We start from the raw sequence: 72089 nt of genomic DNA, 5'->3' as shown, positions 1-72089 counted from the left end.
CATGATTTTATAGACCTCAATCATATCTCCCCCAGCCATCTCTTTTCCAAGCTGAAAAGTCCCAGTCTTATTAATCTCTCCTCATATGGAAGCCGTTCCATACCCTGGTAATTTTTGTTGCCTTTTTCTGAACCTTTTCCAAGGCCAAATCTTTTCCCACTGTTGGGCTGGCAGAGATTTTGGCAGGGCACATGGATATCTCCTGTCCTGCTTCTCCACAGTAGAAAAAGAGGTTTTCCTGTCTCCAGCACTCTCTCTCACCCTGGGTCAGGTGGGACTGCACCACACCTATCTGCATTGGTTCAACTAGGGCCAGACTTCCTTGAGTCTGAGGGATGAACATTGGGCAAGTGTGAAATATGGAGGGGGGCTTCCTGCATTCCATTTGTCGTTTATGAATTCTGATGTCTATCCTGATACACAGGTCCATGAATGCCTCCAACCTGGCAGGAGAGTCTACCTGTGCAGGCTTGTCCTTTAATTTGTCACAGAGACTGAGCTGAGCAGAAACTGATGGAGGAGTGTGACATCATTCCCCAGGCAATGTCTGTGGCCAAGCATCTAAACTGGGTGACACGGAAGGGCCCGACCCCAGTTTTGCCAAAGCTTACGTAAGGCAGTCTCTGCCATGCGCGCTTTATGCAGGTCATCAAAAATGGTGGCAAACGTTTGCAGGAAAGAATCCTATCTTGTCAGCCATGGGTGGTCCTTTCCATGGCATATTCCTGTGGCTGGAGCATAAATAGGAGTCTGTGCTGGGTAGTCAACTTGCAAAACTTGCTAGAGGTGCCATCGTATCTCTGGTAATGGAACTCTAGGGTTGGTCACCCAAGCTGGTGTCAAAAGGGAGATAAGTGGGTACCTGCAGTTGTTCCAAGTGCTGCTACTTGTTCCCACACAGAGCAATTTTCCATTTGCAGATGCCATTTTTGATCCCTTAGTCTCTGGTTCTCAGCCTGGAGGACAATAATCTGTTTCCACAGACTCACAAGCCCCTGGAGCACTGGTGAGGCGGAAGTACCACTAATGTCCATACTCGGTCCAGGGATTCAGCAACAAGTCCAGGAAGAGACTTAGAGGGTCTGAGCTAACTATCAGGGCCCATAACATGGGCAGTCTGAGTTAATGGTCGGAGTCCAGAGTAGAGTTGGGGTCAGGAGTCACACCAAGGGTCACAGCTGGAGTGAGTCAGAAGCCATGCTAAGGATCAAACCAGAGCCAGAAGTGCACTGAGGGTCAAGAAGCCAGAGTCAATAACTGGAGTTAGGATGAGGGATCAGGCAAAGGAACGAGGTGAGGAAGCAGGAACTAAGGCTACATCTACACTACAGGGGGGAGTCGATTTAAGATACGCAAATTCAGCTACGTGAATAGCATAGCTGAATTCGACGTATCGCAGCCGACTTACCCCGCTGTGAAGACGGCGGCAAAATCGACCTCTGCGGCTTCCTGTCGACGGCGCTTATTCCCACCTCCGCTGGTGGAGTAAGAGCGTCGATTCGGGGATCGATTGTCGCGTCCCAACGTGACGCGATAAATCGATCCCCGAGAGGTCGATTTCTACCCGCCGATTCAGGCGGGTAGTGTAGACCTAGCCTTAGTCTCAGGAGTCTGGTCAGCTGCAGGCCGACTGACTAGTTGCTCAGACAAGGAGTGTGGGAAGAATAGGAAGCCTCATGCTAAAAAGTGTCCAATCAGCAGTCTACTGTTAGTCAGCGGATATAGCCCCAGTTTCGGGGGTTTCAGCTGCAGTTTCCTTATTTGACCTTGGAGTGCAGTGACACATAGGGTAAGAGTCTCACTTGTAAACCTTGTGGACTGGGTTCGAGAGCTGTGGTGCCTTACAGTTCTTCTGCTGGAGTCACCCTGTAGGTAGGGAAGGCAGAGCTGAGAATATGGGTGGATTTTAGCGCTAAGGTCAGAGGAAAAGGATGCATGATCTGGTATCAGAATACTAAGCTGAAGAAGAAGGGAAGGGGACAGATCAGCTGCCTGCTATTTCTCCGGGAGGGAGACTTCAGTTTATCTCCATCTGAAATTCCTAGACACTATCTTGCAGTAAAATAAAGTAAAGCAAGTTAAGTTCAAACAAAATTATGTTTATCTGAAAAAATTGTCTTATTTTAAATTTACCAAAAATTGGTATTCACAATCCAGTGTTTCCTGACTGATTTCAATGCAGACTAAGTTGCTCCCTGACCTAATTTCTACCTGTTAGCAAGATCATGGATTCTTCATGGAGTTGTACCTTTTTAAATATTTAATGTCAATTTTAAGAAGACAGCTTTGATGTTCTTTTGATACAAAATTTTAAAAACAACACTGGAGTTTTCCTTTAAGATTGCTGTGAACCTTCACTTCAGGCGGCTTTATACAGACTTAGCAAGTCATGTCCAGTCTCTTTGTCCAGTCTCTTCCAACGGACTAGAGTGGGGAGATGGTGAACAGCATAATTCCCCTCACTCCAGCAATTTGGGGACCCACAAATCATAAACCTGGCTCTGAGATCACATCCTAATTTGGAAAACTCCAGTGTGTTTCTGACCTGCTCTCTGCTACTTGTTGTTCACTGCCATGGTAATAAATAGCATAAGGATCAGAACAGACTGATGTAGGCATCCTTCAACCCCTCTCCTCCAACAGTAGCATCGTTCCCTATAGCATTTACCTCTGATGACTTCTTAGCAATGATTTGGGATGCCACCATTTCTTGGGCCATTGCCGCTTTCCCTGATGACTGAAAAGGCTGGTTTTGCTGTGGCGCAGATGCTGCCTTAGGAAAATGGTCTGTCAATGAAAGAAATATTTAAAAAAATTACTTTGGCAAGAGAAAAAAAAATGAGTTTTACACAGGTGTTAAATTTCCTGGAGTTAATCAGGTAGAAAAATGCCTCTGAAGCCTCATTTCGTCCATTAACTGCAATGCCACCTGCCAATGACTAGGATTGAATACTAACAGCTTTTATAACTCTTTATGATAATTGACAAACCCAGATGGATTCAAAATTCAGCACGGCCCTCCTATTCTTACCTACTGCCTTCCGTGTTATATCCCCAGTGTGTAAAACATGCCTTCTTTTATAAACAGGTGAAATGAATGCTAGAAGCAGGGTTGTTCTGCTCACTTATGTGAAAATTTATACAGAGAAATGAATGCCCAGCAAACCAATACTAGAATCATCCCCTCCCCTCCCACCAAACCGTCTAATTACTATTTAAAAGGAATATTATTACTGCAGCATGGCAGACATGTGCTGCACATCACAAGGAACTAAACAGGAGTTTAGAGACCATTTGAAAAGACAAATTTTAAAGACCACAAGCCACTAAAAGAGAACTTTGTTCAGAGACAAATGTGAAAAAAATGAGAAGATGAAATTATATTGTCATGAATAATTTTTATTTTATTTGCTACCATTTCAGACTGTTTTTATTTTAGCTTTTTTCCCTGGTTATATCTTTTAACAGCCTGGCTTAACAAATAATGATTAATCAAAAATTATTTTCTTGCCTACTGCTGCAATGAATCATGATTCTCTTGTTGTTATGGCAAAGACTGTGATATCACATATCCAGTACTGTGATTTCACATGGCAGGATAAAATAGGAGTGGGATTGTGTATGTAAAAATGTGAGAGAAAGGGAGAGTGCGCTGAGAGAAAATCCTTTCATTTGATGCCCTGATTTTGTGGGTAAAAGAATAAATATTGTTTAGATATTTTGGCAGCTTCTCTATGGACAATCTTTTACACTCAAGGGCCATTCAGTAACTTTCCTAAAACTGACAAGGCATGGATGGAAGTCCCCTTTGGAGCTCACAAGTGCGGTGGATCAGCTAACAGGTATCTCTATACAGCAATGCAAAGGTATGTGAAACTTTGTTCAACAAAAAATGCAGATTCAGTGACACCAGAATGTTTCGTGAGTTCATGTTGGTTTAGCTGAAGTGGTTGTGTTGAAATAAACATTCCAAAAAAATTGATTGTTTTTCCTGTTAAAAACAGTTTCATTTCAAAATTTCCTTCACTGAAAAATTAAAAAAAAAATTTCAATTAAATCCAAAATGATTTTTGTCTGATTTTTTTTTTTCAGAATTCCCAGTGAACCAAAAAATTCATTATTTGCACAGCTCTACTTCTAGCCCCTGCAATCCCCTGGGAAGTAAAAGACTGACCTAGGTATTGAAACTAAGGGTATGTCTACACTGCAATTATAAAATCGTGACTGGCCTGTGCCAGGTGACTTAGGCTCATGGGACTCAAGCTAAGGGGCTGTTTAGCTTCAGTGTAGACTTTCAGGCTCTGGCTGCAACCCGAGCTCTGGGACCCTCCCACCTTGCAGGGTCCCAAAAACTGGGCTCCAGCCTGAGTCCAAACATCTACACCGCAATTAAACAGCCCCCAAATTTCAGGAGCCCATGTCAGCTGACATGAGCCAGCCGCGGGTTTTTAATTACAGTGTAGACATACCCTAAATCTCTCTCTTGGTGACCACAGGAGACAACACTTATTTGAATTTCTGTTTAAGCGTGATATTTGAAGGCCTTATAGCAGCGGTGGGCAAACTTTTTGGCCTGAGGGCCACATCTGGGTATGGAAATTGTATGGCGGGTCATGAATGCTCACAAAATTGGGGTTGGGGTGCAGGAGGGGGTGCGGGCACTGGCTGGGGGTGCGTGCTCTGGGGTGGGACCAGAAATGAGGAGTTCAGAATGCGGGAGGGGGAATCTGGGCTGGGGCAGGGGGTTGGGGTCAGGGAGGGCTCCAGCTGGAGGTGTGGGCTCTGGGGTGGGGCTGGGGATCGGGGGTTTGGGGTGCAGGGGGTGCTCTGGGCTGGGATCAAGGGGTTTGGAGGGGGACTAGGGCTGGGGTGCAGGAGGAGTTCAGGGGTGCAGGCTCCAGGCAGCACTTACCTCAAGCAGTTCCTGGAAGCAGTGGCATGTCCCCTCTCCGGCTCCTGCGCGAAGGCACGGCCAGGTGGCTCTGCGCACTGCCCCGTCCACAGGTGCCACCCATCCAGCTCCCATAGGCCGCAGTTCCCGGCCAATGGGAGCTTCAGGGGCGGTGCTTGGAGTGGGGGCAGCATGTAGAGCCCCCGGTCAGCAGTCATAGCTCTCCAGCCGCCCAGCTCTGAAGGCAGCGCCACCACCACCAGCAGCACAGAAGTAAGGGTGGCAATACCATCACCCCCCTACAATAACCTTACACACACACACACCCCACAAACCCTTTTTGGGTCAGGACCCCTACAGTTACAACACTGTGAAATTTCAGATGTTAATATCTGAAATCATGAAATTTATGATTTTTAAAATCCTATGACCATGAAATTGACCAAAATGGACCATGAATTTGGTAGGGCCCTACCAATTGTGTATCCACTTAATGATAGTTCTGCCAAGCCCACATTTCTACAGCTTACCTATCAGAATGTCATGTGGGACTGTTAAAAGCCTAGCTGAAGTCCAGGTATATTATGTCCACCACATTACCCCCTCCATCAAACCAGTTACTCTGCCAAAGAAGGAAATCAAGCTGGTGTGGCACGGTTTGTTCTTAGTAAATACATGCTGACTGCTAGTGCTCATCTCTTCATCCTCCAGGTATTTGCAAATTGAATGTTTTATACGTTGTTCTAGTAGCTTCCCAGATATCAAAGTCAGGATAACTGATCTATAGTTCCCCAGCTCCTCCTTTCCCCCCTTTTTAAAGATGGGCACTATTTTAGCACTTTTCCAGTCTTCCGGGACCTCTCCTGTTATCTATGAGTTTGTAAATATTATTGCCAGGGGCTCTGAGATTTCTTCAGCTAATTCCTTCAGTACCCTCGGGTGAATAACATCTGGGCCCGCTGATTTCAATTCGTTCAAACTGGTCAGAAGATCTCTAACATGTTCTTTACTTATCCCAATCTGCATCCTTTCCCCTTTATTGTCTGTGGTAACTTCGCTAGTCATCCGGTCACATGTTATTTTTTGTGAGAAGACTGAAGCAAAGTAGGCATTGAGCAGCTCTGCTTTCCTATCATCTTCCGTTACCAGTTCATCTTCTCCACTGAGCAGCGGACTCACACTGTCCTTAATCTTTCTTTTTTTTTGTCTGATGTATTTAAAGACCCCCCCTCTTGCTGTCTCTAACATTCCTTGCCAGCTGTAATTCCTTCTTTGCCTTGGCTTTCCTGATTTTGTCCCTACACACTCACACTATTCCCATGTATACTTCTTTGGTGACATGCCCCTCCTTCCATTTCCGGTATGAATCCCTTCTGGGGTTTTGGATAGCTAAAAAGCTCCTTGTGCGGCCACATTTGCCTCTGATGGCTCTTCTTATTTTTCCTCTGCATTGGAATAGCTTGATGTTGAGCCTCCAGCATTATATCTTTTAGGAACTGCCAGTTCCCTTCGATTCAGTAGTTTATGTCAAGCGTGCACACACTGACAGAAAGAACTGGTACTAAAATAAATTAAACCCTTTTAATTAGGGCTGTTGATTAACCACAGTTAACTCATGCGATTAACTCAAAAAATTAATCGTGATTAAAAAAATTAATTGCGATTAATCACAGCTTTAATCACACTGTTAATAGAATACCAATTGAAATTTATTAAATATTTTGGATGTTTTTCTACATTTTCAAATATATTGATTTCTATAACAACACAGACTACGAAGTGTACAGTGCTCAATTTATATTATTTTTATTACAAATGTTTGCACTGTAAAAATGATAAAAGAAATAGTATTTTTCCAGTCACTTCATTCAAGTACTGTAGTGCATTCTCTTTATTATGAAAGTGAAACTAACAAATGTAGATTTTTTTTTTGGTTACATAACTACACTCAAAAACAAAACAATGTAAAACTGTAGAGCCTACAAGTCTGCTCAGTTCTACTTCTTGTTCAGCCAATTGCTAAAACAAACAAGTTTGTTTACATTTACGGGCAATAACACTGCCAGCTTCTTATTTACAATGTCACCTGAAAGTGAGAACAGGTGTTCATATGGCACTTTTGTAGCCGGCATTGCAAGATATTTATGTGCCAGATATGCTAAACATTCATATGCCCTTTCATGCTTCAGCCACCATTCCAGAGGACACACTTCCATGCTGCTGATGCTCATTTAAAAAAAATGTGTTAATTAAATTTGAGACTGAACTCCTTGGGGGAGAATTGTGTCTCCTGCTCTGTTTTACCCACATTTTGCCATATATTTCATGTTATAGCAGCCTTAGATGATGACCCAGCACATGTTCGTTTTAAGAATACTTTCACAGCAGATTTGACAAAACACAAAGAAGGTACCAATGTGAGATTTCTAAAGATAGCTACAGCACTCGACCCAAGGTTTAAGAATCTAAAGTGCCAGGGCCGGCTTTAAGCCGATTTGGCCGATTCCCCGGAATGGGGCCCCGCGCCTAAGAGGGCCCCGCAACGTCCGGGGCTGCCAGCAAAGGGGGGGGGGCAGAAAGCTGCATCCTACTTCTTCCCCCCTCCCTCCAGCGCTTGCGCCGCCATACAGCTGATCAGCGCAAGCCTGGGAGGGAGGGGTGAGGAGGAGGAATGCGGCGTGCTTGGGGAAGACGCCGGGCCAGGGCGGGGATTTTGGGTGGGATCCAATGGTCAGGGAGGGGACGGGGCTGGGGCAGGGCCAGGGAGGGGATTTGGGGAGGGATCCAATGGGGCAGGGAGGGGGCCGAGTTGGGGCGGGGCCAGGGCGGAGTTGGGGTGGGGGAGCACGAGACAATTCGCGTTCTGACGTGGGGCCCCGCACCTGCTAAAGCCGGCCCTGTGAAGTGCCTTCCAAAATCTGAGCGGGACAAAGTGGGAAGCATGCTTTCAGAAGTCTAAAAAGACCAACACTCTGATGCGGAAACTGCAGAACCTGAACCACCAAAAAAGAAAATCAACCATCTACTGGTGGCGTCTGACTCAGATGATGAAAATGAACATGACTCGGTCCACACTGCTTCGGATCGTTATCGAGCAGAACCTGTCATCAGCATAGATACATGTCCTCTGGAATGGTGGTTGAAGCATGAAGGGACATACGAATCTTTAGCACATCTGGCACGTAAATATCTTGCAACGCCTGTTCTCATTTTCAGGTGACGTAAACAAAAAATGGGCAGCATTATCGCCCGCAAATGCGAATACGCTTGTTTGTCTGAGTGATTGGCTGAACAAGAAGTAGGACTGAGTGGACTTGTAGGCTCTAAAGTTTTACATTGTTTTGTTTTTGAATGTAGTTATTTTTGTACATAATTCTACATTTGTAAGTTCAACTTTCATGATAAAGCGATTGCACTACAGTACTTTATGACAGACCCAGACCAGTGGGGTACAGGAGTCTGGTAGAGGGCAAATATACTGGTCACTGTTCCCTGAGTGACCAGAGCAGGGGCTGCACTAGAGTAATCAGGAACCTGCTAGAACCAGTTAAGGCAGGCAGGCTAATTAGGACACCTGGAGCCAATTAAGAAGAAGCTGCTAGAATCAATTAAGGCAGGCTAATCAGGGGAACCTGGGTTTTAAAAAGGAGCTCACTTCAGTTTGTGGTGTGTGTGTGAGGAGCTGGAAGCAAGAGGCGCAAGGAGCTGAGAGTGAGAGGGTGTGCTGCTGGAGGACTGAGGAGCACAAGTGTTATCAGACACCAGGAGGAAGGTCCTGTGGTGAGAATAAGGAAGGTGTTTGGAGGAGGCCATGGGGAAGTAGCCCAGGGAGTTGTAGCTGTCATGCAGCTGTTACAGGAGGCACTATAGACAGCTGCAGTCCACAGGGCCCTGGGCTGGAACCCGGAGTAGAGGGTGGGCCCGGGTTCCCCCCAAACCTCCTAATTGACCTGGACTCTGGGTTCTTCCAGAGGGGAAGGTCTCTGGACTGTTCCCCAACCCACATGGTGAATCTCTGAGGCAAGAAAATCCGCCAATAAGCGCAGGACCTACCAAGATAGAGGAGGAACTTTGTCACAACTTGTAATGGGGGAATTGAAAAATACTATTTCTTTTGTTTTTTACAGGGCACATATTTGTAAACAAAAATAAATATAAAGTGAGCACTGTACACTTTGTATTATGTGTTGTAATTGAAATCAATATATTTGAAAATGTAGAAAACATCCAAAAATATTTAAATAAATGGTATTCTATTATTGTTTAACGGCGTGATTAATCGTGTGATTAATCGCGATTAATTTTTTTAATCGCTTGCCAGCCCTACTTTTAATGTATCACTTTGACCTGTGCTCTCAATCATTCTCACAAGCTAATTAGGATCAGGCCTCGTCTGTTCTTAAACTGGAAACTTCCAGGTAAAACTTCATAGCTCCAGAAGTGGTGGTGATAATGATTCAGTATGTAACCTGCTTCTCTTTGAGTCAGTATCGCACCAACACCCCTAGAAGGTGCTAACCTTGCAGTCTTTTGCATGAGACATAAAACCAAGGTCCTGAACACTTGGAGGGGTTAATTATCCCAAGGAATATTTGCAAAGCACCTCTCTGATATTTTCATTGACTATATGGTATTTCTTCTTCACTTCCAATACTAGGTGCTCAAATACTATGATGGAGGGACAATGGCCCAAGTCTGTAATGGGACTTAGGTGTCTAAACACCAGATTTAGAGGCCTGAGTCTCAGATTTAGGCACCATTGGGATCCACAAACCCCCACTTGGCTGCCACCTAACACTGTAGGTGCCTAAATTCACTCAGTGCCTAAATTTTTGTTGTAAAAGTTCCCTCGGTGCCTACGTTTCTGCCTTTGGGAATGTGTACAACATCTCACTCTAGGCCCATTCAAGAGGAGGAGATTGTGGTGACAGTGCCCTTATAAATTTTAGACCACTGGTTAGGGCACTCCTCCAGGATGCAGGAGATCCAGGTTAAATTCCACCCTCTGTCTGATGGGGAGAAAGGATTTGAACAGGAGTCTCCCACTTTTCAGAATAGCACCCTTATGTGTCTCCCTCAGTCTCTCCTGTTGAAGCTGTTGCAGTTTGGATACATAAACTCCCCACTAGGGCTCCCCAGGGCACAGAACATGTCACCTCGACATGGCACACCTACAGTATACATTGCAAGCCAGAGAAAGTCACAGGTAACTGAACTCATTAGGTTTAATTCTCTTTTACACTGAGGCTGCTTTACCCCATTTTGGCAGTTTAAAGAGGTCTTAAAGTGGATATAAATGCAGTTCACGCCCACTGGAAGGTGCCTTTACCTTGCCAGAGTGATGCAAAAGGACTTTAGTGTAAATGAGAATCAGGCCCAAGATTAGCACTATGCCAGAAAACTATTAAAGTTTGAAAGCCAGATATCAGATATGGTATCTTGAGGTATAAATGGAATTAGATGCTTAGCTATCATTCTTCTTGTTCACATGCATAGAATTTAAGTGACCATTAGATTTGGGAGTCAGGAAGGAATTTTTCACCTCTGTCCCAGGGCATACTGGTAAGAATCTCCTGGAAGAAGTCACCTTCCTCTGGAGCACTGAGCAGGGATCATCCATTAGGATTAGGTACAGTAACTCCTCGCTTAACATTGTAGTTATGTTCCTGAAAAATGCAATTTTAAGTGAAACGATGTTAAGCGAATCCAATTTCTCCATAAGAATTAATGTAAATGGGGAGGTTAGGTTCCAGGGGAAATTTTTTCACCAGACAAAAAACTATAAAATGTATACTGTGTGTATATCTATATAATATAAACAAACAATTTAATACTGTTCACAGCTATGATGATTGTGATGCTTGGTTGAGGTGGTGAAGTTAGAGGGTGGAAGAAGGAGGGATATTTCCCAGGAAATGCCTTGTTGCTAAATGATAAACTAGCACTCGGCTGAGCCCTCAAGGGTTAACACGTTGTTAATGTAGCATCTCTCACAAGGCAGCACGAACACAAGGGAGGGGAGACAGCATAGCAGACAGAGACAGACACACACCTTGTGTGTGGGGGAGAGAGAGAGAGAGATGCACAGTGCCCCTTTAAGTAAGCTGACCCACTCTTAAGTGCATTGTCTTTTTAAGTGGATCAGGAAGTTGAGACAGCAGCTGCTGCCCCAGGCTCTCTCTGTCTCTCTCCGCCGGTGTCCTCTCCCTGCTCTATATGGAGAAGGGGTAAGCGGGTGCAGGAGCAAGGGGGAGGGGGACACCCTGACAGCCCCCTTTTCTCCCCCTGCACAGCAAGCAGGAGTCTCAGGGAGCAGCTCCAAGGGAGAGGGCAGGAGCAGCACGTGGCAGTGGGGGGAGGGACAGCTGAACTGTCTTGATAGCCTCAGCTCTTGTCCCCTAATGCCCCTACTCTACTTGTGCTACATTGATGACATCTTCATCATCTGGACCCATGGAAAAGAAGCCCTTGAGTAATTCCACCATGATTTCAACAATTTCCATCCCACCATCAACCAATCCACACAAGCGGTCCATTTCCTTGACACTACTGTGCTAATAAGCGATGGTCACATAAACACCACCCTATACCGGAAACCTACTGACCGCTATACTTACCTACATGCCTCCAGCTTCCATCCAGGACATACCACATGATCCATCTTTTCCAATTTAACCAATAATTGCTCGTGCGGTACAGTATCAAACGCTTTACTGAAATCAAGGTATATTAGGTCCACCGCATTTCCCTTATCTAATAAGTCTGTTACTTTCTCAAAGAAGGAGATCAGATTGGTTTGGCACGATCTGCCCTTGGTAAAACCATGTTGTAATTTGTCGCAATTGCCATTGACCTCAAGGTCCTTAACTACTCTCTCCTTCAGAATTTTCTCCAGGACCTTGCACACTACAGATGTTGAACTGACAGGCCTGTAGTTACCCGGGTCACTTTTTTTCTCTTTCTTGAAAATAGGAACCACATTAGCTATTCTCCAGTCCAACGGTACCACCCCCGAGTTTAAAGATTCATTAAATATTATCGCTAAGGGGCCTGCTATTTCTCGCGCCAGTTCCTTCAATATTCTTGGATGAAGATCATCCGGTCTGCCCGACTTAGTCCCGTTAAGGTGTTCAAGTTTGGTTTCTACCTCGGATATGGTAATCCCCCCTCCTGTATCCTCCTCTGTCACACTGCCAATATTCCTAATCCCTTCATTGGCCTCATTGAACACCGATGCAAAATATTCGTTCTTGTGTTATGTGAAGGATTACAGTGTATGATAAAATACGTGTATCTGAAAGTAGAATAGATTTGAAAAGTATGAACATAGACTAGCTTCCTTATACGGCTGTTGTTTTTATGACAATGTCAGTGCATTCAGTTCGGTGATGTTGGCCAACCTAATCATTTCAAATGATGATTTGTGAGCAAAGTCTAAATGAGCTCTCCCTGACAGCTAATGATGAGCTGGGAGGGAAAGGCTTCAGGACCAGATTGTATTTACATTCACACCTAATCTACCTCGGTATCCAGTAAACAGAGCTGTGTCGCCCAAGTGATAGATTTTGGCTGGGTCGGGTTACAAATCATTTGAATGTGGGTCGGGGGGGGGGGGGGGGGGTGGAGGGGGGAAGGGGCGGGGAATGAAATGTTGTTGTTCTTATTGTATGAGTAAAGGGCAGTAGAACTGTACCTAGCCTGTGCTGATTGAGGGCATTTAGAGAGAGGGTGGGGACCTGTCCCTCTCCACTGTTTAAAGACAGAGCTGATTAGGCTCCATAGATGGTCTTTTGTTCTGTTAAGTGACCACTGCAGCTGAAATCACTGATAATCAGGTCTAAGTGCTTAGTCCTGCTATGGGGACAGTGTTCCTGTGGGTACAGTGTTTTTGTGTAAAAGACAACCTAGACTGAACTAGCAGCGAGGTTCCCCCACTGAGAGCTCACATTGTTGCTATCTTGAGAGGTCATTATGTTGGGGAGTTTTTGTACTAAACATTTTTATTATTATAATTAATTTTTACATAAGAATGGTCATACTGGGTCAGACCAATGGTCCATATAGCCCAGTATCCTGTCTTCCAACAGTGGTCAAGGCCAGGTGCTTCAGAGGGAATGAACAGAACAGGTAATCATCAAGTGATCAATCCCCTGTTGCCCATTCCCAGCTTCTGGCAAACAGGCTAGGGACACTCAGAGCATGGTGTTGCATCCCTCACCATCCTGGCTCATAGCCACTGATGGACCTATTCTCCAGGAATTTATCTAATTCTTTTTTTTAATCCTGTTATAGTTTTGGTCTTCACAGCATCCCCTGGCAAAGAGTTCCACGGGTTGACTTTATGTTGTGTGAAGAAGTACTTCCTTTTTTTTTTTTTAAACCTGCTGCCTATTAATTTCATTGGGTGACTGCTAGTTCTTGTGTTATGTGAAGGATTAAATAACATTTCCTTATTTACTTTCTCCACACCAGTCAAGATTTTATAGACCTCTATCATATCCCCCCTTAGTCATCTCTTTTCTAAGCTGAAAATTCCCAGTCATTTTAATTTTTCCTCCTGTTTCATACCCCTAATCATTTTAGTTGCCCATCTCTGTACCTTTTCCATTTCCAATATATCTTTTTTGGGATGAGGTGACCAGATCTGCACACAGTATTCAAGGTGTACACGTACCATGGATTTATATAGAGGCAATATGATATTTTCTGTCTTATTATCTATCCCTTTCTTAAAAAAGCAAAGGTTTCAGAGTAGCATAACACATCCAATGAAGTGGGCTGTAGCCCACGAAAGCTCATGCTCAAATAAATGTGTTAGTCTCTAAGGTGCCACATTGACTGCCGCTGCACATGGAGTGGATGTTTTCAGAGAACTATCCACAATGACTCCAAGATCTCTTTCTTGAGTGTTAACAGCTAATTCAGACTCCTTCATCTTGTATGTATAGTTGAGATTGTTTTCCAATGTGTATTACTTTGCATTTATCAACATCAAATTTCATCTGCCCTTTTTGTTGCCCAGTCACCCAGTTTTGTGAGATCCCTTTGTAACTCTTCGCAGTCTGCCTGGGACTTAACTCTATCTTGAATAGTTTTGTATCATCTGCAAATTTTGCCACCTCACTCTTTACCCATTTTTCCAGATCATTTATGAGTATGTTGAACAGTAATGGTACCAGTACTGACCCCTCAGGGATACCACTATTTATCTCTCTCCATTCTGAAAACTGATAATTTATTCCTACCCTTTGTTTCCAATCTTTTAACCAGTTACTGATCCATGAGAAAACCTTCCCTCTTATCGCATGATGGCTTACTTTTTTGGTGTAACTTGCATTATCCTTGTTAAATTTGCGTTATCCTAACAAAACATTTACTTTATTCATATCTCTTTTATATATCTCATCAGTCCTGACACACACACACACACACGTGTAAATTTGGACACACCCCCTGATCTCAATTCCTGGGGAAACCACTCCATCCCAGTAATCCCTGTGCTTCAGTCCGCATTTGGCACCATCTTTCAATGGTTTGTGTACTGCACGCTCTGCCTCTTTGGTCTGCAGGAATGGATCCCGCACTGTTGACCAATACGCTGCTCGCTGTGACTAACACGTCACAAGTGGCAGTGGAGTTATTCCTTAAACTACAAAGGCAAGAGGAGTGCAACACTGATCTCGCCACGCATAATAGCTACGACATGAGATTGCTTGTGGCATTCACAGAGGTGCTGACCACAGTGGAACGCCCCTTTTGGGCTCGGGAAACAAGCACTGAGTGGTGGGATCACATCGACATGCATGTCTGGGATGACGAGCAGTGGCTGCAGAACTTTTGGATGAGGAAAGCCACATTCATGGGACTGTGTGATGAGCTCGCCCCAGTCCTGCGGCGCAAGGACACAAGACTGAGAGCTGCCCTGTCGTTGGGGAAGCGTGTACCAATTGTACTGTGGAAGCTGGCTACTCCAGACTGCTACCGATCGGTCGCTAACCAGTGTTGATGGAAATGTGCAGAGCCTGTAGGGGGGGTCTGATAATCATTCCTGTCCCCACATTTTCCACATGGAAGATATCTCGCTGCTGAGGGTGAGCAGGGAATCAAGGGGGAGGGTCTTCTCCAAGATTGCGGCTTCTGCCCTGGCTCTTATGCGGCTCGCCTGTGTGCAGCAATGCCTCCCCTCCACCCCCCCCAGTGATGGCAGACTGGCACAGGAAAGTTACCCTTAATGGGGCAAGGAACAAAGCAGCTCTGCCAAAGAACCTGCAGCAGCGGATTGCCCAGTAGCTCCATGAGAGTTTCCTGAAGATCTCTGAGGCAGATTCCCATGAAGTGAGGGAGTCAAACAACACCCTGTTGCGTCACTCAGACTAGGCATGTGGTGGTACGCACATCATACAGACACAAGCCTGCTTTCTGCAACCCTCCTGCCCCCAACAACTTGCTTCAGCGATTGCCAAAATCAAAACCACTTACCAGGGGCCTCCTCTCCTGTTTGTGCTTCACCAAGATCCAACAGCTGTGACTGGCTAGGCTCCTCCAGAGTAGAAAAGAGCTCCTGGTTGCATGCATCTCTGGCCTCCGAGTCATCCTCTGCCTATGGGTCCCCCTCCCCCTCCACATCCTCGTCCAAGACTTCCTCCTCCTGGCTCAGTCCACTCTCGACTAGCACGTGAGCCACCAAAGTATCCACAGTGGCCTTCACAGTGGAGGTGGGGTCACCATCGAGTATCACAGCCAGCTTTTTCTAGAACCGGCAGCTCATGGGCGCAGCACCGGAGTGGCGGTTTGCCTCCCATGCCTTGTGGTAGGCGTTCTGCAGCTCCTTCACTTTGACTCTGCACTGCAATGTGTCCCAGTCATGGCCCCTTTCTGTCATACATCATGAAATCTGTCCATAGGTATCATCATTCCTGTGGCTGGACCACAGCTGGGACTGGACAGCCTCCTCTCCCCAAATGCTGATGGGGTCCAGCAGCTCAGCATTGCTCCAAGCAGGGGATTGCCTGATGCGTGGAGCAGGCATGATTACCTGGAAAGATGGGCTGAGACCACTGCATGCAAACAGGAAGGGGACTTTCAAAATTCCCAAGGAATTTAAGGGCTGAGGATGACGGTTGGCCACCTGAGGGCAGGGCAGTAGAGTTCAAACCAATGACCAGAGAGGCCAGAACAGGCATTTTGGGACACCTCCCGAAGGCCAATCGCAGTGTTGTAATCAACCAGGGTGTCTACACTAGCACCACAGCACTATAGCCCCGGCGCAGAAACCTCTACGCCTCTAGGGGTTTTTTTTTTTTACAGCGCTGCAACTACGCAGTTTCTTTGCACTAAGTGGCTTGGGAATTACAATGCAGAAAACTGCTTTACTGCACAGAAACTTACCAGTGTAGACAAGACCTACGATTTCCAAAGGGATTTGAACTTCCATGTGAAATTTTGTATAGGTCCACAAATGAAAAAAGGTTGAGAACCACTGCATTAGAGCAAATGTAAGAGTGGCGTCTCCCCTTGGTAATCAGCAGCTGGACTTGCTGTGCATGTAAGTCTTTCATGTGACAGCAGAGCAATGGTTCTCATTGGGACCCTTGTTAAGGTCTCCAGGCAATAGTTGCATCAGGTGGACCAATCTGAAACTCCCATGCCCGTAGGAGCTGGTATAATCTGCTGTCTGTTGGAAGTCATTCTTTGCATAGATACCACATTACACTTTGCTTATTTCCACAGTGACCAAGAATTGTAGCACTTCTGGTCGTCTGTGGTGTATCTGGACAGCATGAGATCTTGTATATTATATAGAGTGCATGTAAAATGCTGGAAAATTTAGGATGACAAGCAGAGTGAAAGGTGAAGCAGCAGACTGAATACTGTACATCTCTTGGCTTTGGTTGGTTTTGTACTGAAACAGCTGTTTTGCGGCGTAAACACTGGGAGCTAGGGGGGAAAAGCGGGCACACCGTGCGCTCAGAGGAGGAGGTGGAGGCGGAGGTGAGCTGGGTGAGGGGGCAGGGAGCTGCCGGTGGGTGCGGAGCACCCACAGAGTCAGCACCTATGCACAGGAGAGAGTCTATTTAAACCCCTGAGAGACCCCTCCATTTTGTCTTCAGCTGGCTCAAGAGATAGCATCTCCACCCCCAAGGATACCTGAGAGAAACTGGAACAAAGGCCAGTAACTACAGGAGGTGTGAGTGATTGCTGGACCCAGACTAGAAGGGGACTAGTCTGTAAAAGGAAGCTTACTGGAACACCTCTGAGGGTGAGGTTTTATCTGTATTCAGTTTTATTACTGTATTAGGCTTAGATTTGTGTGTTTTACTTGATTTTACTTGGATATTCACTTTGTTCTGTCTGTTGCTACTTGGAACCACTTAAATCCTACTTTCTGTATTTAATAAAATCATTTTTTACTTATTAATTAACCCAGAGTATTTATTAATACCTGGGGGGGGGGCAAACAGCTGTGCATATCTCTCTATCAGTGTTATAGAAGGCGAACAATTTATGAGTTTACCCTGCATAAGCTTTATACAGGGTAAAATGGATTTATTTGGGGTTTGGACCCCATTGGGAGTTGGGCATCTGAGTGTTAAAGACAGGAACACTTCTTAAGTTGCTTTCAGTTAAGTCTGCAGCTTTGGGGCACGTGGTTCAGACCTGAGTCTGTGTTGGAGCAGACTGGCGTGTCTGGCTCAGCAAGACAGGGTGCTGGAGTCCCAAGCTGGCAGTGAAAGCAGGGGCAGAAGTAGTCTTGGCACATCGGTTGGCAGCCCGAAGGGGGTTTCTGTGATACAACCCGTCACAGACTTATTTACTTGTGGATGGATAGCCTTGATGCTTTTTAGATTCTCATATATAATATGGATAAAGGCAGGGCTCAAACCTCCGAAAATAACTGTGCCTGTAGGCCATCTTTCTCCATTTGTTGGCATAGAGCCACATTGGTTTAGTTCACACCAGGGTACAGTCACCTTATTCACATGTTATTTCACTGTGGATACCATCTGACAGTTCAATCTGAAAGGAATGATCAGCCTGAACATTGGAGAATTTTTTTTAAAACACAGCCCAATTTAAAGAATCAACTTCTTCCTTTTTCCTATATATGTTGTACAGTTTGGATGAATTTCAGTAATCTCAAAACTGAAAGACTGACAGTACTGTCTGGAGTCAAGCATAATGCCACACAGGTGGTATACTACTACTCCCTCTCTCTCACCTCTACCAGTGTGTTTCAATACTGATCTCTACAGGATTCCTGTTTGTTCCAGTTTTGCCATCTTGACCTTGGTTCTGGTAATGTACCTAAAGTCTTACTCACTGCACCCTTTCCTATTTAAGTCCCTATATCCTTGCACTGCTCTGCTTGTTCCATAACACTGACAGGCTGCATTTCTTGCTATTCCAGTATTAGTACTCTCCATACCTCTCTGCCAATGCACCTCAGTGCTGACCTACAGCACTTCTTTGCTGTTCCAATTCTGGGTCCCCTATGTACTTTTATCAAATTACCACCAGTATCCCCTGCTATTTCAGTCCTGAGTAAAGATTATCAATCATACCAAGCCATGCAAAATGGGGTGGAGATTACTAGTGAACATTTCTCCTTCTCAGGCAAATACGTTAGAATACCACAAAACCCCAAAGTCCATTTCATTTGAGATTGACAAATGAAAGGGTAATGCAGAAAGACCCATCATTTTACTCCTGCAAATTTCTCCTCCTCTCTTGTCTCTTAAGCCCCTTGCTACATCCTGCAGTGTAATCTTTGCGGATTGTTTACTAATGCGAAGCCCCACCTGTAGAACTGGCTAAAGTATTGGCACATCTAAATTTGCAGTTTAAGCCTGACATGCTTACGTTGAAGTTTGACTGAATCAGGAAGCTCTGGTATGGGCTCAGAGGCAGACATTGTTGGTAAACAGTCCTTGGTAGTGGTCTTCTTAGGCAATAGCATTGCATAGGAGGTCCGCTGCCTAGTTCTGCGTGCTATCTCACGTTGGTTATGTAGCAGTTGGTCATCTGTTAACAAGGCACTGACTTGCTTAGATTTTTCTCTGACGTGATAACCTGTTGAAGTAATTGGGTTTAGTTTAAAGAAAAGAAATACTTGGTAAATGTGTTAGGATCCCATCATCCCATTCTGTAACGAGGGCCAACTGGATATATCGTGGGCCCCAGCAACTACAGAAAAGTGGAGAGGCTAAGGATGCTGAGCTGTTTATAACCATAGAACAATGAGTCAAGAAACCAAGATCTCAGTAAGCAGTTGTCTTTAGTAGATTTACGATGTAAGCAGCTGACAAGAGGTTGAGACACTGCATGTGTGGTTCATAAACTGAAGTATGTTTTTAGGTTATGGTCTTTGAGGTTTTTCCTCCCTTTATTTCTTCCAAGGACCAGCTTTGTAGCAGCCCATTATTTTGGCTGAATGCTATTAGCAGGATGTTATTCCTTTGGTCAGAGAAGTGTTCAGGCAGAATTCCTCCTTGTCTCTTTGGTGCATTAGTGTATTGTCTCTGGCAGGCCTTGCCAGTCCACGAACTCTGATCCTTCAGTATGGCGGTACAAAACACTGCCACCAGTAGGCTGGCACAAATATGTAGGGTTTTTCCATTAAAATTTGGCTATGGTTGTGTGTAGTGACAGGGAGTATTAGTGTCAATGTGAGTTACAGGGAACAAGGAAAGAGGCTGAAGTGCTTTTTATCTTCAATCTCTGGAAAAGATTGTCAAGCCCAAAAATGCTAGGAAGATGTCAAGGATTAAAGATCTCTCTCAGAAGAGACACGATTATCCTATCAAAATGAATTTGTCTAGAGAGGGGAAAAGTCACACTTTTTGATATTCTTCTAAAAAATCTACTGTGTTTAGTATGTGTGTGAAACAACATCCCCAAACTACCAGCTGTAATGGAGTCAGTTCAATAAAGCTGTTGATTCTGCTAAGGAGACTCACAGGTCTGAATTCATTGAGGGGCTGGTACAGCAATGAAACTGAAAGGCCTATCAAATTAACTGTTTGAATCAGGAAAACAAACATAGAGACGACTGTATGTCATGATGATCCTTCTTATACTGGCAGGACCCTGGGACGTGGAAAGGACAAGGGAGTGTTGCTCCTCTTTCTGGAGTTTTGAGTGGGGAACCTTAACACATGACTCAATCCCTCTGATGGCAGGTAGCAGGGATTGGTGGACCTCTGTACTCCGTATCTTCTGTGTTTCTAGATCTATCTTACTGAGGCTCACATAATTATAAGAATCCAGTGTTAAGATGTCCTACTAATGTATATTGCTCTCTCTCCCCCCCCATAACTGCTTCCAACATTGAATTTGATAGCTACTCTAATCTCAAAGTTGTAATAGCCACCAAGTGAATTCTGTCCTGGGATTCTCCTAAGTAGAGAGACCAGCTTTATTTAATTTATTGTATTTACAGCTGATAGTTTCTGGATGTTGTTTCTGTTAACTGGAGTGTCCAGGCACTGCAAACTGACATTACATCAGTCCGTCAGTGACTTTCCACTGGGTTTGTTCTGCGACTTGACCTGCATACCACCACAGACTTAAACAGTGGTGAGATTGAGACACTTTCTCCTTTGTTGAGACAGCTGTGAGAGTGTCACTGCAATCCTGATTGTCATGGGACAGTTCTAGTTTTCATAAATCTGAGTCCCATGACCCTCAGATTCTTGTAGTATGATTAAGTGGTCTTGAATTTATTTAATCTCATTCTCATATCAATATGAAATGAAGCAACATCATTATGCACGGCTGCAACATCATTACATGAAAACTGAGCTATAGCAGTGTCATGATTTAGCATCATGGTGTGATTATTTTGTCCTCCAGGACAGATACAAATAGTTGGCATTTCAAAGCCAGTAGGAGCAGTATTAAGCTTTTATCAGCTGGAATTCACTTTTACATACATCACATGGGAACATGAATTGCCCAGTGTGACAGGCCCATCACTGCCAATAATTCATCTAATTTACTATGGCAAGGTGGATGCATGGTCGGGTCTCAGAGCCAACAGGCCAGTAGCTTCATCTACCAGCTCATGCTGCTCCCAGCAGTGCTGCATTCTTACTAATAATTTAATCTTGTCTTTGAAGTTCAGCTCCTAGCAGTTTGCCTCCTTTTTCTCATTTTCTTTCACTTCTATTTAAAATTATAATGGTCCATTTCAACAAAATTAACTGTAATTTCATGGATCACCACATCAGGAATAAGTTTTATACATAATACTATAATCCATGTAGTTGTTTCCCCAAAAGCTAATTGACTTGAGCAATTCTGTCTCCTGTGTAAATAACCCTGGTTCTAGTTACGAACTGTGTTATTTCAGGGGGGGGGGGTTGGTTTTAGTATTTTCTGGCAATTTTTAGTGGGTATGGCAATTTTGTTAAACAAAATGTTTACCAAATATAACATGAGGGTAATAATATAACCTAGCTTTTATATTGTACTTTTCATCAGTAGATCTCAAAGTACTTTACAAAGGAGGGTAAATATCATTATCCCCTTTTCACAGATGGGGAAACTGAGGTGCCAGGAGGTGAAGTGACTTGCCCAAGGTTACCCAGCAGGACAGTGGCTGAATCAGGTCTTCTGAGTTCCAGTCCAGTGTGCTGTCCACTAGGTCAGACTGCCTCCCATAGTTAATTTCATTTACTTTTAACTAACCCCTCCCCCATGCTTTTATCAATGTTTCATTCTACATTACAATATACTTAAACTGGCTTTATTTATTTTTTAATTAATTTAGTCCTCATGAAAGTTTCCAGACTGATAACACAGGTAAGTCTTCTATTTATATGTACAACAGGTGCATCATGGGCAGTGACAGGACAAGATTCCTACACTGCCCCACCAATATGTCATCAGTAATACCCTGGAAAAATCACTTTTAGGGCTAGATGATGGGAAGTTCGCTTATTGTGGCCTCTATTCAGTTTCACTGTCTCCCTGTTGAGATTGCCAGCCAGTGGATCAATTAGTATGAAATGGGGTGGTTCTTTTTGTAATATGGACACTTTTCTACTATGAATTGGACTGCAACTTCCAATTTATTTTACAAAGGTCACTAAACATATATTGGATGGTAAGAACTTTCAGTTGTTACCAACCTGTCCCAGACTGACTGGAACCAGAGACCTAGAGATTATGATGATAATAAAGATATATCCCAATTCCCAATGCCATCATATTCTCCAACTGACTTTACTTTCATTATTCCTGAGTTGGGCCAATGTACTCAAGTTTCGATGGCAAACATGAAGTGTTTACCTTAAATATGATAAATTTCACTGGCGTACTGACCTGAAATCTATTAGTCTAGCATGATCCAAACCTGCACTAATAACAAATTTAATTATATTATTGTAACCATTATTTAGTTGCTTAATAACACATAAGAACAGCCATACTGGGTCAGACCAATGGTCCATCTAGCCCAGTATCCTGTCTTCCGACAGTGGTCAATGCCAGGTGCTTCAGAGGGAATGAACAGAACAGGTAATCATCAAATGATCCATCCCGTGTCGCCCTTCCCAACTTCTGGCAAACGGAGGCTAGGAGCACTTCGAAGCATGGTTTTGCATCCCTGCCCATCCTGGCTAATAGCCATTGATGGGCCTATCCTCCATGAACTTCTTAACCAAAGCCTTTGTTATGCCATCTCAGGACTAGATAATGTTTTCAACTACAGGCTGTAGTTCCTTCAGCATTTGCCTCTGAGTCACAGTACACTTGGCATACTACTGAGGGTCTATCTATGCAGCAGTTGGAAGTGTACTTCCTAGAGCGGGTAGACAGCCATGCATTAGCTCTGCTCAAGCTCGCACGCTAAAAATAGCTGTGAGGCTGTGGGCTAGCTGCCCAAGCACAATCCTGAATGACCCCATGGGTACATGCTCAGATGGCTAGCCTGAGTTGCCACAGCCACACTACTGTTTTTAGCACAATAATGTGACAGTCAGGCCCTACGGCTGCAAGAGGGTCCTGGAAGGCTGATATATTAGCTCAGAATGTTAAAGGCCCTTTTCCCTACAAGCTGAGAAGGGGTTACCTCAGGTCAATTAGGGACACCTGAATCCAATTAAGTGCTGCCTGAGGCCTTTAAAAACCCCTCCTCTGGGGAGAGAGAGACAAGCTACTGTCAGGCTGCTGGAAGCAGGGAAACAAGGTCTTCCAGGCTGAGAGGCTGTGTTTCTTCCCATAGGAGAACAGCCAAACCCAAGTGCCTGCTGGGGGAAGGACTGACACCCCAGGGCAAGCAACAGGATGATACCCTGCCCCAGCGAGGAGGCAGGGAAAGGTATCCCATTTTGTTTTGTGTTTACGAGACTGTTTGCTTTCTGTTTGGTGAAGGATCACTCCTTAGGCTCACCCTGGCACCTACCCTGAAAACACAGCCAAAGAAGCACAGAAGGGGGAAGGCAAACACTGCCCAGAGTGGGGCCCGCCATTGCCAGAGGGAGAAGTGCTAAGTCTTTCGAGACGAAGGAGGTGCCTTGCCACAATAGCTTGAGCAGAACTAGCATGTGTCTGTCTACTGACACTGGGAAGCACTCTCTCAACTGCTATGTAGACATACCCTTCATGCCTTAAGAGGCACCACACTGAGCAGACATATCAGTTACACTACAGTCGTATTAATATTCTTATCTTCTGAGGTTTGTAGCTACATCGATGCTACCTCACTCACAGTCTTCTCCCCTTAGGTTTCCATATACTGTCAAGAGAATTTCTATGTGAAGTAGTACACCCTCATGGTCTAGACAGTATTTGGACCTGCCATGAGGGCAGGGGACTGGACTTGATGACCTCTCGAGGTCCCTTCCAGTCCTTGAATATCTACAATCTAACCTATTTCAATATATATTTTATAGGCAGGCATTACGGTATACTGTTGCTTATCCTCATCTCACCATTTTTCAGAAATGGCAACTGCATGTAAATCTTCTCGCAATGCCAAGCACTCCACCTCACCCATATTTGCATTTAAACTTCTTTCAACAGTGCATAGGCACATGGGTTGAAATTCCGGCCTCTTCAACCTCAATGGGGCTGGGATTTCACCCTTTCTTTTTATTTGTGAGAGGTGGGAGCACTTTTATGTATCCTTTTTTTCTGCTAACATGGTAAATTGCTCCTCCATATCCCCTTCCTGACTTTTCCTTCAGTGCAGCCATAATTACTTGCTATATTTCCCCCAGCAATTAGTTTAAATAATCCCCCCAAAAACCTTCTTAATTTTAATTGACAGGCCTTGGCAAGCTACATTTACCTTGATCCTTTCCAGCTTCATCTATGTAATGAAAGTCCTTTAATGTCTGAATGTTAAAGAGCCCCTCTCGACAATGCTGAATGACTTTCTTTGATCCATTCTTGATGAGATAATCCAAGAGTGTGAGGGATTTATACACATGCCTCCAGTTCTTTCCCTGGTCATTCATCCTGTGCCATATCATGTTCATAATCTCCAAAAGAGAAACTGTATTGTATGTCAGGTCACTGATCTCTAACATTAGTGAACTAGAGGGACCCCATGGGTCATTAGAGGTTGCTTCCCTGACTTTGATCTCAGAATCAGAATAATTTTTCACAAAGTTCTTCATGTGCCTCCTGAGTGCCATGGAGATGACAGGTTGTTGTTCAGTTGATAAAGTTGGTAAGAGATGCCTGTGCTGCTGTCCCTGCTTAAGTGTTTTTAGTCTCCACCTCAGCAAACCACAATGACTCTGCAAATAAAACAATACAAGGAATAGATGTAATTGTTATCAACTCAAAATTTTGGAGGAAGAGGGGAAGGCTGATATAATTCTCAGTTTCTTAACAATATGAGCCAGCCAACATTGGGAGCACTATGGCCTTGGCTACACTCGCGGATTCACAGCGAGTGTAGTCGCGCCGCCAGCGCTGCGAGAGCTCTCCGAGGGGAATAGCTTGCAGCGCTGCGAGTGAGCGTGCAGCGCTGCAGGCGCTGATTACACTGGCGCTTTACAGCGCTGCACTCGCTGCGCTCAGGGGTGGTGTTTTTTCACACCCCTGAGCGCAGCAAGTGCAGCGCTGTGAATTGCCAGCGTAGCCAAGGCCTATGATTGCAATCATAGGGCATTACCTAAGGCATTACCTTCTCGCCCTACCTAGCCCAAAAGGAAGACCCATCTTACTTTTCCTTAGCCAGAAGTATGGCAACTATGATTAATGGCCACAAGGGTGAGAATACAGTGAGAGGGATACTTAGGTTCTCCTTAGGAAAGACTGCAGTAGGGCAACAAACTGGAAGAAAGGTGACCTGGGTTCTACTAATGGCCTTGTCATTAATTTGCTGACCTTGGGCGAGTCACTTAACCTCTCTGTACTTCAGTTTACTCATCTGTATAAGTGTTAAATATAGTTATTAGTGATCATTATTTATTATTAGGTGTTTATCAAGAATACTAAAGTCACGGGAGGTGGAAGAAAGGATAGAATATTTCACTATCCAGCAAGTTTAATTAAATCCAGACCATACCTTCCATGGTTAAACCAGCGCTCCAGGTCGCCTGTATGGTGCTCCTGTAGTTAGTACTTTGCGCACACATACAAGAGACCCAAGTTCAAATGCCAGATTCAGACTTGGGCCTGCAGAAGCTAAATTATACTGACGGGGCAGTGTATGCGTGCAGGGAGGAAAAAAGAAAGGGTCTCATGTCACTCTGCAGCGACCCTTCTCTCTTCTGCTCCTCTAAATAGGAGAGGGAGGGTAGAGGAAGGAAGAACAGGGTTCCATTTGCCTGAGGACTGCCCTGCTAAACTGAATAGAGTTTCTCTACTGATCATCTTGGGTCTGTCAGCTTTCACAGCTGGCATACGCAACAGGGGGGTGCATTTTAGTTGATGCAGTGATAGCATGAAAAGGGAACAGAGCCTCCAAACAATTTAAACAAAGCCTGTGAATTGACAATTCACAGCTTTATGAGATGAACCCATCCCCCTCCCTTCTTTTCATTAGTTAGCATGAGGGTGGGTAGGTCTCTGCAGTTCCCGACTGAGTCACCAGCAAAGGCTGTCATGAGCATGTATCAAATTGATTTCAAGCCCTGACAAGTGCCCAGCCTCAATGAGGGAGACAATCTGTAATCAGATTTTATGTGCACAAAAGGCAAAATATTAAAATTCATAACAAATGTGTTTGTTTTCCATCTTGCTTCCCCCCCATCCACTAACACCGTTGTCCAGTCTGACCTCTATCTATTTTGATTCATTCAATGTTTGATTTTTAACACAAGGATAGGGACAGGCATGAATTTGAAGCAAAACACCAAAATGTTACCTTTTCAATTTTTAAAATAAAGAAGATAATTAACCTTTTTATCAAAGTATGCACAGCTTCAAGTAAGTTGAATAGAAAATATATTGGTTTAATTAAGATATTGTAGAAAGCGATAGCTGAAAATGCTGGGAACCTGGAGAGAAAAAAGAATCTTTCTGAGGAGGGTGCTACATAGTTTACAACTCCCTGCCTCTCTTTCTTGTTTGCACTTCAAATGGAGTCAATTTTTATCTGTCTCACTCCTGCAGAGAGAAAACTGATTTTATAATGTTTCAATGAAGCTATTAAATTTCAGTCATAGCAGGATTTCTCTTTTGCCTTTGTGTCTTTCTTTGTTTTGGTGCACTGATGCACTGTGACAGTGGTTATATAGCAGCACATATTGATCTGTTTTTTACAAGTTGATTAGATAACTCTATTAGAATCATAACCTGCTGGAGTGGAACACTTAGCACCCAGTGCCTTTGTCCTCCTGGACTGGGTCCCCACTCATCTTGATTTCCGTGGGGTTGATCTGATTATCGGCGTGGTGTTCTATGACTTCCAAGCTAGGCATGCAGATTATTTTTTTTTAAGTGAATTTACTGATAGTGAAAGGTTTAAGAGTGACAGCTTGAAGTCTTCTATTCACAGAACAGGAACATCATGGGCAGCATTAGTACAAACCTAACGCTCACATTAAATGTCGAGAAATATATCAGGGATGCAAAAATCAATGCAATGTTGGGTCACGGCATCACAGTACAATGTTTGGGGGCAACAATACATAGGACTCCTAGGTCTACATAATAAATATTATACTTTTTAAAATACATAGAATTACTTATTTACTCAACACCCTGGGTCATCTCTTAAAGAATAGTGTACCTGATTAAAACTATGTAACAATTATTTATTCATAATTAAACCCAGATCATTAACCTAAAATATATTCCTGCTAAAAATAGAAAACTTGATATGCACAATTTCATTTAAATAACATTAAAGCTAAACTATAAAGCCAGGAAATTAATAGCTAAGGACCAGGAACTGGATGTAGCTATGATTTTGTTTTTCTGTCTTTTGTTGTTGTTGCCAGTTCATATCATAAACATAATGCTATGTAAAAAACTACCTCATAGTTAGTCTTTTGTGCTACTAATCGAAAAATCAATATTTGGTTCTCGCATCCTGTCTCTCAGTCCCTGAGCCAGCCATCTCTGTGGTTAGTGTGTCTGTGCCACCACATGAATGAGACAGATTGATTTTGTCCCGATCTGCCAGATTGCTCCCAAACTCAGCAATGGCTGGGAGTCCTAAGAGAACCGCACTTTAACCCCTGTTGGCATCTGGGAGGTTAGGCTGAATGTGGCTCTGCAATAATCTATTTGGCCAAGCTATGAGCAGTGGTGATGAGCCCTGAAAAGGGATTCCCATTTAGAAACTAGACCTGAAGCACAAGTGTGACAGTGAGTGCATGAAATCCAGAAATCTGGGGATCCCACCTCAGGAACTTTTATGATTTTATTTCAGTTTCATCAAATAATGATTTTTTGGCTTATGGTCTACAAAAAATGTACAAGTTTTAAATCCTGCTATCAAGCCAACCTCTCACTAGCAGGGAGAAACTTCTCCTTATGTCAGATTATTCCATAAGTGCCTGCTGCAGGGTTTCTCTCACCTTCCTCTGGCACTGAAAAAGCTGGTACTAACTGCTGCCAGAGACAAGGTACTGGGCTAGGTTGACCATGGGTCTGATTATTCACTATGGCAGAAAGATCTTGGAGGCACTGTGGCTAGTTCTCTGAAAACCCACTCAATGTGCAGCGGCTGTCAAAAAAGTGAACAGAATGTTGGGAATCATTAAGAAAGGGGATAGATAATAAGACAGAAAATACCATATTGCCCCTATATAAATCCATGGTACACCCACATCTTGAATACTGTGTGCATATCTGGTCGCTCCATCTCAGAAATGATATATCGGAATTGGAAAAGGTTCAGAAAAGGGCAACAAAAATTATTAGGGGTATGGAACAGCTTCTGTATGAGGAGCGATTAATAAGACTTGGACTTTTCAGCTTGGAAAGGAGAGGATATGATAGAGGTCTATAAAATCATGACTGGTGTGGAGAAAGTAAATAAGGAAGTGTTATTTACTTCTCATAACAAAAGAACTAGGGTTCACCAAATGTAATTAATAGGCAGCAGGTTTAAAACAAACAAAAGAGAGTATTTTTTCACACCATGCACAGTCAACCTGTGGAACTCCTTGCCAGAGGATGTTGTGAAGGCCAAGACTACAACAGGGTTTAAAAAAAAAACCCTAGATAAATTCATGGAGAATAGGTCCATCAATGGCTATTAGCCAGAATGGGCAAGGATGGTGTCCTAAGCCTCTGTTTGCCAGAAGCTTGGAATGGGCGACAGGGATGGATCACCTGATGATTACCTGTTCTGTTCATTCCTTCTGGGGCACCTGGCATTGGCCATTGTTGGAAAACAGGATACTGGGCTAGGTGGACCTTTGGGTCTGACCCAGTATGGCCATTCCTACGTTCTGAGGTAGGTTCCATACCTGCCTGTAGTAATGGTGGTTTCCAGACACGTCAGCAGGTGTCTTGCCTGGAAGTTCAGTGAGACCTAGCTTTGGGTCCATTAAACCTGCCATTTAAGGCAGCCCATAGTTGACAGGACACCCCCACTTCAGGCAGATGGGTGTTACGACAGGTGACCGCTCAGCTGGAGCTGTGCCTGGCCTTGTGTGGTAGGAAAGTTGAGGGATGGGAAGGGAGGTATTGGGGGGGGGGGGGCTCTCCACTCCAGAAACAACCCCTGGGAGGGGCAGGTCCTCACAATCCTAAATCTGGCCCCGCTCCCTGAGGAGCATAAGGTTAGACCTGCCAGTCCTCTACCATCAGTGGCTGCTCCTGGTAACATGGCCCACTGAGGGGGTGGCTGTGAAGGCAGGTGACATCCAGGAGAGGGCAGCCACGGGGGGCTCCTGAACAGGGGATGCCCCCGCCTGTCCCCAACACACACAACTGCAGGTAAAAACAGGGCACGGCACGCGACTCTCTCTGGCCCTGGAGACGCCCCAGCAGGGGCAAGACAAGCTTTAAACAGGGAGAGGCCCCACCCCGCTCTCATTAACGAGTGGGGTTAACTGGCTGAGGGCAGCGGGGTTCGTGGGCACACACAGGCCCAAGCAGAGGCTTCATACTGCTGGGCTCGCACCCCACCTTCATTACCTGAGGAAAACTGAGCAGTAGCGACCGGTAGGCATCGTTTTCCCACTTAAAATTCAAACTGCCATCAATAAGCTGCAAAGGCCCGCCTCTCCCTGTCCTCCTCCAATCAGAATGCTCGTACCCACTGTTCTCCCCTCATCTTGCATTCAAACAGCTGTCAATCACCTTCCAAGCCCCACCCCTTCTTCACATCCAATCAGAATTCTAGCTACTCCTCTGCCTTACCAGCCCTGGGAATCCTGCTGAAAGGAGCAGGGAAAGCTCTGCCACATTTTGTAATGGTGGGGTGGGGAGGGGAACATTTGACTGACAGACCTTCAACCTCTGCTAGGCTCCACCCCTTAATTTCAGCAATCAGTAGATTTTCAAGTCTCCCTAATACAAGAGGAAAGCTTCCCCCTGCCTTTTTTATGGTTTTAGTTTTAGTTTTACAATTTTTATACTTTTTTTTAATCCATAAACATTTCAGAGTCTAAACAAAAGTGAAATTCAAAGGTGCGGAGAAGTCGTAGCACCAACTTTGGACCGTCACCACTGCTGCCTCCTCCAGATCTCAATCCCCTCCTCCAGATCTCAAAGTTAACACAATAACCCCTCCCCCAGTGCCTGAACTGATGCATTGATAAATGAATTAACGTGTTTTCCCAACTAGACCGCCACTTACGGGAAATGAGAGCTTTGCACCCCCTTGCACGCAGCCAAAACACACATCCCAAGTCACACTCATTTCAGAGGTTGCTAAAATCTTGGTCTATAGTGCTGCTGCTTTTCCACCCACCTATCCCTCTCACAGTGGTGTGCCCCCTTTGCCTCAGAGCTGCCTGTGAGTTCTCTCACTCTCTCAACAGAGGCGCGCGCACACACACACACACACACACACACACACACTGGTATCAAGTCAAAGGGGGAGTTTTGGTGGTAGACATACCCACAGATTAGACGTTGGTGACACTGTAGCTATCACATTGCCATGTTGTTGACTTGAATGAGAGGTGATCAGGCTAAATTTTAATAGCCCCACGTGGTTCAAAAAGGAGACTCGGGACCTGTCAGTCCTAAATTCAAACCCAAAGCAGTAAGTAGGTCTTGGGGTGCACAGGAGAATGCATTAAATGCAACTAGAGCACAGACCTGCAGTAGCATTCACTAAAACTCCTATGATATCAGTTTAGTACTGGCAGTGAAAAAACAAAACCATACTAAGCTAACTAAGCTCCACGCCCAGGGCTGTGAGCTGTCGTGTCTGCTAGTTCCTGCGTGGTTTGTGGTTTGCACATGACTACCTGATTGGCTGAACTTCATGGTGAAGAGAGGAGGGTGCACGGGGTGAAAGGTTTGTTGTATGGTCCTGAATGGCTCCAAAAGCATCGACCCTTGGTAAGCGCTTAATCTGAAGACAAGAACCGGCTGGCTTTATGAAGTGCAGACTGTTCAATATCATTTTATTTCATCTTAGATTCTGCAAGTCTGGAATATAACAACCAGAAGCAAAGCAAAGACTCCTTCTCAGCCTTCCCTACTCTCAAAGGTATGTGACTATTACAACATTTGCTTTCAGTTCTTTAACAACAAATGGTGCCAGTTCAAGTGAGGCTGGGACCCTTTGCCACATTATGCAACTGACACCCCAGCAGTAAGGCCCAAGATTCAGTTTGTTTACGCATCTGCCACACTTGCATCAAACTTCTAACCCTGCCAGTTTGGGGAGGGATGGGAATGTGTCCAGAACTGGTGTGTGTATTTGTTGAGAGTGTTGGAAGAATAGGGGCAGGAGATTTCCTTTAAATCAGAAGGGGAAAAAAACTTCACTGTCTTTCAGTCAGGGCTGTGATAAAAGGGAAAACATTCAGATTCCCCAGGGGCTTAAAGTTATCTTGATAGCACTCAGTCAGCCCAAAGCAGCTATTCTCTACAAAATACTCCACTGGAGCATCCCAGCTGGGATAGGACCCTCCATGAGCTAGATGCCCCCTGCAGCCAGAGTTTTGGCACTATTGTCTGAACTGCCCCCACAAATAGAACATCCATACTTTGTAATATCCTATGTGACATGAGCTGGGGAACTCCAACTCCTACATAACAGAACCGCCATCATCATTGACAATAAGGGCCATCTCCGCAAAGAAGCCAAGGTGTGAATGGGCCATTAAAATTCCCCCCAACTTCTCGTTCCTGGTTCATTAGTCAATAATTGTAAAGCATTTTGGAGATTCAAAGTGCTGTAATTGCTACATGCTGTATTTATTAAGAGGCACTGTCCCTTCAGGGCAGGGTTGAGGCACATGGTGATGGTAGTGTATGAGGAAAAAGTTCACACTGCTTTGCCCATGTGGCATGCCCATTCTGGGAACACCTGGAGGACTTCAGTATCCAAACTTTAATCCAGCATCTCTCATCAGAAGAAAAATTAATTAAAAAAAAAATTCCAAACCGTCTTTCAGCACCAACGGCGGGAACAATTTTGTTATTTACATTTGTCTGGAAAAGAACATTTCCCTACTGGCCAGGTTGCTGGTAAATGAATGGTGTGGGGTACAGACGAAATGGATCACGGGCTAGGTGTGGGGAAAGCACGTTCCTTATTATTTCAATGTAGGTCCAGGGAAGCAAAGCTCGTCCCTGGCCCTCTAACGCAGACCTGAGGTTTTCATTTACACTGACTTTAATTTGCATTTCTACCTTTCTTAAATCCAGCCTTGGCAATCACACCAGGTAAGGGAATTTAGGTAGGTTTGTGGGTGCAGAACAGAACTCTTGTGTCCTAGTGCTAGCCACTGTGTGTTACTAGAGAGACAAGGTGGGTGAGGTAATACCTTTTATTGGACCAACTTCTCTTGCTCTTCTTCAGGTCTGTGTAAGCTTGAAAGCTTGTCTCTCTCACCAACAGAAGTTGGTCCTATAAAAGATATTACCTCACCCACCATGTCTCTCTAATACCCTGGCACCAACAGAGCTAAAACAACCCTCCATACAACTATGTGTTACTATCATTTGTGTAAGTAGCAGAACAGGAAAGATTTGGACGGGAAGGCTAGGTGGACTATAGCACCTCTAAATCGAATAGTATTTTATCTAGATGCTCTCTACTCCTTAAAATGATTCAGTTTGAGGGATGTTCCTATGCAAGATAAAAATTGTCCCTCGCTCTGCCAATTCAAAGTTTTGAATATCTCCCAGTAGCCAGTGCCTCAGCTGCTCATCTCAGTTGTCCATCTTGCTGTTTTATTGCTTCTCTCTTTTCAGACAGTAAGAATGTCTTTCCCCCCAGCCAGCTGCTTTGTCTTGTTTTGTTACACTTTTAGTTGGAGGCAGTGTCTTCTGACTCTATTGTTATTTCTGGGCAGAATGAAAATAATTCTCCATCCCTTCTTCCCATTTCTTTCCTGTATAATGCTCCTATCCTTGAATTTTTCTGCTGGTTTAGATGTGTGTGATTCATGTCCAAATATTGATTTCCCTTATCTACCCTCATATTCCATCTCTGATGTACATAGTCACTGGAAATTTGGCACTGTTTGGGTTACTGTGGCTAATGTGTTGCCATTCACATAGTAGTATTAGCTACTGTTGATCCTTCCAGATATTTGGGATTTTTTTTAACTGTGTTAAGACTACAGTCCTCCTCTCCCATTTTTCCTTCTCTCCAGGCCTTGTTTGTGGTTTAAAAGAAACCTAACTTGGCAGTCCACTTTCAGCTGATTAAAATGGTATGAAGCGTATAATCATCCTCATTTGCCTGACTGGAGGATCGTGCATGGCCGCAGACACAGTCCAATCAATTTTTGTGCAGCCCCACAAATCCCATGCTTTCTTTCAGAATCTTTAATTTTGCAGCACACTTGAGAGCTATAGAAAGGAGACTTCTTTGCTCATTCAACTTAATTTTTCGTCAGTCCTAGTAAGCGTGCATTTCCATTACCATTACCCCTTAGTTCCAGTGGAGGCTATATTATAATAACCTTTTGTACTCACTGTGTATGCTTTTTATTCTAAAATCTCCAAGTGCTTTACAAAGGTGGGTAAATATTAATACCCCCATTGGACAGATGAGGAAACTGAGGCACACAGCAGTGAAATGGCTTGTCTAAGGACATGCGGTAGCCAGGCTGAGAAGAGAACGCAGTACCTTGACTCCTGATCTTGTTCTTTAACAACTAGACAATACTGCCTTATTTTACATTTTATATTGGAACTTTCATTTCAAATATTTTTTAAAAATGTATTAGGCATACATACAAATACAGATAGAATCTGCAGTGACAGTAGCTAGGCTAAACATCACAAGGGCTATTCCCCTCATAATTCAGGGCATAAACTGATCCCCCATGATATAGCTCGAGGAACATTCCAGTGTTTGATGCCTTCTTTAAATATTTCTGACTTTGGGGTCACTGATGGAGATGGGTTATCGGGCTAGATGGACCAACGTCTGTTCTGGTACAGCTATTGCTGTGTTCTCATTACAGCAGATGGGTAGCTGGGAGCGGGATGCATATTTTTGTTATGGCTCTAGCCCAGCTCCTTGTCTCTGAAGCAGAGTCACTGTAAACACTGTTTCTAGAAGGATGTTAAAAATAAATGAGCGAGAGAGAATGATTTTGAAAGAGTCTGATTTTTGGGGGGAAGGGGGATAAACTTTTTTTTTTTTTAATTATTCTGCAGAGTAGAGGCCCATGCTGTGCACCACGTAACTACTGTCTAACTAGAGGCAGTTAACTTCCGAGGAACAGGTTTGTTAAGAATGGCAAAATTATGAGGGTATTGACCTATGAAGGTTAACTCTAAGAAATGTTATGTGATGAGAGGAAATGACCATAATGCCTAAAGTCCAAACTGAAAACCTGGTTTCACTCTCTTAGGGCTGTATAGATGTGTCTCCCCCGCACCTTGCGCCCCAGTGTCTTGGGCCTCTCGGCCGCACAATGAACCCCCTGCAGCCCTGCTGTCAGCACTGCCCCAACCCTACCTCCCATAACTGTAAAAATAAAAATGGGGGGGGGGTATTTAAAATTGTCAAAATTAGAAAAAAATAAAAATCAAATTCTGCTAAGCCTAATAATAATCACTAGAGAAGCCATTTTGAGCTGGAGGATTCCCTCTGTCTCCACACTGTTGAAGAGCTTTTATAGTTTTATGCACTTTCCCAAGACTTATGGGGACATTTGGAGAGGTACCATAGTGGTAACCAAAGTTTTAGCTCTTTTAGGTACATTGTGAGTTCATCAGGTAGGATCTGGTCAGTCCTTGAATGAGGAAAGATCCAAGGAAACCCCAGCATTTCAGGAAACAGTGTTAATGATTTTGTGTAGTTGGCACATTTTCCTCCAAGTCACTACTGGACTGATTGCCCAAGCATCTTTCCTTCAAATGAGGGATAGAACTGAAGGTCACCCTATTATTATCAAATATCCCTTAGCCCTGTACATAAGAATTAAAGTGTTAATCTGTTTTCCTGGACAGATTTCAATTTAAATAATTACATTCTGGGTATCTAAATTTTAGTTTTATATGGGCATTTGTTACTTCTGCTGTGTGCTGCTAAAGAGCTGCTGTGTTCCACCCCAGGTAAAATGATATGTGCACAGAGGGGAAAAGAGGTCCCATGCAGGGTGCAACTAATGGTCTGCCAGTCACTTGCAGCCTCAGAGCGGGTGTTTTGAGGTGGAGGTAGTGGTCAGGGGACATGGCCAACATGTTGTAGCATGTATGCTGCCTGTCTCAGCTGCCCTACATCTTGGTCAGGTTACTTTTAGCAGGAATAATCTTGCATAAGAGGTATTGGGAGGGTACTATTCCATGTAGGGCTGACAGGCAGCATTTGTGTGGACATTTTTCCTAAGTTTGCAGCCCATCAGTGCCACAAAAATATGTAGGGCCTGAATTTAATCCATAATTTGTAAAAACGCTTTTGGGGTCTGTCAGGATGAAAGGTGATTTTTCTATTATTATTACTTTATTTATTATTGCTATATCAACCCACTCGCCTCTGGATTTTTATTTAAAATGGTTTCTTTAGATTTGAGGCAGAAGGGGATTCTTACAAGGATGTTTTCTCACTCAGTGTGAACAACAGCTGAGCCCACATTTTCAAAATTGGCCACTAATTTGGGGTATCTCACATTTTGGTGACCAGCCTTAAACACTTTGGGCTGATTTTCAGAAGGTCTGAGCACCTGCAGTTCACACTGACCATCTGGAATGGTGGTGCTCAACACTTGGGCAAAGTCCAAGTTGTCTCAGGTGGAGCAACTCAGAAATATGGTACCCAGAGTCAGTGCTTTTAGAGCTTTTGGCTTTGATATATGCTGCACAGATTGTTTATAAAAACTAATTTGAAATAGCTTCAGATTTTAAAAAATGCCTGCAAGATAATCACTTATAGCATGTTATACATGATATTGAAATTGACCATTGCACCTTTCCATATCTTGTGGCAGATAGATTAGGTGAGGGTGGAAGAAATGGCATTAGAAAATAGGAGAATTGAGACCAATGTACAGTAAGAGTAGGTTTTTGTTTTTTTCTTCTAGAATGCAGAAGTGCAATACTGTAGATGTTTTTAGATTTATTGCCTTTGGATGAAATTCACTCTGGTGTCAGGAACCAACATAAGTTCTATTTGCCACTGAAGTACCACTAAATCCTATTTTGAAGGTTGAAATGTCACTTAAATGGCCCATGGCCCTTGTGCTCGTTCAATGCAGAAGGGTGAATTTCACCCTAGCAGCATTTCTAAGACTCACTGCTAGTCTGTTCAGAGAGCCACTTGTTTGCGGTGTTGTTGTAGTTGTGATGGTCCCACGATATTAGCGAGACAGGGTGAGTGAGATAATATATTTTATTGGACCAACTTCTGTTGGTAAAAGAGACAAACTTTTGAGCTTACACAGCGCTCTTCTTCAGAGAGTCACTGGCAGCTATCCTGCTGCAGAGACCTTACCACATTTGCGATGCATCTTGAAAGGTACAGGCTGTTCAGCTTCTAAAGTTTGCAGCTCCTGAGGCTCCTTCCTGCAGACTTTGTAAAGTAGATGAGATAGGGCCATCTGGTGGTGCATCCGAAGAAGTGGGCTGTAGTCCACGAAAGCTTATGCTCTAATAAATTTGTTAGTCTCTAAGGTGCCACAAGTCCTCCTGTTCTTCTTTTTGAAGTCAAATAGTTTCCCATACTGGATTTTCCTTTTTCTTTCAAAAACTCGTAAGAAATTCTATTTAAAAAAAAAATGTTATATGAAAAGAGTGTTAGGCATTCAAACGTCAGGAAATAGTAACGAGAACTTTAGCCTCTTGTTCATATGCTGTATAATAGCATGTAATTGTGTCATTGAAGGCTAGTGGTTTGAGCATTGGCCTGCTAAACCCAGGGTTGTGAGTTCAATCTTTGAGGGGGCCACTTAGGGATCTGGGGCATAATCAGTACTTGGTCCTGCTAGTGAAGGCAGGGGGCTGGACTCGATGACCTTTCAAGGTCCCTTCCAGTTCTAGGAGATAGGATATCTCCATTTATTTATTTATTTATTTATTTATTTATAACATCATACCAGTGTTTTACAGCCTTGTAAAGTGCATCTCATAAGGTGCACACTGAAAAGAACACTTGCCTCATTTATTGATCATCTTATATATAAATAACTTTCAGGGACTCTATTTTTTTAATTTATTATTTTTATTACAGCAGTGTCTATGGACTGATCAAGAATGGGGCTCCAGTGTGCTCGGCACTGAGCAAACACAGGGGCAAATCTTCAGCTGTTGTGAAGTGTCATTGCTCCATTGAGCTAGCCCCATAGAGTAGTGGACAGTCCCTGTCCCAAAGAGCTTGCTATCTAAATAGACAAGACTAACACAGGGGAGGGGATAGGGATAGACCACAAAAGTAGAATCAATAGTGTGATGGGCTGCAAATGTCCGGTTAATTCCATGATTTGCTTTGTTTTTAATGTTTTTGTTTGGGAGGGTTGTTCGGAGGGGACTCTGGCAAACACAAAGTAGTGGAAGATGCTACGCATAAGTGATAAAAAAATGTATGATGTTTTGTTGCATTATTTGAGAACTAGTGTATGATCACCTAACTATATTGCAATTCATATGCACAAGTCACTAAAATTAAGGTCCCACGTGGTGAACATGTGGACAAAGACTGAATAAATGGGTTTTGCTCATATAACTGAGGGAGCTGTGGGGATGGAAACCTTACCCTATAAAGGAACTAACGCTCAGGACATGCATACAGCTGGGTCACATCAGGCTATTGCTGAGTATGTGGTAAGGTAGCAGACGTGATTCTTTGTCCTTGTGGATTTGTTCTATGGGTGTCTCTGTTGGTCATTTTCCCCCAACACACCCATTTTTGCCCCCTAAGTGTTGCCTGTGCGTTCTCATGCAAGGTGCACGTGGCTGTGTGGAGTTCCCCTCTGGGGAGACTCCACCGGTTTAATCACCAGCATGATGGAAATGCAGAGTTCCCACTGCTTTAAGGCCTTTATGTGCCTGTTGGATTTATTAGTATGGCTGTGTGTTTCTCTAATTGTGATAACCTATTGGAATTGGATTTACATCTCATTCCACTAAAGCCAATACAAGCATAGTCTTGTTGGCTGGTCTGCATTAACAATGAATTAATGTTTCTTGCTGCCACCCAAATAAATAAAAGAATATAATTTTTAGACTTTCTGAACCTGAGCTGAATGTGCCCTTTTACCAGCTTTATTTAATAGGATGCAGTCATCTTAAATTAAGCCCAATGTTTAGATGTGGGGAAAGTGGAGAATATGAAACTTAATATCAGAAGGAATGGCATGAACGTATATTTTAATTTCAATTAAAACCATTTTATTTTTGGATTTAAATATCCCCCTGCAGCACTGTGAACCCAAACAACAGCATTGGGCAAAAATGATTATAGCCAGAGTAGAGACGACCCGGCTAGTTCACTGAGCTGGTTTAATGAAATGCAGATTAAATAAACTGCAGGATTGATTGCGGGGGGGGGGGGACGGGGACAGTAAGACTTTTAACGATATTTAAGTCTTAACAACCAGAGATGATATTAGTTACCAGGAGATTTTAAAAATAACAATGTCTATCTTGACAGTGACCTTTGCCCATATAGCATGCTGCAAGTCTATTCCAGTGTCCCTGCAACCATTGCTGCCGGCACAAATACATTCTAAACTCTGTGCAAAAATTGATGTGGCTGTTTCTAGCCTGAGGCAGGATGCCAGGGTTCTGTCCAATTCTCACCACCCTTGCCCTGCCCGATCTGTTTGCGATCTAATCTCTTGGAGAATGAGTCCATGGATTTCCATTGAGGAGTTATTCTTCCCAATAATATTTTCCTTCTCTTCTTGTGACATATCCTTGATTAGACTCAAATAGGTATCTTTTTCCACTCACCTCCTCCACCCTTTGAAATTATTTCCTATGCAGCATTTCAACAAAGTCTTTATCTCCACCTTATCTATTACTTTTTAAAATTGGTACACATTCAATTTTTTTACCAGAATTTCAAACCTGAGGGCCTAAAGTTAGGTTCCTAAACCCATATTTAGGCACCTGGATAAAAGTGACCTTGATTTTTCAAAGGTGTTGAATGTCCACAGCTCCAGTGGACATCAGTGTGAGCTGCAGGGGGTCAGCACCTCAGGAAATCAAGCCACTTTGTTTTAGGAGTCTAACTATGAATGTAGGAGTCTAAATTTAGGTCAGATTTGGAAAAAAATTGGCCTTTATCCTTTCCTCAAGGGTCTTTAAATAGATTCCCATTGAATGTTCAGTTGGGACCAGATTTCAATGGGAGTTAGATGCCTAAACACCTTGGAGGATCAGGCCATAATGCCTGTATTCCTGACCATGTTAATACACACACACACATACATTCACTGTCCTCCATGTGCATGCACAGAACACAACTGCCCATGCTCATGCACACACAGGGCAATTCATATGCAAACTCTCAGACCTGTGCTTACACGTATGCAACACTTTGGCTCATAATTACTTGTGAAGTTGATTTATAAGCAAATTTACAGATGCACACTCATGCTCAGACACGCATGCATAACAGAACAGTTGCTCGCACACCCAGAGGCAACATCAAAGTCACGCACTGGCACTATCACACAAACAGATGCACTTGCAAGCTCACATTCTCACACATGCATCAAGTCATGCCTTAGTTGGTATCTCCTATGTGTCTTGCATACGTATTCTGTAACAGATAATTTCAATCTTTTTCTTCCCATTCTGTTTAACGAGCAAATGTGGTAGCACAGCAAGATCAGAAATAAATGTAGTGGAATGACTTCAGTCAACCTGAAATGTCAAATGACTCATTCACACCCTTTAAGCAGAGTTCCCTCTTTTGCCACATGCATTCTATTAAATAGGACTGGAGACCTTGTGGTTCCCTGGTACAGAGCAGCAATTGATTGCTTTCTCACAGATAGGGTAAATTAGCAATTATATTTGTATGTTATGCAGGGTGTTGCAGACAAGGCTTCAGTTAAACTGGCTGCTGTGATGGTTGCAACTAGGGTGACCAGATGTTCCGATTTTATAGGGACAGTCCCGATATTTGAGGCTTTTTCTTATATAGAAGCCTATTACCCCACCCCTCACCCCCGTCCCGATTTTTCACACTTGCTATCTGGTTGCAACATCACTGCTCACACTGTGGGAATGGGAATCATGGAATCTCCAAGGCCTGTCTCTATTCAGAAGTTGACCTGGTTTAAGGATTTATTCATATTTGGAATAATTCCAGATTAACTCCACATGTGAACACTCTTATTGCTCTTTAAATTCACACCCTCCCTTAATCCAAATTAACTTTCAAGTGTAGAAAAGTTGCCTAAATCATTGCCATGCCTTTAGTTAAATTGGTGTAATTTCTGTGTGTGGACAAACCACAAGAATAGTAACAAGAAAGTATCCACGTTTACCTTCTGGTCCAAAAGAAACTGGATTCCTTCTTGGAGCTGCACCTTTAATTTAAAAAAAAAAATCCATTATTGTAATTAATTACTTTAAAAACCCTGCACAAGCATTCACACATGCAAAAACACTCTCACAGGGCCTGATTCTAATTTCAACATATGGCCCTGTTACACCACTCTGGCATTGTAACAGGGCCTATACTTAAATGAGAATCAAGCCTTCAGACAAAAAGCAGTGTTAATGGAACACTGAGGTCCAGAATGTAAATATAAAAGTCAGAACGTTCATAAATTAAGGTTCCCACAGCAACATTAATTCTACCACTTGGCACATATCTATAGTAGCAGTTTTAGTTGCTGTTTTTGCAGTTCAATGTGCCCTTTTGTATACAGAGTGGATCAAATTCAGGTCTCAGAACAAATGTCACTGAGAGCAGAAATTGGCCTCGTATGTACAATGTTGCCAAGTTAAGATTGCTATTATGAATCTTAATTACGGGATTTCCTATACTTGTGCTAAATTCTCATACTTAACTTTGTATTGACCTAGGTTGTGGTATTTAATCTTATTTTAACTGTTATGTTAAAGATTAAAGAAGAAAGAATAAAATATAAGGAAAAAAGGTGAAAGAAAAAGAGAAAACTATGCAGTAATAAACCACAGCTTGTACAATCCGAGGCAATTTAATGCAAAAATAGAACTACAGTTAAAAGGATAAAGGAATGTTACATTTCCTTATTGTGTTAACTGTGCTTCCACTTTGTGCAAAATTATATCTCCTGGCACAGACTGTAATTTTAGTTGCAGAGTTACAGGTTTTTCACAGTTGTCTATGTTGCCAAACTGAATCTTATGCAAAAGTAAGGAAAATAGCAGTTAACTTACTGATATTCTGCAGGCACGTGCCTGTCTATATTAGCAGACTTTCATACCACATTGTTCAGACATGTCATACTCATGCATTCCTATATATCATGCTGCAATAGTAATACAGAATTTGTCTTACCAGATCAGACAATTGGTTTATAATGCCCAGTATTGTATTTTGTGTATGGTCCAGTACCTGAAATTTCAAAGAGAAATGAAATTCTATTTTGTACCCAGTCAGTTGTAGATGGTGACAGGAATTCTTTCCTGACCCTCATGGAGATCAACTTATGCTTTGAAAACATAAGATATGATTATCCTTATTTTAGCATTCCTAATTACAGATATTATTATTAGTTATAAAATAGAGACACATGCACAGACACAGTAAGGATACCATCCATGCACACATACAGTGCATATGCAGGTACAGACATATAGGCCAGAATTTTCAAAAGAGCTCAGTTCTCAGTTAGCACCAGAATAAGTGGCTATATTTTCAGAAGAGTGTAGCATGCTGGGTGCTGAGCTCTTTATCCACGAGTGTCACAATGGCAAGTACTGAGTTTTGAACACTTTTGAAAATCTGTCCCATATTTAAGTGCCTAAAGAGGAGCTGAGCTCTTTTTACAATCTGGACCCAATTATATCTTTTGAAAATCTGGCCCATCGGGCCAGATCCTGAGTCCTACTCTGGCCATTACACCATACCAGCAGCAGAAAGAAGCTCTAATGCTAGTGCTTCTGGCCCCTGAAGGATTTCCTCTGGATTGGGGAATCCTTGTGAGGTGTAGCATCATCTTTGACACCTTCCATTCCAGCCTCTGATATAGGGAGCACAGGAAGAATGCTTCTATGTCCAGCTGGTCACTGGTTGCCAGAATGGCCATTTGGAGCTGCTGTTTTAGAGCAGCCCTGGGGCTGGTCTAAATGTACATTGGGCTCAAATGTACCCTGGAGACCTGATTTGTGCTAATTAGCCCCAGGATCTACAGCAGTGGTGGGCAACCTGCAGCCAGCGGGCCGCAGGCGGCCCATCAGGGTAATCCGCTTGTGGGCCACCAGACTGTTTGTTTAAATTTGAATGGCCGCCTGCAACCCCCAGTGGCTCCTAGCTCTCGCCCACAGCTCTGCAAGGATGTGCTGACCGCCACTTCCCACAGCTCCCATTGGCCGGGAACAGCGAACTGCAGCCACTAGGAGCTGCAGGCGGCTGTGCAAATGTAAACAAACTGTCTGGCAGCCTGCCAGCGGATTACCCTGATGGGCTGCATGCGGCCCGCAGGTTGCCCACCACTGATCTACAGAGTGCAAAGATGACCAAATGACACCTTTCATCCCCATATTTCAGCCTTGTGCCACTAATCAGTCAGAGCAGAGGCTATGGCCCTTAGAGTATATACACAGGTATGCAAACCCATATATGCATGACGTGTATACATATGAAAGCAATCTCAGTCATACATTCATGCACTTATACAGTATTTCCTTACACATATCCATATGTACTCAGAGATATACGCAGTTTATTTCCACACTCGTGGCCTAACTGCACACTATCTAAGTGCAAACACCATACATACAAAAGCAGATTTACATGTGTGCACAGCACAAGTACAAATGCGTGCATGTTCACGCACTGAAGCACATGATTGGTATTCAGCTAACACTGACTTGCATTAAAATACATACCAGACTGTACTAAAACTTACAAAGAACCATGAGAAAAATTGAGAGGCAGTTAACTAGATAAGTTATGATGAGATCAAAAAGTCTCTAGAGTACAAGGAAGTGGCTACATTTTTCATACTTTATGTATTTATGTGGGGGGGTTGTGAGGGGAGCATGTCAATTTTGCAGAAAGAGATCATTCAGAATATGCTCATATCAGACAGTATTCCTCAAGTGCCTGCTCTTTAGGAGCAGTTAGGAAAAATTCATTCTGTATGAAGTTGTTAATGGGGGCTGCATTAGCAACCCCTTATTGCTCTGTCTGATAGAGAGACAGCATGTTCGCTATTGCAATTCCAGAGCCCTGATCACTGCAGATTAGGGGCGCATTGTCTGGCTGACTTAATCAAGCGAGTTAAAATATATTTATCATGATTAAAGGGAAGAAGCAGGGTGGGGGGAGAGGAAAAGGAGGGAGACATCACCCTTCCCTTGCTTCATATGGAGGATCAACAAAGTCCAATGAATCACAGGGCACTCATCAGGGATAATTTCAATCCTGGAATGGAATGTTTGCTTGAGTGCACTAGGCTTGGGTTCAGATCACCAAAGAAAACTGTCTCTCACTCGGTCTCTCTCCTGCAACAGTAGGGAAGAAAATCAGCCGCCCGTGCAGCACATTTTAATTTTGTACTGATGGCCATGCCGCCCCCGCTTAGCTTATCTGCAGTTCAAATTGATATCAGGGAATACTGCAGTGACAGGATCAACTATCATCATCATTGCTTGGATATATGAGTCTGTCACTGGTATTCGTTCATGTTTATCTTTCATTGCAAGCACGGGGCACCTTTTGCACCAGGCTCTGGGACTTTATAAGAGGCCTATAAAAGGGGGAGGGGGGGCTTCCTTCCTTGTCAGCAGCATCACCTCCCTCTCCCCTTCCACCCATATGCTGCAGATATTTTTCAGATTTTGAGCAGTAAATGAAAGAGTATTTTAAAACCACAGGGCCAGATCTTCAGCTGGTGTAACTCAGCATAGCCCATAGACTTCAACAGAGCTATACCAGCTAAAGATGAGGGTTTTGGTTTTTTTTAAATCAGTCTTGCTTGAATGTAGAATATGAACCTGTAAAAAATCATTAGGATTTCTGAGCAGAGCTCATACTCCAGAAGCCACAGATCCCAGTGCTGCACCAAACTGACCTGTCTGGCATTGATATTGCATTGTAGTCAGCTAAATATTAGGACAGAGATGGAAGATTTGGTGGCATGGTGGGTATATTTCACTCATCATTTATGTAGAGAATTACCTGGCACAGCAGGCCTGGTTTGCCTGGGTGTGTTCAAAGCATTAGGCAGCACAGCTGGTGCAATATGTTTGCTTGTGTCTGGACTATTGGGCAGCAGTGGAGCAGTTCAGTAAAGCTAACAGAAATACAGAAGGATGGTTGGGAACTAAAGGATTAGGCAGAAATGGGCCAAAACATCCCATTCTTCATTGTAGTTAGTTGCTGCCTCCTTCTCAGCCGATCCCCACTCAGTTTTGCCACGGTTCCATTTTTGTGATCTCACAATTGCTGCCAAGGTGATAAACTGTGATGTCACGAGCACAGTTCAGTGTAATCACCTTACAAATGCAGGAGGAGGACATAACTGATTAGGATGGATAAAGTTGCTAGTGAAACACTAATAACTCAGTAATCTGCTGTGAGGGGAAGGGAACTGTAGAAGAGGAACTTGGCAGGATCAGAGGGATGGAGAAAAAATATTTCATCTTGTCATGTTTGTCAATGGTTTGAAATATGTTCCTCTACTTGCATTTAAAAATGAAAGTAGAGGAACATAGCAACATATTATTGCAAAACAAAAATCTCTCCAACATACCAACATGGTCTTCAATTGGAACGGCAGGGGATATCTTTTAAGGTGGATTAACAGAGGAGTGGGGAGGGGCCACACGACTGGGATAGCAAATTGCTCTGCAGTTAAGGATTAAGGCCTTGTCTACATACAAAAGTTGTACCATAGTTATACTGGTATAGTTAAAGTTCTACAACCTCCCCCCGCCCCTCCCTGTGGACGCAGTTATACTGATATAAAGGTGCTTATACAGTTATAGCTTGTTGCTGTATGGGGAGGGATGCCATGCCCCTAAACAGCATAGTTATACCGGTAACAAAGTTTTGCATAGACAAGGCCTTTGTCATATCAGCCAAACTGAATGTGGATTATGAGTGTGATGGTGATAGGTCAGAATTAGAATAGCAGGGGATGTTTGTACTTAAGAATCATGGTGCATTGACTGAGCTGTTTGAGAATCCTAGGGCAGGAGTGCTTGCAGGTGAAGAATGAGGGGCAGGGCTTTTGGGGCAGAAAGAACCTAAATAGCAGGAGGTGCCACAGATCTAGGGTTACCATATTTTGTGCCTCCAAATGGAGGACACTCCACGGGGCCCCGGCCCCGCCCCCGCCCCAACTCCGCCCCCCCAAAGTCTCCGCCCCCTCCCCTGCTTCCCGCGAACATTTGATTCGCGGGAAGCCTGAAGCAGGTAAGGGGGGGGGGGAGGCGCGACCCCGGCCGACCACCCCCGGCCCGCCCAGCACTGCCGGCCCCCGGCGGCCCAGCGCACCCCCGCTATCCCGGATCGGCTCCCGGCCCCGCGGCCCAGCGCACCCCCCGGCGGCCCGCCCCGCGACCCCGGACCGGCACCCGGCTCCGCGACCCAGCGCACCCCTCCCCCGCTACCCCCGGACTGGCTCGCGGCCCCGCGGCCCGCGCACCCCCCCGCTACCCTGGACCGGCCCGCGGCCCCGCGCACCCCCGGCTCCCCGCCCGGCCCCGCGGCCCGGCGCACCCCCCCGCTACCCCGGACCGGCTCCCGGCCCCGCGGCCCGGCGCACCCCCCCCCCGCTACCCCCCCCGACCGGCTCCCCGCCCGGCCCCGCGGCCCGGCGCACCCCCCCCCCCCCCGCTAAACCGGCCCGGCTCCCGGCCCCGCGGCCCGGCGCACACACACCCCCCGCTACCCCGGACCGGCCCGCGCACCCCCCCCCCGCTACCCCGGACCGGCTCCCCGCGCGGCCCCGGCGCACCCCCCCCCCGCTACCCCGACCGGCCCCGCGGCCCGGCGCACCCCCCCCCCCCAGCTAAACCGGCCCGGCTCGCGGCCCCGCAGCCCGGCGCACCCCCCCCGCTACCCCGGACCGGCTCCCCGCCCGGCCCCGCGGCATCCCCCCCGCTACCCCGACCGGCTCCCCGCCCGGCCCCCGCGGCCCGGCGCACCCCCAGCTAAACCGGCCCGGCTCGCGGCCCCGCAGCCCGGCGCACCCCCCCGCTACCCGGGCCCATGGCCCGGCTCCCGGCCCGGCCCCGCGCCCCCGGCTCCCCGCCCGGCCCCGCGCCCGGCCCGGCACCATGCCCGCGACCCCGGCCAAAGAGGCCCCAGCCGAGCCCTCCATCCCTCCCTCCCGATTTTCCCGGACATGCCCGGCTTTTGGGGATTTCCCCCCGGACGGGGATTTGAACCCCCAAAAGCCGGACATGTCCGGGAAAATCCGGACGTATGGTAACCCTACACAGATCTGGACTGAAGTGTATCGGTGGAGTTCTGCAGAGGAGTTTGAATAACATCACCTGCTTTGTGCACTTGCTTCCCGACTGCAAAAATAATTGTCCATTAATGCAGACAGCCTAGCCAGCTGTCCTTGGAAAGGGAATTTGTGAAAGAGGATGAATTGCCATGTGTGGAACACATCTGACCATGGGACAGGAATAGATGGGAGATCAGGAGAAGCTGGACAGCTTCCATTCATATCTTTCAGCTCTATGTGGATTTGCAACCTGATGCTCCAGCATCCACTGCTGATGAATTATTATTCACTACAATACATGACAGCTGAGAATCCCCCTCATTTCCACTTACCTTCCTCCTCTATTTCTTGACAATGTTGCTTCTCTGAGGCTAGCTAATTAAGGATGGGGTGACCCAGTTTAGTTTAAAAGCACACAAAACCAGAACCGAACCAAACCAATTAACCTTTCCCAGAACATCAGATAAAACCATTTGGCGTTTGGAAAAAGTGTGTTTTTTTTTATTTTTTTTTAACACTGTCAAAGAAATTCTTTCATTTTTGTGATTGCTCCTGTGCTCCCTGGCTAGAAAGTGCAACTGCTGAAATGCTATGAAAAAGCTTCTTCACCTGACATTGCCATCCCATCCAGAAGCAAGAGATGATGAAAATGTTGTGAGAAAGCCTGTTCTTATGAGATTGCCAGCCCCCTTTTTGCCTACTCCGTTAGTTTGGATCATTCAGATAAGCACCCAAATAGATGCAAGTGTATCTGAAATCATACTTTTTCAACATAGGATTTTCCAGGCAGAATCACTCCCATAATCCATCTACTCCAGTATCTTGTCTGTAACAGTGGCCAGCACCAGACGCTTCAGAGGAAGATGTAAGAACCCCACAGTAGGCAGCTGTGGGATAATCTGTCCCCCACAATAGGTATCATCCTGGTCGTCATTATTATTATTTATTTATTATTTATTTGTATTGTGATAGTGCCTGGGAGCCCTAGTTGTGGACCTCCATTGGGCAAGGCACTGTACAAATTAGCTAATCCCAGAAGAATGCAGTTTAATATCCCTTCCAAAAAAGGTTGTTATCCTTAATTATAACTCTGGATAGTCTTCATGACCTTTAAATGTTCATCTCTTTCTAGAATTAAGACCAGGACAGCTGTGATGGGAGTGTAATCCACATGGGGAAAGGTTTAACATCTCAGGACAAGGGTGGCAAACCCTAGAAGGGAGTCCTACAGTGAAGGAATCTCTAGGCGATCAGAGAGGAGAGCCGCTTCCTGTTTCTCTCCTAGTTGGGGGTTTGCCACCACAGGGTCATTTTCATTTTTATTTATGGTGTAGAAAGCCATTTTGTTTTATGGCTAAACAATAAAGACATTTGAAAGCAGGACGTTTCCATGGAGTGCTTTTGGCTGGCTAACAGGAAGCCAGACAATTTTTTACATTGCCAGACAGCCGGGGTGAGTGACTGCTCACAGCAGGTCTCTCAGTGGGGCGCTCATTAGGTCCTACAGCAGTAAACATGGAGCAAACAGCTCACTCAATTTTGTAACGTATTCTCTCAATATCTCAGGCCATTCACAGGGCAGGAAAATTAATGTAGCGTAGAACAGAGAATCTGGTGACAGCAGATATGGAGCCACCCCAAAAGGTGGCTTGAGCTATTGGTGATGCACAGAAATGGCCACTGGTGAGATCTTCCACAGTATGAGATGGATAGACTGGTGTGTACAGTGTGAATTCATGCACTCACCACTGCCCCCTACTTACCACATATATACCATTTCTCAGCGACCTGACCTAGGGGAGCTGCTCCTTTAGGTATGGAAGGCACTTGTACTGCCTCCACCCTGACTGGATGGAATACACTGGGCTTTCCTTAAATTATGAGAGGAAATGGTTGGTGCACATATATATATATATGACCAGAGTCCACTGCTGTATTTAATACGTTCGTGTGTTTATCCATTTGTAATGAACATGCCTTGTAATGGCTGGAGGCACTAGCACCTCTGACAGTTAATGGAGCTGTTCTATTAATGCACTGGTGAGAGGCTTGCATTTTTGGAACAGAATACTTCCCAGTGCCTCTTGGATGTGGTTTAGCTGGTGACAACAATGACTGTATATATCATCGCTCATTCTAGATAATTGGCCCCTACTCATACAGTTCACCTCTCATTCCTGTACAGATGTTGAATATTGGACTCCATCCCTACTCACCATCAAACCTACACGTGGGCAGGGGGGCCAGGGTTCTGAGGTGTCACCAAGCGTCCTCCCTCTCAGCTGCTTGGCTGGCTGGTTCTTGCTCACATGCTCAAGGTTTAACTGATCGCCATCTGTGGGACCGGGAAGGAATTTCCCCCCAGGTCAGAGTGGCAGTGACCTTAGGGGATTTTCACCTTCCACTGCAGCATATGCATGCAGGTTATTTGCCAGGACTATCCAGGTATATCTCACTTAATCATTTCCCTGCTTTGAACGTTGGTGCACCTCACACTTTTAGTCTCTGTCTGTCGCATATAATAGACTAGTGTCCCATGGGTTGTAATATTTTGCTCTCTTTTTAGTTGTTGGGTTTAGTGCGTGGGTTGTGTTGGTGGCCTGTAATACAGGAGGTCAGACCAGATCAGTGATACGCAGACCTCAGTGGTTCAGGAGCCAAATTAGCAATCAACATTACCCAAAAGAGCCACAATAGTGTGAATTCATTGATTCATTTACTATATATTAGTCATGTTTAAACAGTATGACTGGAAATATTTTGTTTACATGTGTGTATATATGGAAATTTCCATGGAAATGTCCTGCTTTGAAATGTCTTTATTGTCTAGCCATAAAACAAAATGGCTTTCTACGCCATAAATAAAAATGAAAATGAGCCGCTGGTGGCAAACCCCCAACCAGGAAAGAGACCGGAAGTGGCTTTCCTCTCTGGTTGCCTAGAAATTCCTTCACTGTAAGGGCTCCCTTCTAGGGTTTGCCACCCTTGTCCTGAGATGTTAACCCTTTCCCCATGTGGATTACACTCCCATCACAGCTGTCTTTGTCTTAATTCTAGAGAAAGATGAACATTTTATATCTATATATAGATATATAGTTCTCACAGCCAATAAGTTAATAACGTAGTGCAAATTGATAACTTAATTGGTTAATAACATAGTAAAAGCATCCTGATTGGTTAATAATTGTAACATCATGTGCTGCAAAGAGCCACAGGAGACACATTAAAGAGCCACTTGCGCCTCACGAGCCTATCTGAGTACCACTGGACTAGATGATCTAGTGGCCCCTTCTGACTTTAAACTCTAACACCTGCAGTACCCAAAAAGGCAGAGCAGAACATGCCATTTCACATCTATTGATGAAAGCTCACTGGTTGAAGCTGTGGGTCTGATTTATATAAGTCACAGGCTTGAAAATCAAGTTCTTGTTAAGGTCGTCATCTTTGAATATGCACCCTGCTTGCAGCCATGCCCATGCCATCCTGTGATCTTATCACACTCAAAGAAACAAAGTTGAGCTTAGACAATAAATAAATGAAAGGCTGCCATAGAAAACCCCAGTGATGCAGACAGTGGTGTTGGTGTCTTAGTAGGTGGTGTTCTTCCTCTTGAGTCATTACTACCGAGCCAACACCCCAGCAAGGGGTTAGGAGGGATGTTCTATTATTGGAGTGCTGTATTTCAGATGAGATGAGATTTATCATCTGATCACTTGTGGTCATTAAATAGCCCCTGTCACGTTTCATAAATGTGGAGGTGTTAACCTCAGTGTCCTGGCTGAATTCCAACTCACGGAATTACGTATTCTACTGACCTAAAATATGTCCTGTGTAGTTTCAAATGGTGAAGTTAGTTTTCACTTCCCCTCCTTTCACTCTGGTGTAGCATTGATAGCACAGAATGGCACCTGCATTCTAGCCTAGATGCGTCGGCAGTTCAGTGATATAGGGGGTGATCACTAAAAGTAAAATTCATGTCTCTGCAGAAAGCCAGCACTAGATAATTCACATTCATGCCTTAAATAGGAGTTAAGCAAACATAAGAACGGCCACACTGGGTCAGACCAATGGTCCATCTAGACCAGTATCCTGTCTTCTGACAGCAGCCAATGTCAGATGCTTCAAAGGGAATGAACAAAACAGGGCAATCGTCAAGCGATCCATCCCCTGTCATCCAGTCCCAGCTTCTAGCAGTCAGAGGCCTTAGTGGGACTAAGTGATGCATAGGCCTTGAGCTTGCCCTCTGTACTGGGGTGCTTTTCACCCAATACAGTATATACAGAACTAAATTCTACCTTCAGTTCCACTATAGCTAATGGAGTTGTGCTGTGTAACTGAAGGCAGAATTTGGCTCACAGTCTGTAAAGTGTTCTGATATTCTTTAGGAGAAACGATGCCTGAGAAATGTAAGTAATGACAAAAAATCAAACATCTCTCTGTCACACAGGTGCTGATGGAAGTCATACACATGTAGAGAGGAAGAATGAGCACCTAGTGGAAAAGCTTTCTTAAAAAGCCCAGCACTGACCTGAACAGTATAAGGAAACTGGAGATACAAGAGAAGGGAGGAATAGGATCAGAGATGCAGGGCTGGTTTGAAGTTCAGGTGCTGAAAAATGCTAGGCTGGGGTTCAAAGACAGGATTATTGACCAGTGGTGCTTTAGTAGTTGGTGGGGAAAGAGTTTAAGGCCATGGTATTACTGCAGTATTGATTTATCAACCTAGCCAACACTGTGTATGGTATTTGAGTCACTCCTAAATCCAGCCTCTGGCAATGAAAAATACATTTAATCCATCTGTTAGATTGTTTGAAGAGGTGTCTGTGTCTCAGTCACTGCCCAAGGTTGGAATTGCTGGAATTGAAAATAAGTGAGAGATGAGCCTTTAACTATTTCCCCAACACTGCTCTTTTTTTTTGGGGGGGGGGGGTGTCAAATATCACATTTAACTGTCTGGTAGTTGAAAAATGAAATGAACACTCTCCCTCTTCATAGAAAGAATCACTGAGATCTCTAATTCCACCAAAGGGCAAAAATCAAAGCAAGGCTTTGTATTCCAAGAGGTTGTTATTTTTAACTGGTTGTCTCAAACTGAGATTATTGCTCTGCACTTAGGAGTTTGAGGATGTATTCACCCAGCCGTCTGTGATCTTTATAGAGCAGCCCAGTGCCTCAAGGTAAAACACTGAAAAACATGCCATACTAAAGCAACTCTTCTTTGGTTGCTGGCATTTTCTTTAGTTCTCTCCCCATCATTCTAAGTAATCATTATTAATAAGGGATGTTTACATGAAAACAAAATCTTTGTTTTTATGGTTCACACAATGGTTAACCTGCTGCTCCCCCATTTGAAATCCTAATCCTTCCCTTGTGACCTACCAATCATCGTCACCACATGCAGTTGTGTGACATTACAGGCTGAAGATAAGGAACTCCAGTGGCTAAAATAGCAAGGGGTGCTGCAGGTCAAGGCTGAGTTGCATCAGCAGAGCTATATTGGGGACCCAAGAATAGCATGGGACAATTGTAGCTCAGCATTGAGGTGCAATGGCAGATCGGTGTGAGGACCTGGGACTGGGAGAAGACAATTCTCAAAATCAATCTCTAGTGGCCCATCAATTTTAAACATGACATTTTTCTTGCATAATTCTGGGTCTTGTTCAGAGCTAACACTTTTTGGTCTTTCTCAGTTCTGCTAGGAAAGGCAGCTCAATAAACCAAAGTTTCTCTAGAGAAACTGTTGGTGAGGTTTTTTTCTGAGGTCCTCTGGATAATAGCTTTTCAGGTAAAGGAAGTTGGAGAGGCTTCCCTGCATGTACAGACTGGATGCCTTGGGGGAGTGAAGATGGGCTATGGAGCCTTTAACTTCCAGGTCATGATTGCAGTCCAGCCTGGGTTAGAAGTGCTGAAAGTTATTCCCATATGAGAGCTGTTTGGTGGCCTTTGTGAATGCACTTCCAGGATTATCTCCCACTGGTTTCTGGCAGGACATGTACCTACAGCATAAAAAACACTAATGCAATTGACACTAATTGAGCCACTTCCTACTCTGCCATTGTCAGCCTCAACAGGCAGGTCAGAGATTCAGTGAGCCATGGGAACTGAGCATTCCTTCGGATCCTAAAAATGGTCCTTCCAGCACACATCTCAGTTACGTTAGCAAGAAGTGTTGATTAAGTGAAGCTTGCACCGCTACTTCCCATGCTACAAAAAGGAAGACTTTGGTTTGCAGGGCTGTTGATGATGGTGTGGTACCTTTCACCGCCACTAAACACATGTAAGATGTGAATTCAGGCTCCAGAAATCTGGACTCTTTGGACACATATGTCGTACTCATGTGGCTTAAGCAGTAAGTACTACAATTTGGTTTTCTGCCACCTCCAAAACAGGGAGTACAACCTCTCTGTACACAAGTTCTTTCCCTCACTGGAAATCAAGGCTATCCATGCCGAAAAGCTTTTGTAGAGGAAGGTCTTTCTTTCATTCTTCAACATGGTGCTCACCGTCCAAAAAATATTTTTTTTTATTGCAAGATCCTCCTTTTGCCCATAGTTTGTGTCTCTCACAAGGATAATAAGTAGGCCACTGTGGAGGATGAGTGCCTTCTTCTGCTGGGTGAGGGGGTCACTTAGATCACAGGAAATAGCTAACAGAACAACGCTGTTATCACTTACACTGAGGTCATCCCTATTATCAGCCTGCTTGGGTGTGGGGTGCACATTTTCATCATTAGATTACTGGGTGGAGACAATGGCCTGTGGGAAACAGCGTCTGCATTGGTATGTTTTGAGCCCTCTTGATGAAAAGTGAACCACTAATCTGAGTCTAGTTCCGATGCCCATCAGCCATGCCAGTTAATGGGGTCGTTCCCAGCTGGTAACTTCATTCAATCCAATCCCAGGTTTGTGGGCCTGAACAAGAGATCACAACATTGGATACAGGCCAACTGCCCCTAGCAAGGGACTATTACAGATTAACCAACAGGCTGGTCTCAATGCCCCTGGTACCCTGAGTGAGAAGAGATCACAGACCCAATGAATAGTTCACAGTGTCCTTAGCAAGAGGAGATAACAACCCCTTCTATGAGCTAGATTCAGAGGTCACAGCTCCTCCCAGACATTGACATTCTTGTATCTCTTCCAGCTTTGCCCTGTCACCAAGGCACAGTATGGAAGCCATTGCCAAATTTGATTTCAATGCTTCTGGAGAGGATGAACTGAGTTTCCGTACCGGGGACATACTGAAGGTAAGTGCAGCCCGAGGCCCCACCAAAGGAGGACTGTTTAACCATGTGACTCCTGCCAGATCCCACTGCACCAGTGCCTCCCTCCATAACATAGGCCATCCTAGATGTTCACAGACTGTGGTCCAGACGCCACCAGTGTTCCATGGAGGGCTTGCTAGAGGTTCATGGAGAACTGGCTAGTCACAAAAGTGCTTGCCATCCTCCTTATTTCCAGCTGTTAGATTGCTATAGAAGATGGCTAAAGTACATTAAGTGACTTTCCTGATATTACTGTTCCCTGTAAGGAATTACTGTAGTTGCCACAGGAATATTATATAATTGCTAATGGAGGGGAAGTATCCACAAGATAATTTCTGTATGAAAAAGTATGAAAAATTTTGAGAACCCCTGAGCTAGTATAATACACAACACCCCCTTCAGAAATGAAGCAGAGGAATGCTAAAGTGGGCGTAGGAAGAAGTGGCGGGCAAACGTCAGACATATAGAATGTGAAACACAGACTATTTAATCTTTGTGTTTGTTATGGTAGCATTGTTCTTGTTATCAGCAATGAGGATGAATCCACACAACCCCACATAATATTTTTTACCCAATTCCTCAAACACCGTGCATCATAGTCACTCTGCTACAGCTGAAGATGCCTGAACATGACTCACATTGGCACTCACTGACTATACCCCTTAATTGGCCAAAAGGAGCATTGTTGAGTAGTGATGGCCCGGGCACCTCTGTCTTGGCCTGCAGCACCCCCTGTTATTCCAATTAATTATAATCTATTAATTCTCCCCTCTCAGCTTTCCTTAGGTCCAGACCCCCATTTTTCACTTTGCCTTCCCTGCCATCTGTTCTTGGGACTTAGGGCAAACGTGGCTCAATCCAAAACCCACCAAGGTCAAAGAGGGGGATCTTTCCAGAGTGACATGAGAGGTGCTATAGACAAATCCCCCTTCTCCCCTTTAGGATGGTTGAGCACTTGCCCTACACAGCACTCCTGATGTTTCCTCAGCTCAAACTCCATCCCCATGCCCCTGCTGCCTCCACCTCTGCACTGGATTGACTGTATCTCTCTACTCACTTGTTTATTGTCACTGGGAATTCACAACGAGAAAGCCAGAGATTGTCCTCTCATTAGATCTTTCTCTTTGAGGCAACGCAACTCCCTAGCAGCCAAGAGTCAAAGATCTGACAAATCGAAGCGTGTAGCATCACACGCACGCACACACACACATACCCCCAGCTGTCCTCCCCACCCGGTCTGTGCAACCTGCTGGGGTTTATCTTAACTGATTGGTGAAGGAGATAAGGTAAACAGTATTGATGTGGAGATTAAATGAACAGGAAGTGTGAGGCCCTGAACCAGCAGCGACAGGAGGAAATCCACCTCCCCACCACCCCTGCTGTGAGAGACTGACATGTGGACCTGCCCTCTGCGCACCAAGAGCTTGCAGGTGGATTGTGCCGGAAACCTAGCTGCTAGCAGAGCAGTCTCCAGGCAGGAGGGGAGCAAGGGTTGCTGATATGCAGTCATACCCTGTATAGGCGTTGAGCCATAGAGGAGAAAAGAGATGTATCCCATTTGGTTTGCTTGGAGCAGCACAAAGGGACCTCAAATCAGGCCCACTGTACAGGGAAATCAACTGGCAATAAGCCGGGGAATCCTCAGCTACCCATTCAGAAATCCTCAGCTGCCCATTCCCTCCCTGTGCATGGGTGTAAGGGCTACAAGGTAGTGGAGAATGAGTCCCAGAGGTCTCAGTACTGTCAACCCCGAATGTTTCAAAACAAGGCTTAACCCTTTTTTTTTAATTACATATTTTGGAAACTTTTTTTTTTTTTTTTTTGCCTTCTGTTTCCTGAGCCCCTAGGGGTCATACTTCAAGCTTTTCAACCATAAGGGCTAGAAACCTCCTTTTAAAAAAAATGAAAGCTGAGATTCTCACGGATTCACTTGCCTCCTGGAACTGGAATTTAAAAAAAAAACACCATATACCACAAAGCTTGCAATAAAATCATAGCCGCTGGCAACACAGGTAGCTATATGCCACCTGTTCCCTCACCTCCGTCTTCGGGCCATGTCAGGGGCACAATGGGGTAGAGGCAGAGCATAATTCAGTCCAGCAATCCTTGATCAGTGGAATGACCCTAATAGCGATAGTAGGCGTAGCCCTGAGGCTATTCCAGTTTGCATTACTGCTGAGGCTGGCCCCCTGCAACCTCCAGGATCTAGGGAGGCAGAAAACTAGCTTTGAACCAACTTTGCCTCCTCCCTTCAACTGCCCTGGTGTGAGCTCTGCACAGCTGAAGATTCAGCCCCCTAATTCTAGCACATGCAATGATACCCAGTAACACACAGTCAATCACAAACACACACATTCCTACATAGCAGAGTTTTTCAGAGCTTTTTCATCTCTTGTCAAATTGGGACACGCCAGGGCAAACTATTAAAAACAACACACACAACTCCTTAAACCCCCACTAAGTCCTTCATAGCGAACTCCTCCATAACGAAGGCATTAGAGCTGTGCAGCATACATTTCCCAGCCTCCTGGACATTTATCCAGGAATACAGATAAAACTAACAAGCAGTCCCTCTAATTCCTCCCTATCTTCCTCATTGCTTTATTTGCACTGAACTGGCCTTCAGCTACCAGCCCTGCTGCAGTGTGTGTATGTGGGGGGAAGAAAATGGGGGTGCCATGGGATTCCAGGGCTCTCAGCACCAGCAAACCCAATCTAGTCTGCTTTTATCCTTCCAAATAATTCCAAACTCTTTTTCTTTCTTTTGTCAGTAACTTCTCCTTCTGGTTACCTTGCCTTTCCTAAGGAGGTTTGTTCATTCATTCATTTATTCATTTATTCTTTCATTCTGTCTCTGCTGCAGATTTTAAGCTCCCAGGAAGAGTGGTACAAGGCTGAGCTGAGAAGTCATGAAGGATATGTCCCCAAGAACTTCATAGATATTCACATTCCCATGTAAGTACAACTGGGATCAGGTGCATTTCCCTTGAAAATTTCAGAGAATTTTGTCGTGTGTGTAAGTCTACACTTATGACAGCATGTACAGACACTGCACACCCAGCTAGCACAGGGATAAAGAGCAATGTAGAGGGTGAGACATGGCTTTGGTGAGGAGAGGAGAGTGTCCTACACGCCTGAACCTCCAGGGTGTATACCCTACATGGGCTCTCTACATAGGGTTACCATATTTCAAGTCCCTCAAATAGAGAATACTGCCAGGATCTAGGGTGGGGTACAGCTGCCACCGCTCTTCAGCCATCCTGCTATGAAGGCAGCGCCACCACCACCACCAGCACAAAAGTAAGGGTGGCAATACCATACTATGCCACCCTCTCTTCTGCGCTGCCGCTGGCAGTGGCACTGCCTTCAGAGCTGGGCACCCAGCCAGCAGCTGCCGCTCTCTGGCTGCCTAGCTCAAAATCACAGACATTTGTTCAGATTTCCAAAAATTTGCCTGGGCAGAGATTGGAGAACCAAAAAAGAGGTCCTATCCAGGAAAACCTGGACGTATGGTAACCCTATCTCTACACGCCCAAGCAATGCCTCCCATATCTACACTGCTGTTTTTTACCAGTGTAGTGTCCTGTTGCCTCCCGCGTGCCAAAGCCTTTCCCATAGGACATAAGAACAGCCATACCAGACCAATAGTCCATCTAGCCCATTGTCCTATCTTCCAACAGTGGCCAATGCCAGGTACTTCAGAGGGAATGAACAGAACAGGCAACCATTGAATGATTCATCCCGTCATCCATTCCCAGCTTCTGGCAAACAGAGGGTAGGGACACTCAGAGCATAGTGTTGCATCCCTGCCCATCCTGGCTAAAGCCATTGATGGACCTATCCTCCATGAAATTATCTAGTTCTTTTTTGAACCCTGTTATAGTTTTGGCCTTCACAGCATCCCCTGACAGAGTTCCATAGATTCACTGTGCACGTAGGCGCCAACTTCTCCTGACGCCAGTGGGAGCTCGCATCTCCCTGCCCCCAGACCTGCCCCACCCCCATTCCAACCCCTTTCCCAAAGTCCCTGCCCCTATTGGACTCCTTCCCCAAATCCCTGCCCCGGCCCCACCTCCTCCCCTGAGCACATTGTATTCCTGCTCTTCCCCCTCTCTCCCACAGCTTGTTACGCCACGAAACAGCTGTTTTGCGGCAACAAGCGCTGGGAAGAGAAGCGAGGACAGCGCGCTCAGGGGAGGAGGCAGAGGTGAGGTGGGGTTGGGCGGGGAGCTTGGCTGCCCGTGGGTGCAGAGCACCCACCAATTTTTCCCCGTGGGTGCTCCAGCCCCAGAGCACCCACGGAGTCGGCACCTATGACTGTACATTTTGTGAAGTACTTCCTTTTGTTTGTTTTAAACCTGCTGCCTATTAATTTCACTGGATAACCCCTAGTTTTTGTATTATGTGAAGGAGTAAACAACATTTCTTTATTCACTTTCTCCACACCAGTCAAGATTTCATAGATCTCTGTCATATCCCCCCTTAGCAGTCTCTTTTCCAAGCTGAAAAGTCAGTCTTTTTAATCTCTTCTTATATGGAAGCTGTTCCATACCCTTAATTATTTTTGTTGCCCTTCTCTGTATCTTTTCCAATTCCAATATATCTTTTTTGAGATGGAGCAACCAAAAATGCATGCAATATTCAAGGTGAGGGTGTACCATGGATTTATATAGAGGCAATATGATATTTTCTGTCTTGTTATCTATCCCTTTCCTAATGGTTCCCAACATTCTGTTAGCCTTTTTGTCTGCCGCTGCACATTGAGCGGATGTTTTCAGAGAACTATCCACAATGACTCCAAGATCTTTCTTGATTGGTAACAGCTAATTTAGATCCATCATTTTGTATGAATAGTTGGGATTATGTTTTCCAATGTGTATTACTTTGTATTTATCAACATTGAATTTCATCTGCCATTTTGTTGCCCAGTCACCCAGTCCCTGTTTCCTTCCCCCTTGCTGGAGCCTTTCACTGCAGTGTGCACCTACACTGCAGTGACAAGTGGTGTAGATGTGGACTGCTTTTCATGTGGCGTGCAGTTACCCTTGTAGTGCCTGTACTCTACATGCTGCCATAAGTATAGAGATTGGTCAGCACTTCCTCTCTCATGCTTTCTTAGAGCACGGTACAGTTTAATGCAGACAGGGGCTGTGGCAAAACTCCACACGTCAGCCTGTCAATGCACATTAGTCCTGCCCTGTAGCCAGGGCCGGTGCAAGGATATTTTGCGCCCTAGGTGAAACTTCCACCTTGCGCCCTCCCTCCCCCAAATAAATCACATACATTATACACAATACACGGTCACAGAGTAACATGTTATAATTTAGAATTTATGTTTCCGCGCTTTAAGTTTAGCAAATTTAGCAACAAGTTCCTCCAAGTCAATGCTGTGAGCAATGTCATGTTCCAGGGCCGCACAGAGGATTCAGGAGGCCTGGGGCAAAGCAATTTCGGGGGCCCCTTTCATCAAAAAAAGTTGCAATACTATAGTAACGTATTTGGAAATGTAAACAATAACTAGTGAAATACATTAAAAAATAATTTGTAATCATTTGAAAATACACTAAATACATTATTTAAAAACATTAAAAGCAGTAATGGTATGTATACATTTGCAATTACATAATGGGCTGTTGCTGGGTGATGGTGATGGTTGGTGCCAATGGGCTGTCGCTGCCTGGGGGTGGTGTTGCTGTTGCCCAGGGCTGGGTGGGGAGCTGGGCTCTGGGTTCGGGGGTGCCCGGCTCACAGGGGCTGGGCTCAGGGATGTGGGGAGATGGGATCAGGGGGGTGTCTGGCTCAGAGGGGCTGGGCTCAGAGCTGGGGGTCAGGGCTGTGGGGGGGATGGAGTCGGGGGGTGCCTGGCTCAGAGGGGCTGGGCTTGGAGCTGGGGGTCAGGGCTGTGGGGGGGATGGAGTCGGGGGGTGCCCGGCTCAGAGGGGCTGGGCTCGAAGCTGGGGGTCAGGGCTGTGGGGGATGGGGTCGGGGGGGTGCCCGGCCCCGGCCCCTTACCATGCCGCTTACCCCCTCTCCCAGGAGCCTCCGACATACTCACGGGGCAGGGGGAGCCTCCAATATACGCGTGGGGGCCCCTACAGGGCCCGGGGCATAGGGCAAATTGCCCCACTTGCCCCCCACCCTCCCCGGGCGGCCGTGAACTCAGATACCGGGCATGATAGAGGCTGGAGCAGGGAGAGGGTGGCACTGGGGCAGCTCAGCTCTGCAGGCTGCCGTCCTCTCCAGCCGCCCATGCACAAGGGGAGCAGGAGCAGGAGCAGGGACCAGCCAAGGACAAAGGAGGCAGGAGCACAGGCGCCTGAGGCCGAGCTGTGGGGAAGCGCTTACCTTGTCCAAGGCACAGGCGTCGGGGTCCTCTTTCTTCCTCCGCTCCACCAGACCGCCGCCTGAGGCTCTTTTCTTCTCCGTGCCCCCCGCTGAGGCTGACCGTGGAGGCTGAGCCAGGAGGCAGCCGCCCCTTTCCTCCAGAAGCCCTGCTGCCGTGCCTGTTGCCGGGCTTGTGCCACGTGCGCTAAGCAGAGCTGTGGAGCTCTGCCCAGCCACTGGCGCCCCCACCGGCAATGAGAAGAATAGAATAGAATAGAAAGGTAAAAGCCCTCCCTCTAAGCCAGGGGCAGGCAAACTTTTTGGCCTGAGGACTGCATCGGGTTTTGTAAATTGTATGGAGGGCCGGTTAGGGGAGGAGGTCATAGCCCAGCCCCCACCTCCTATCTCCCCCCCCCCGGACTCCTGCCCCATCCAACCCCCCCGTTCCCTTACGCCCCCCCCCGTGACCCCTGTCCCATTTTCCCCCCCCTGCTCCCTGTCCCCTGACCGCCCCCGGACCCCCACCGCCCCATCCAATTCCTCCTCTCATTCCTGACAGCCCCCTCCCGGGACCCCTGCCCCATCCAGCCACCCCTTCTCCCTGTTCCCCCCCCCCACTGCCCCGACCCCTATCCACACCCCCACCCCCTGACCACCACCCCGAATTCCCCTGCCCTTTATCCAATCCCCCCTGCTCCCTTCCCGCGCTGCCTGGAGCACTGGTGGCTGGTGGCATAACAGCCATGCTGCCCAGCTGGAGCCGGGTCATGCTGCTGCCGCCGCCACCACGCAGCACAGACACCGGGTCAGGACGGGCTCTGCAGCTGCGCTGCCCCAGGAGCTCACAGCCCCACCGCCCAGAGCATTGCGCCGGCGGCGGAGCAAGCAAGCTGAGGCTGTGGGGGAGGGGAGACAGCAGGGGAGGAGCTGGGGGCGACCCTCCTGGGCCAGGAACTCGGGGGCACGGCAGGACAGTCCCGCGGGCCAGATGTGGCCCGCGGGCCATAGTTTGCCCACCCCTGCTCTAAGCCCTGTTGTTAATACCCAGCCCCCACCCCCCACATATGTGAGTTTCATTCTATCCACTAGAGGTCAGTGTGATGCTATATGAAAAGCAATGTCTATTGTCTAAACCTTGATTGTCAGTGATGATAGGCCAGGCACATGTCATCCCCGCCTTGTCAACTCTTCCTGCTCCTTTGAAGACCCCCCTGCTTGCTCTAGATCACTGAGGAAGAGGTCTTTCCCACATTGCTCTCCACTGTGATTCATAGTATGTCAGGGTTGGAAGGGACCTCAGGAGGTCATCTAGTCCAGCCTGCTGCTCAAGGCAGGACTAATCCCCAGACAGATTTTTACCCCAGTTCCCTAAATGAGCCCCTCAAGGATTGAACTCACAACCCTAGGTTTAGCAGGCCAATGCTCAAACCACTGATGCTACAGCAAATTGAAGAGGAGCAGGATGGAGAGGACTGCAGTTGAGGAAGGATTTCTGTGAATCTAAATGCATAGCAAAATGCACTAGCCTGACATGCTAAATACTACTGTGTAACGGATTTACAATCCTTCTCTTTAGATTCACAGAAATCCTCCCTGAAGCTACAGGCCCCCCATCCCTCCTTCTTCGAAAGTGCTGCAGCAGCATTGCAGGAGAGAGGATGCTGGGGGCTTTTCCCCACACTGTCAAGTGTATTGCCAACTAAGATTTTTTTTATTATTATTATTTGCAGGGCCGGCTTTAAGCCGATTCACCCAATTCCTCAGAATCGGGCCCCGCGCCTAACAGTGCCCTGCTCCAGGGGTCCTCGGTGGCATTTCGGCAGCAGGGGGTCCTTCGGTACCCCCCGCGGCGAAGTGCCGCTGAAGACCCGGACCACCACCGGATATTGGAATCGGGCCCCGCGGGTCATAAAGCCGGCCCTGATTATTTGCATATTATTACCCTAGGGCAGATGTTAGAAGAGCTGCTCCTGTAGGTACTGGAGGGATTGTTCTCTCTGGGAATGCCTGTGTGCCACTGCCCTCTGTTGGATGGAATTTAGAAGACCTGCAGTATTGCCAGTCTCAAGAGAAAAATCACGAGTCAGATCCCTCCAAAAATCATGAGATTGGCCCAAAAGTTGTGTGTTTTGGTCTGTCTTTGATTTCTGAACTCCCCCTGCCCATCCCCAGGGTGTGTGAGACAATTAATGTTGCCCATGCTCTCAAATGGATTAGATAAGGTGATTTTGGCCCTGCTGCAGGAGCTCTCACCTCCATATCTGCCCATCCACTGCCCAGCAATTCCGTCCCCATCCCCATAAATTCAGATCTCCTCTGTTCAGCCCCTCCAGACCCACACCTTGTCAGGTCAGCCCCCCAGCCTCACTTCTTCTCCTCCTGGTGTTCTTCGCCCCCTTCTCCCAGGTCTGGGGGTCTGCCGCGGGGTTGTTGCTCCCCTATGCCCTTTCTGCTGCTACCAGGCTGGCGGTGGCAGGGGAAACGGGGGAGGAGCAGAAGCGCTATCCTGTGCCAGTTGCTTACAGGAGGGCTGGGAAGAGGAAGGAGTGGCACCATCCGGAACTGCTGGGGGCTTCTGCTCAGGGCCGGCTCCAGCGTTTTCCCCGCCCCAAGCAGCAGGGACAAAAAAAGGCGCGATTGGTGGCACTTCGGCGGCAGCTCTACCCTGCCGCTTCATTCTTCGGTGGCAGGTCCTTCCCTCCAAGAGGGACTGAGGGACTCGCCACCAAATTGCCACCGAAGAGCCGGACGTGCCGCCCCTTTCCGTTGGCCGCCCCAAGCACCTGCTTGCTGCACTGGTGCCAGAAGCCGGCCCTGCTTCTGCTCCCTCCCCTCCTGTGAGAATGGCTTCATATTGCTATGGGGTGGGGGGTAGCTCTTCCTGTAGTAGCTTTGATTGCTTGCTCAGTATCAGGAGGCAGGCAAGTGGGGCAGGCAGCCAGTTGGAGGGCTTAAATTCACGCAAGGTCGTTGCCAGACTGGCTCCTCCAGCCCCAGACAAAATTATGTCGCTGGTGGAAAAAATCCTGAGAGTTGGTGATAATGTATGTATGTCATTATGTGTGAATTCCATCTACTGGCTGAGCTGTGGGACTTGCTCTGTTAGCTCAACAAGCAAATACAGGCCTGTATTTTTGGCGCCAAAGTTCTCTCCTTCCATGCTGCATGTACAGGGTTTGCTGAGGTGCCCCCAGGGTGTTACGCTATCAGCTTTTCCCTGGCACACTTGGAGCAGTGGAATCAGCCCATTCATTATGCATCTCACATAGGAATTACGTCTTCACTAACCTTTTCCTCTCACACACACAGATGTAATAGCTGGGCTGAAACATTTCCACTTTGATCCTTTTCTGAGCAGCAGCAGCTCCTCATTTTGAAAGTTGTTCAGGCTGGACACTGGGAAGGGGGAAGGAACTTGGTCTTCATAAAGGGCCATTTTCTCCATCTCTGTTTCTATACACCATACTTCGAGAACATGCATTGTTAGCAGGAGACAATCCTACCGAACCCTCTAGTCCCTTTCCCTTCTCCTTCCCCTACCTCTGCTCATTCCCAACCCTCCTCTCATCTCTTCCCTTCTTTTTCTCTAATCCATTTCCTTATTCACATGCATGTGATTTATTCCCCTTGACAGCTGGTTTAATGAAGGGATATCCCGCCATGAGGCAGAGAACTTACTCATGAGCAAGGAAGTCGGCTCTTTCATCATCCGAGCCAGCCAGAACTCCCCTGGTGACTTCTCCATCTCTGTCAGGTACCTGCTACTTACAGTATCTTTCTGCTGTTTCTGGTTAATGCTGCTGTCCTTAGCCTCCCCTTGACAGGATGGCAGTGCCTTGGGAAGCTTGCGTGGTGCCAGTCAATGGAAACAAGTGAGGCATCTGCTTCTTGGATGTTTCTTTTTCCATTAAAGTGACACAGCAAATACCCCATCCCAAAATCACAACCCCAGCTGTCCTGCTCCTTCTGAAGCAGAGCAGAGCGCATTCTGTGGGCCATCTCCCACCATGCAAAACGTGTGCCTTTCAGGTATGGGTTTTTTTTTTTTTTTTGCCTAATGGCTTTAGTTACTGGCCAAGAATGCTGTTTAATATCCATTAGGAGGTGACTTGCACCATTAATTTATTTCACATAGGCCACTGAGCAGCCACCAGACGGGAATGGCTTTCAATCGCTGTTGACCAAATTGCACAGGAACCAGCAGCTTAACAATTATGATAATAAAAATCCTTAGCATTTATGTAGCACTTTGAATACTGAAATGCTATATGAACATTGACTAATAAATCAAAAAGACTCCATTTCCCAGCCCCCTGGGCCTCTTACTCCCTATGCTTGTTTCCCTTTTCAGCCACTTATTCTAATCCAGCCATTCTCAGCCTTTGTTTCAAACCCAACACTGCCCCCTCCTGCGTGAACCCAGCATGGCCCTGCATGGCACTGGGACTGCAGACGGTTCTTCAGAGGGAATCCGTTGTTCCATTGGGCGCTGGTGGACGTTATGCAACAAGTATGAAGGGGTAAATCTCAGTCCTTTGCCCCATCTTGTCTAGGGATTAACCTGAGGAAAAATACCTCAGGTAAGGTTATAATCTGGTGGCGCTCTTTGCTTAGAGCCAACACAGGTCCACTTGTTAACGGGCACCGTGCTGCTGCCTTGCCCTCTTTTAAATAAGGTGCAGAATGAAGCTTCTAACCATTTGTGGTCATAAAAGATCCCATGACCCTTATTTTGAAAGTAAAGGTCTGAGCCCCAGTGCCCTGTACTGATTCTCCCATTTGGCCATGCATCCTCAAGGCAGCTGCATTTTTCTGGTTGGTGAGTGATTCCTTTACATACAGGGTTACGTTCAGATCCAGTGTATCCAGGTGCAATGCCACTGACTTCACTTTCCACGAGTCCAAATTTGGTCCAAAGTCTGCAAAGGGCTTTTGGATTAAAGGTATATGAGGAAAGTAAAATTATCGTCTGATGTTCATTTCTCCACTTGATCACAGGCATGAGGATGATGTCCAGCACTTCAGGGTGATGAGGGATACAAAGGGCAACTACTACTTATGGACAGAGAAATTCCAGTCACTAAACAAATTGGTGGAGTACTATAAGACCTCCTCTATCTCCAGGCAGAAGCTGATATTCCTGAGAGATGGGAGCCAAGAAGAGAAGGTATGCCCAGGGTTCTCAAACCATCCCTGAAAAACACAAGTGGAGAAAGCCATCTCATGGGATGAATTTAGTGCTAGAATGTTGCTTCTGGAGACCTTCAGTAGAATCCCAGTCAGGTCTCTAGATTGGAGGGCCTCTCAGCCTAGATTTTTGATTGATTGCATCATAAACACATTATGTAACTTAATGAGATTCGCTGTCTCCATTTACGACAAGCTGAAGTCTGCAGCAGGGAATGCTGCAAATCAGGACTGAGAGGCTTTGCCAGAGCTGTGTAGGGGCCCAAGGACTGGAACTGCAGGACATGCTGCAGGTCAGGATTGAGGTGCATCAGCATGAATAAGGGGAGCCAGGTCTAGCTTTAAGAAGGGGTGGTACAGAGTAGCTGCAGGAACACTGATGTGTTTAGGGGCTCAGGGATACAACAGGAAGGGGATCACAGGGCAAACTGAGTTTATTGGCAGAATTAAGAGAAAAAATTGAATTTGGTTTCTTTCCCTCCTTGAATGGACTTTGGGTGCTGCCACTGTTATAGCTGAACGTTTGACTGCATTGAGGAATTGCTTCTCTCTTATTAGTTACAGAACATAGCAGGGTATTGTGGAGGAATTGGGGACAGGAGGTAGAAGGGGTGGCAAAAAAGGGGCATAAAGTTGTCCCAGAATTCCAGAGATGTGAGCACAGTTTGTGAGTTCAAGGAAGAAGCAACAAAAGATGTTTGTGGAAGCAGGGAAATCCCTGTTCACCGAATGCCCATTTGGTGGTTCTGTGCCAGGAAAATGAGGGAATGACGCAGCACAGGCTGCCAGCCATTGCACACACAATGCTGAGAAAGAGAGAGAAAACACATGGTAACTACAGTAACGGAAGCACTGCTTAACCAGGAAGCGGACTCTGGCATTAAATTACCAGGATGTGTGGTTAGAGACAAGGCAGAAAATACATGACTTGTTCATTGTGGCAATAAAGTTTTATCAGCTCCATGTGGGACATTCTTTTCAGCTACAAAAGGGCCATAGGGTTTTTCAATCTGATAAAGGGTTCTGTGTTGTTGACTCCTTCTAGACCACTTATCTGGCTTTTTTTTAAAGCATTACCTAGCTGTAAGGGAGGCCACATATAGGAGAGAGCTGACAGCAGAGGAAGTCTGCACAGGGCAGGAGATATTGTATTAGTAAAACAATCTGTTGAAGGTGGCTCAGAGCAGGGAGAGGGAGAAAGGGGGATGATATTTGTGCCAAGATGTAGACAAGTAAATGAAAGAATAGGGGAGGGGAGGTTGCAGCCAATGCTCCACTGCATTACTGTGGTGATGAGGGTTTGTACAGCGCCTAGCACCATGGGGTCTTGGGCCACGACTGGGGCTCATAGGCAATACAGCAATGATAATAATAATTAATAAGTAGAGCCAGATGCAGAGACAAATTAAGTCTGAGGCCAGAGTTTTCAAAAGAGCTCAGCCCTTGGGGTGCATGTTGGATCCTGAGCTCTACTGAAAATCTGGCTTCATTGTGGGTGCTGAGCCCTTGAAAGTCTGGGTCTGGGCAGTTAACCAAACACAAGGCCTCACAACCACTTTTATTTACAGTGGGTAAACAGGCCCCAGACATGCTCTTCTCTTTCTGTAAAATGCCTCAGCCACACATGATTGTTTACTGGAGGGAACACTGGGGCCCAACTCACCTTGAGTGTGTAGTGAGGGGACAAATGCAGGCTCCAAACCCATCCATGTATTTGGGCTCACAGCCCCAAATCCCCACTTGCACTTCTGAGGGGGAGTGGCTGTGGTGAAGAGACAAAATCCAGGATCCCAGATTTGTCAATTTGTTCAGAGGAGCAGAAGTCCTCCTTTGCATAGGCCCTAGGATTAGGGAGAGTAGTGGGAAGACAGAGATCTGGGGAGGGAAAGGGACAGAGTAATGATTGCCAGAATACCAGCAAGGGCATTGTGGGAAGCAGACCTGGCCCAACCTTTATCATTCTCCCCCCTAAGGAGAGGCGTGGTGGGAGCCTGGAACGGGGGCTACAGGAAGGACTCCGCCTGAGTGGAGCAGCTGGAGAAATCCGAGCATCAATGTCCAAGAGATATGCAGATCCCTCACCACCCCTGCAGCAGCAGCAGCAACAGGTATCACTGGGAAAGAGGAGTTAGCTGGGATGAGCCTGGGCTGCAGAACATGCTGGTCTCTGCTCACTAGGAGCCGGGCTGTTTATCTAATTGTTTAAGTGCATCGCCATGACTGCTTCTTCACATTGTGATGTAGCATCAATGTATAGTGTCAGCATGGTGACATCTGGTGGACTGAAATAAATATGTGAACTTCTATTTTGTCCTCTAATATCAGAGTTTATGGGATGGACCTGCAAAAATCCTAACTCAACAGGCAAGTGACACTCTAACTGGAGGGCTGGGAACAGCAAACCCAGTCTTGCAAGAATGGCCAAGTATGGCAAAATGTTGAGCTTGGGACAAGACTGAAAGTCATATTGGGAGCACAGACCAACACTCACCCACACACCTATCTAGGAAAGCCTCTGAAGTCTCTAGGACAAGCCCAACTGTGCAGCCCGTTTCTTTTGCTATGTTGTGGTGATAAGATTCGGCACCATGGTGCATGTTGGGAATGGGAAATGAGTTGATTACCATTGGGAAAGTTTGGTTTCTTTGAGCACATTCCACATGCTCCCTGTTTCTGATGTGAGTCCTGGGTTCTCTCTTTCTCTGCTGGGAGTTCCCGGTGTGTCATCCTTCAGTCCTGGGGCTGGCCAGAGATGGTGAAGGTGCATGCAAAAAATGCTCTTATTGTAGGGATGGGAGGAAAGAGCAGTGCATGGTGCTGCCTCTACAATTGTTCCATATTAATTTGGGTGGGAAATGGCTACCATGGGGAGGAGGGGCTGCGTAGCAGGAGATGCTGCAACAATATTGGCCTCATCTGAGGAGAAGACTGTTCCCGCTAGGGGAAGAGATCCAAAACCAAGCCTCATAGGGCAAGAGAGTCCCAATAGAGGAGGGCCAAGGACACTCTGGGAGAGGCCAGTTCTATACCCCATCATTCAGGAGCAACGTTATATAAGAAGTGGACTGTTGGTAGAATAATACAACTTGTCACAAGATTGGAGCCTGGGCCCTTTGAGACAAATCTTCCATGAGTCATATTTGATACAGAGCAGAAATACTTGTAAGAGAAAAGTATACCAAAAAAAAAAATAAATGAATCCTGTGTCTCTGAGTTTGACTCACTCTGACACTTCCAGACAGGGACAATTGACATGCAAAGTTGGATCCAGTCACACTGACCTTTTAGGCTGACTAAGGTGCAGGCATGACCAAAGGGGCATTTGAAATGCTAGGTACTGAGAAAGGAAATTGGGAAGCTGTACCCAACTGCCCAGCTTGAGATTCTTGGTCCAAACCAAAGGGCACAGACTAAGGAGTCCTTTCCTGTTAGGTGTGTTGCTTGCAGCCCAATGAACACCTGGGAAACAAAGACCTAATAAATGGAGACAAGAAATTACTCGGCGGCATTAGGTGACATATGCACTGACTGGATCCTGAAACCCTGGTACCCAGTAACTGAATCCCCACCCCAGTCCAGTTGCACATCGGAGTATATTAATGGCTCTTCTCTTGCACCTCACTTTCTAGGACAGAGGTGGTGGGAGCCTGGACAGGAAGGATGGGCTTCATCGCCTCAGAGACCATGGAGAAGGGAGTGCAGCATCCATGTACCGGAGACAAACCGAACCATCATTTCAACAATCACAGGTAGGTGGTTTGCATTATATGCCCCTGTCATCTACCTGATCCCTTCTCTCAAGGAAACCACTATAGAGGCTAGGAGGTTTACTATTCTCTGGGAGAGGTCAGGAGGAGGAACAGTGTATTATACCTGATGTGATGTCGCACATCCCTGTCACTTTCGAAGAAGTTTCCGTGGCGTGTGCGCCATTCCTGTATGCCCCAGCCACTTGAGTTCTACTTTGGGGAGCGAATATATTGAGAGGGATACTGGGGATTCCTGATAACTTGAACCTACCCTCAGGTATCTCTCTTATTCAGGCTGTACTTTCTGGGGTCCTGATGGCTCTTCCACTGAATTCCATACTGGTATCATGGTTTCATATCCCAGCGTTGCATTTCTTGCTCTTTTTGGTTCGTGTTGTGGGGGAGATTCATAAGAATTGTGTCTGACCTCTCCTGTCTCCTCCTCCTCAGCAAACACTATGGGTCCAAGCCCTGTATGACTTTGAGGCATTGGAGTGTGATGAGCTAGGATTCCGCAGTGGAGACATCGTAGAAGTCCTGGACAACTCTAACCCGTGTTGGTGGAAAGGGCGCCTGCGTGGCAAATTGGGTCTCTTCCCTTCCAACTATGTTACACCAGTGACCCGGTGATTCTGCAGCATTCCAAGATGCGTTGGGATGGAGTTGCTCTGGCGTGTCGGGGGCAGAGAGAGCATCTGCCATGCAACCAGAACATACCACGTTTTTATTACAATAATAATTTATTGGCAGCTGATCCATTGATTAGTTAATATTAAAGGGATCTCTGGAGAGCGGTGGGGGTTTTCTCTCCTTTTACACTCCAGTGTTAGAGGGAGCAAGAATCCTGGATCATCCATGAGGTCTTGCTGGATCCTGCCTGCACTGCCATCATTTTGGCAAAATGTTGCTAACTCAGACTTTGCTAAATTAGATAAGTCACATGGGAACCCACCTCAAGCAAGCCAGGTTTCAGCTTGTAGGCAGCCCCACCTCCTCCAACATCTGAGCACTACCTTTTGGACCTTGCGACATGCCATCTAGCAGAGGAAGGGATATGGTCCTGTAAACTGGTGTACAGAGCAATCCAATGTGGAACCAATATGTGGGGGGAGAGAGAAACCAAGTTCTTTGCAGCTTCTTATAGACCTGCCCTCATGCACTCCTGCCCATACCACATGTACTCCTGTCCACTGTCCAAGCTGCCTTCCAAGATATGCTGCACTTTCCATTAAACAGTCCTGTAAGGGGGCCTGGCTTTTCAGACAAACCAATAGTCACCAGCTGGAAATATGGTGGAAGTCACCAATAGTTTTGTTAAATTGGATTTTTTTTTGTGGTATGTTGCTGCCTAAAAATCTTCCTCCTATATTTTTGGGAATCTGGAATCCCTGTTTATATAACCTTGAGTTGCTGGTAACATGCATCATCCACCTCTGTGTATCTATGTGAACACACACACACAAACAAATATACATACACACACTCTCCTGCAAAGGTATTTGATCATTGCGGGGTGGGCAGAAGACAACCATATATTGTCCCAATTTCACATCCCTGATTTTCCACCCGCCCCTCTCATGGCCTCCAGCTTCCCCATACCTAGCTTCTTTTTCACCTCTCCTGAGTATCCATCTCTTGGGTCTCTTGTTATGAATATTATCATAGTGCCAGAAGCAATCTCTAGCTAGCACTATTTTGATGCCAGATTCCAGGCAGGGCTACTACTCTACTTGTGGGAATGCAGTGAATAAAGTTGCAATCAAGAACAGTCTCCTCTATATACCTGTTTCCTTTGAACTAAATAAGGTAAATGCCCAACACATTGGAAACAAGATTGAAATTTTAAAAAAGGAGAGAGTTGTACAAATCACCAATTGTGATATAAATTAATTGCAAATACACATTTAAAATGATCAAAATCTTGAGCGAGAGCATTGAGTAACTGCTACTCATGCAAGTTGAAATTTAGCAAGCTGCCTGAATAAAATAGTTTCCTACCATGTTTAAGACCTCAGGAGTCAGCAAGGAAGTGCTGATTTCAGTTTATTTGGCATGAAAGAAAACACAAACCAGACCCATCAGTAAAAATGGACTTGATAAAGGATAAAACCAATGGGGGAAAAAAGAAAAGAGGAGCCAGGCTGAATGCCATCTAATGACATGGCATAAATACCATTGTCACAAGATGTGCAACATTTGCTGTTCTTGAGCAGTAAGGAGCTTTTCTGGAATGCTTGAGGGAACTGGAACAAATGAAGTACAGTTTAAAAAATATAAATATAAAGAAGAATATTGCTTATAAAGGCAGGAATAGGTATTGAGAGCTTAACAGGAATTTGGTCAGGGGCATCATTTAGGTAGGGTGGGGAGATGGGGGAGGGAGAGTTGAAATGTGTGAGCAGTTACCATGTGTGAACAACTCAGACACCAGATCCAGAGACCAGCTCTGCTCTCTGAAACCTTTGGTGTTTGGAGCCCCATGGGCAACCTGAAGCCTCCACTCCCCAACCTACGCAGCCCAGCTGCAGGGACCCACCTGTCTGACTGCAGCTCTGCTCCAACCTCATCCGCTGCCACACTCCATTGCCACTGACTGGCCCCAGCACTTGGGGCCAGAAGCTGTGACTTGCAAATTTGTGGCCAGAAGTATAGGTTGCTAGGGAATCAATGAAGCAGATGATCTGACATGGATCTTCTGTCTCACGTGTGACAAGTGGAAAGTGCTCAGTTTAATGGATGTAGGCAGGACTCCTCTGTTGTGGGCATGGTGAGAGGGCTGGCTCAGGGTACCGTGGCTGAGAGGAGCCCAATCACCTCCATAAACAAAGCCAACATTTCCCTTGCACCCTGCAGATTATAGGGCATGACTGGTCCCAGCCCCCCTGTGCTGCACTGCAATGCTCCAGCCCAGTAGTGGATTGGGGGCTGATGTCTTCTACTACAGAGTGTCAGCTTTTCCAGGAAAAGGACAATGAGGTCTCTCCCAGCTGTGAAGGGGACAGTCTAATTATGGATTTTTACATTTTATCCAAGAGTTTCAAGGGAAC

The 72089-nt window shown here is 45.6% G+C and overlaps 1 protein-coding gene and 1 long non-coding RNA gene across 5 annotated transcripts; one reads left to right on the top strand and one right to left on the bottom strand.

Moving 5' to 3' along the window:
- The first annotated feature begins 22512 nt into the window (after positions 1-22512).
- On the top strand, positions 22513-71172 carry GRAP2 (GRB2 related adaptor protein 2). Of its 4 annotated transcripts, none has more exons than XM_065580754.1 (10): positions 22513-23213; positions 30903-30974; positions 34109-34176; positions 53662-53764; positions 56646-56737; positions 63741-63860; positions 65105-65273; positions 67267-67401; positions 68923-69042; positions 69493-71172. In XM_065580754.1, exons 4-10 carry the CDS (start codon positions 53687-53689, stop codon positions 69670-69672), a joined length of 894 nt encoding a protein of 297 aa, XP_065436826.1. In that variant the 5' UTR covers positions 22513-23213; positions 30903-30974; positions 34109-34176; positions 53662-53686; the 3' UTR covers positions 69673-71172. The 4 variants fall into 4 exon arrangements, with proteins under 4 accessions (XP_065436826.1, XP_065436812.1, XP_065436816.1 ...); XM_065580762.1 differs by lacking the exon at positions 22513-23213 and adding an exon at positions 30756-30823; XM_065580740.1 differs by lacking the exon at positions 34109-34176 and having other exon boundaries at positions 22516-23213.
- On the bottom strand, positions 36594-60430 carry LOC101953930 (uncharacterized). The gene is made up of 4 exons (XR_010597664.1): positions 60128-60430; positions 41391-41447; positions 40390-40431; positions 36594-36654 (listed from the first exon to the last, which is right to left on the bottom strand). It is a non-coding gene; the product is annotated as an uncharacterized LOC101953930 (long non-coding RNA).
- Positions 71173-72089: the final 917 nt, after the last annotated feature.

The sequence above is a fragment of the Chrysemys picta genome, chromosome 1 (genome assembly GCF_011386835.1).
Source record: "Chrysemys picta bellii isolate R12L10 chromosome 1, ASM1138683v2, whole genome shotgun sequence".
In the NCBI taxonomy this organism is placed as follows: domain Eukaryota; kingdom Metazoa; phylum Chordata; order Testudines; family Emydidae; genus Chrysemys; species Chrysemys picta.
This window is presented reverse-complemented; position numbering and strand designations above follow the sequence as displayed.

Excerpts from the sequence above, each read along its gene's own strand:
- GRAP2 (XM_065580754.1), top strand. The coding sequence starts at position 53,687 with ATGGAAGCCATTGCCAAATTTGATTTCAATGCTTCTGGAGAGGATGAA. Across the intron at positions 56,738-63,740 it reads ATAGATATTCACATTCCCAT|CTGGTTTAATGAAGGGATAT; the intron begins GTAAGTACAACT and ends TCCCCTTGACAG. Across the intron at positions 69,043-69,492 it reads CATCATTTCAACAATCACAG|CAAACACTATGGGTCCAAGC; the intron begins GTAGGTGGTTTG and ends CCTCCTCCTCAG.